We start from the raw sequence: 72,089 nt of genomic DNA on the forward strand, positions 1-72,089 counted from the left end.
GTCCGATGTGTAAAGTCAATACGGGTCGACCTTTTTCTTTTGTTACGAAAGGACATTTTGGTAACACGCATGGGGTCCGTCCGTTCTCGGAGGGGGGGGGGGGGGGGGGGGGGAGGGGGGCGGGATTAAGTTTAGGAAGTACAATCCAGAGTTTTGAGAACGTAAAGATCTGGGAGATGTGTAGAGATTAATCAAAGAAATATTGTACTGTGGAGCAGAGCCATGATCACAATGAAACTTTTTTTTTTTAAAGTTTGAAAACAATACTTGATGTTCTTGATGAGTTATAAGTCAGTGTGGAGATTGAGAAACAAAACCATTAACCAAACCAACCTCTCTCAAAAAAGTTGAGTCGGTTAATTTCTTTAATCACGAAATTACAATCAAAATTTCAAACTGTTATATGCAAGAATTTGTCACATATTTGTTGCAGTTTAAAGCTGCAGGTTCTTAGCTGTTAGTGATATTGCCCTGTGCCCTTGAGGTTTAATTCAATTTTTTTTGCAGGAAACTAGAAAAGGAGACTGTTCCCTTTTGGAAATATCTTACAATCATGCATGAAGTAAACTTAAGCATCATTGACAAAATCTCAAATTGACTGATTTTGTTATTATTTTTTTAAATAAAGGAAGAAAATTAGATTTCCAATTATAAACATTTTCATATAATGTCTATTGGAGCATTCCTTGTAATTTAAAATAAAGAAGAACAAATCACCGCTTGTTATTCCCAACGTTAACAAATATAAAATATCAAGGTAAATGATGACTTTGTTTCTATTCAGGCTTCGCAAGGGACCGAGCAAGTGAATTGTGAGGGAACACTTCACAGTTCAAGACTAACGACTGAACAAATGGAAGGTAAGCATAAATTGCCTTAAAGTCCCACTGCACTACCTACAGCTACTTGCGCCCTCTATAGAGCAAATAATGCCTAAGCGGTGACCGTTGGTCCCCCATGGTCCCCTTTTTCTTATGATAATATAGAGCTGATTTGATGAGATAACCACCTGTCCAGTGACCTTGTAGGCCGGTCTAATCCCTCATGTAAACTATGGCAGATAAGCTTTAAGCCCCACTGCACTACTTACAGCTACTTGCGCCCTCTATACAGCAAACAATGCCTAAGCGGTGACCGTTGGTCCCCCATGGTCCCCTTTTTCTTATGATAATATAGAGCTGATTTGATGAAATAACCACTTGTCGGTGACCATGCAGGGAGGTCTAATCCCCCTGGCCAAACTAGTGCAGATGGCTAGGACCGAGTACTTCCTTTGCCAATAAAAACCGATGGCGAGTATATAACTAAAGGGAGGGGCATAGATGGATTTATGACGTGGGAAACAAAATGCAATGTAAATTTATGCACTTAATTTTCAGTTATATTAAAATTCCTGGAAAACATTACTACGCACATAACTGCTGATGAGATATGTTTTTATAGATTAGGAGGACATCAATGACGCAGATGACAGACCGTGTTGATACAGACGAACGGCATTGATCCATAATGGAAAACGAATTGGGAGGATGTGATTTGAAAGAAAAAAAAATCGTTGTCGGATATTGGGAAAACCTATAGAGTTTTTTATGCGTTTAATGCGTAGATGTATTGAGTACATTGTCAAAATAATCATCGAATATCAATCAGTCTATTAAAATGGCGTAATTTCAACTAACATTGAAATCTAAAATTAATTCTAAAACATTGAATGGCTGTTTTGTCGTTCTTTTTGTTTAAAAAGAATCCATAGTTTGTTAGAGTAGTAGATGGTAAAAAAAAGAAGGAAAACTCAGTTATTAAGGAAAAAGGTCTGGAGTCTTTAGTGTAGGTACAGCAAACACCGCTTTTAATAAGTAGATATAACCAGTTGAGAGCATGACACGTTTAATTCGCAGAATTTGCATGAGTTTCTGTTTCCGTATCTTGACGAAGCTCTAAACACTTTATGATTATAACCTGTATGATTATGAGATGCATCGCTCATAATATGAATGGCAGGCATAAACACAACACACGGAACTAATTGGCATCCATGGCAATATAACGGTCTATATTGGCATGTACATAAGCCTTATAATAGTTCATTGTGGAGCTAATGTACCGCATGAAATTATGCTTGATGGTGTCAAGTGATGCGAGTCTCTCATCTGGAATTCCAAATGGCCTTCACAAATACAATACAATCAGATTATACATTTATGAAATTAAATTCATTAGTGATTTTCCATCAGCTATAGAAATGGTTTCAACATGTTCTGCCTCAAACGTCGGAACTTTCATTCAACAAATTTGATAAATGCTGACAATATATTGTCAAGGGGTGACACAGTCCCCATGGTGATGGGTAATTGAATGGTGATTGTAATGATTAATTTATGTTGATTATGATGAAGAGAAAAATCGTGATCGTGATGAAGAAAAGAGATTAGCTACCTAGAGAGAATGTTCATTTTTTGATAAAATGAAAACTATGATGATGAAAGGAAATACTGGTAACAATGATAATGCGGTATTGTCAGCCGTTTGTTTTATGTTTGCTGCCTATAACCATGATAATTATACACCGTAAATATTCTTCAGTAAAGTCGTGATAGATTACCCCTCAAACTCGTGACATCCTACAATTTAAAATGTACAGAATGATAAAACTGCGAATAATTTACCTTCTACTTTAAATAAACTCATCCTTCAATCCATAAATTTCTTCTCGTTTTTCCATCTATATTATAGTATTTTCTATCATACTCACATACTGATTAAATGATTAAAAACACTCAAATACGAGTACTATTCACACAAGCTTAAAGGGAAAGTCCACCCCCAAAATAAGTTTGTTTCGATAGAGGCAGAATAATAAGAAAATCAGGTGAGTGAAAGTTTGAGCAAATTCTGAATGAAAATAAGAAAGTTATGAATTATTGAAGTTGTGATCAATCAAATACAAATTGGCAACTCTGTGACTTATTATACGAGCTCTCCTTCATTTGCTTTGTGCATAATATTCCATAAAATCATGTTTTCTTCGTTATTGATGACGGAATATGTATTTGTTCCTTGCAGGGGGAGTATAGAAACATATTTGCAATTATTATATTTAGGGTGCAGTATGGTTGAAATTTTTCTTGAGGGAAAATGAAAATTTTAGATTTGTTTAGTACTGAGCAAATGGAAGTTGAGCTCGCATGATACGTCATAGAGTTGCCAATTTGTGTTTGATTGATCACAACTTCAAAAATCCTAACTTCCTTATTTTTAATCGGAATTTGCTCAAACTTTCACTGACTTGTTTCTCTCATTTTTCTACTCCTATTAAAACTAACTTAATTTCAGGGTGGACTTCCCCTTTAATGAATAGCTAATGCTTCTTCTTGCAATTTTTAAAACTAATTCTGTAATTGTGAAGTCACATGGCACATATTTTATATCAAGCTGAACAGTTTGAAAGATAACAGCGAGTAAATAAAACTTCTAACAAACTTATGAAATTGCTCGAGGTTTGGAAAGCTGTTTGATTAATTATTGATATCGGGCCCTCGATGATGTGGTTACAGGAAATTGGAAGGCTTCACGTTGATCAATTATTCTATTGCTTCTTTATTATTGAATTGTAGCTCAATTTTGTGAGGGCTTTATATTCTAATCATTTTTGTCTCTCTCTCTCTCCTCTCTCTCATCCTGTCTCTCTTTCCCCCTTTTCCGCCCCTCTCTCCCTCTTTCTCTCGACCTCTCCCCCCCCTCTCTCTCTCTCTCTCTCTCTCCCTCTCTCATCCTGTCTCTCTTCCCCCTTTTCCGCCCCTCTCTCCCTCTTTCTCTCCACCTCTCCCCCTCTCTCTCTCTCTCTCTCTCTCTCCCTCTCTCATCCTGTCTCTCTTCCCCCTTTTCCGCCCCTCTCTCCCTCTTTCTCTCCACCTCTCCCCCTCTCTTTCTCTCTCTCTCTCTCTCTCTCTCCCTCTCTCATCCTGTCTCTCTTCCCCCTTTTCCGCCCCTCTCTCCCTCTTTCTCTCCCCCTCTCTCTCTCTCCCTCTCCCATCCTGTCTCTCTTTCGCTCTTTCCCCCTTTTCCGCCCCTCTCTCTCTCATCCCCTCTCTCTTCTCTCTGTCTGTCTCTTTCTCCCTCTCTCTTCCCCTCATACCCTCTATTCCATCACCTTCGATGGGTGTGACCCATCACCATGACGACCCCTCCTGCTTGACTCCACCCCATACCTCAGAGTACAGGGAAGCGTTTAACAGCTTTGATCGTAATAACGATGGCGTCATATCAGTGGATGAGTTTGGTGACGTCATCAGGACGTTGGGTCAGAACCCTACTAAAAAAGACATTGAGGACGCTGTCAAGAGATTTGATGAAAACAGTAAGTAATGAAGATTAAAATCAAAGTCAAGGAAGTTGAGCCCTGTTTATGATGGTGGTGTTGTATGGTGTCTTGTTGAGAGTTGTAGTGGTGGTGTTGATGACAGGAATGGTATTTGTGGTGCTGGGGGTGTTTCACAAAGATCTTAAAGGGAGTGGATCGCCAGTTTCCATGTGCAGAAGGCCATAATTCGCTGACACCAGACTTGGTGGAAATACCATTAATGGGGGTACAATTTTGCACACAGCAAACCCATAGTCCAGTCAAGAATTACCCCCAATCTCTGGGAGAGCTCGAGAGTCTTCGGCAAATCAAAGCATTACATAAGGTCCAATGGTCATAAAACTCAAGGCTAACCCTGGTGATTGACAACACCTGTTATTGGGTAAACACCCGAACGGTGTCGAATTCCCCATGAGAGCCGACTACTCAGTAGCCTCTTGTCGATGCCCTCGCGCTGTTGGAGTCTCTAAATTCTGACGAGCGAAGCGAGTCAGAGAAACCGAGGCGCTTGCGCTGAGGGCCTCTTGACAAGTGATCTGAATTATATATTCATGAGACCCGATTTCCTACTGAATTATGCATGTCTAGACCACAGCGATTGTGTGTGTGTACGTGTGTATTCGGGATTGCCCAACTAGGCTAGTCTGCAAGCACAGACCCTAATTTGACACTTTATCAAAAAATCATTGTGCCTTGAGAGAAGCCTAGCCCAGCTTTCTACTGGTACCTACTAGTTGTACCAATATAGGTCAGGAGCAGCTATAGTACGTGGCATATGGTAGTCTTCTAGTGCACACTCTCTTTTACGACTAACCAGGGTTTGTGCTTGCAGACTACAACTAGGCGGCCAGTCTCGCTCTCACGGAGGGAATTCGCACAGAGCGGTAGATATTACGTCATAGTAGCTCTCTCTGATTGGATGACTTTCACCGACTTCTCTAGGGTCGGAATATTCGCCAAACAAAGTAAAACATAAGAAATTCAGATCACTTGTCAAGAGGCCCTCAGCCCTCAGCCCTCAGCCCTCGTCAGAATTTAGAGACTCCAACAGCGCGAGGGCATCGACAAGAGGCTAACTACTCAGTGACTTTATCTCTTAGGCTGCGTTCATGCTTAAATTTTGAAGGCAGAATGAGCGATCTGAAACGCTCATCGTAAACGCTCATCGTGATCGCAGTTCCACGATGCACTGTTCATGCTTACTTCTCTGGCTCCCCCAGGCAATTCTCAGTGTGTGGCCTTAATTGGTCTTCCAGCTGGATTCGCAAACCTTCACTGTGCATGCTACGTAGACCCACTAGAGGTCAGTGAGTTGACCCCATTTAAACGCGTTTACAAATTGTAAACGCATCTTTTTGTGAGTTTACGATCGGCGATCGTGATCGCCGTTTTTCGGTGATTCTACAAAAGTGAGCTAAGACGCAACCGTGTTTTAAACTAAACGCGTAACAGATGCCTGATTCTGGCCGTCAAAATCAAGCATGAACGCGCCCTTAGTTGGACTTAACAATATTATGGAAAGCCGTTAGCGTCTTTGATAATGTTTTGTAAAAGTTCTTTTAAAAGACATACAATGTTGATTCAAATCATTCATATTTTCTATTATCAAGGAGATTTCATGATCTTGATGTGGAATTTATGAAAAGTCTAAGATACTTGAATTTTCGCTCTTGAATATGTTTTATTTTAGGAGTACAAATGGCTCTCTATAATTCTTAGGTCCAACTTAGAGTTAAGTTAGACTTAGGATCTTTGTGAACCCCCCCCCCTGATGTTGGTGGCGTTGGTGTGTGTGTGTGTGTGTGTGTGTGTTAGTGATAATGTTTTGGGTGTTTTGGGGTGCTGGTGGTTGTGGTGTTGGTGGGGTAACCCGACACATGCTCCGCCGACGATTGCTCCGCCGACATTTACTCCGCAAAACGCGACAATTGCTCCGCGACATTTGCTCGGCGACATTTGCTCCGACGTCAAATGCTCCGCCGACAGTTGCTCCGCCGACAGTTGCTCCGCCGACAGTTGCTCCGCCGACAATTGCTCCGCCGACAGATGCTCCGCCGACAATTGCTCCGCCGACAATTGCTCCGCCGACAATTGCTCCGCCGTCAATTGCTCCGCAAAACGCGACAATTGCTCCGCCGACATTTGCTCCGCCTGAAGCGACACTTGCTCCGCCGACATTTGCTCCGCCGACAATTGCTCCGCCGACAATTGCTCCGCCTGAAGCGACAATTGCTCCGCCGACATTTGCTCCGCCTGAAGCGACAATTGCTCCGCCGACATTTGCTCCGCCGACAATTGCTCCGCCGACAATTGCTCCGCCTGAAGCGACAATTGCTCCGCCGACATTTGCTCCGCCGACATTTGCTCCACCGACATTTGCTCCGCCGACAATTGCTCCGCCTGAAGCGACAATTGCTCCGCCGACATTTGCTCCGACGACATTTGCTCCGCCCAAAAAGTGTCCCATAAACTACAAATGCTACTAGTACTACGACAATTGCTCCGCCTGAAGCGACAATTGCTCCGGTGACATTTGCTCCGCCGACAATTGCTCCGACGACATTTGCTCCGCATGAAGCGACACTTGCTCCGGTGACATTTGCTCCGACGACATTTGCTCCGCCCAAAAAGTGTCCCATTAAATACAAATGCTACTAGTACTACGACAAATGCTTCGCCGACAATATCTTCTTTACACCTATTTTTTTCGTTTTTTTTTTTCTTCTTCATTTTCTGAATGCATTTCTTGAAATAATGTAGATGAAATGAAATGAATGAATGTTGATGAAGTGGGAGGAAAAAGGAGTTACCTAAAAGTCATTTCGAATATACTGAAATAACTTTCCATCTATCACTGTACGTCCCATATAATGTATACTAAACACTCATTACATGTCGTGGGAAGTTTAAAAAAAAAAGTAGAGCAGCAAGCCACATTCCCCAATACGCGCATACCTCCTAGTTAATTTCAAGTAGCTCATCAATATGTAATACCTGAAATTACCTCGATCAATGCATCTTACTAGGTAAAGCATTATACAATGTAATAGGTCATCATGGAAGTTTAGAAAATAAGTAAGGGGGATTTACCAAGTGTTGATCTTTTTAAGAGTTTTATAAAGAAACAAAAAGATATTGAATATTTCTCAGCGAAAAAAAGGAACAAGCTTGTTTCGCATTTTAAGAAATGGCGATTTGACTTATGATACTTATGTTGATTTAACTTTTATTCCTGTGCCCCCTCACTCCCCTTTATGCACTGGAGTTCAAACTATGATTTATATGTGTACAGTGTATTTTTTTTTACTATAATGTTTTTTTTTTATAACTTTCTTGTCCTTTCATTATTGTTAGTTGTTCTTATACATATTGGTTTTTTTGTTTGTCTAATTATTACCAATGACTTGTAAAATATGTAATTTGTATATGATTGAAAATTTAATAAACACACAAATATAAAAAAAAAAGTTGAGAAAATAAGGGCACTTATATACGTAAGGAAGAGAACCCATTCAGACGGGAAAATGAGATGGCAGCCTTTCTGCTTATTCACATTTATACAAATCATTTTGTTGCAGTTTGATGTTAGTTCTTCATGATAAGCCAATTGCTCTTCTTCCGGTGGCTTCGTGAGTCCCTTAAATTATTTAGTGAAAACAAAGTACTCGAATGAAACGGAGTGTTTTGCACACTAACATATATATATATATTAAAGCTACATACACTTAACTAAAGGAAAGAAACCTTTAGAAAATGGACTGGATATTATTGAAAATATTATTCTAAACAAGAATGTACTACATGATTGTATTACTTTACGTTTCAATTTCACGAGAGAAATAGAACTCGAGAGGGGGAGCAGAGAAGAAGTGATGGAAATGAAAGAAGACTAATAGCATGAGAGGAAAGAAAAGAGCAAAGAATACAAGAAAACGGTGTAAACAGGAAAAGGAGGAGCATGGGAGAGAGAGAAAGAGAGAGAGAGAGAGAGAGAGAGATAGCCTTGAGCTTTGGATCAGCTAATGAGTAATACATGAAACAGATTTTGAGCGGAGTAATTATCTTTCGCCGGAGAACTTGCGTAAGGAGCTATAATTTTATTTTTTATTTTTTTAAATCAAACATTATGGGGAATAGCAAAAAACGGTTGTCTTTTTTGCTCTTTTCTTTCCTCTCATGTTATTAGTCTTCTTTCATTGAGGTAATTTCAGGTCTTACATATTGATGAGCTGTTTGAAATTAACTAGGAGGTATGCGCGTATTGGGGAATGTGGCTTGCTGCTCTACTTTAAAAAAAAAAACTTCCCATGACATGTAATGAGTGTTTAGTGTACATTATGTGGGACGTACAGTGATAGATGGAAAGTTATTTTAGTATATTCGAAATGACTTTTAGGCAACTGCTTTTTCCTCCCACATTATCAACATTCATTCATTTCATTTCATTTACATAATGTCATGAAATGCATTCAAAAAATGAAGAAAAAAAGAAAGAAACAAAAACAACCCGTGAAAAAAAAATATTGTCGGCGAAGCATTTGTCGTAGTACTAGTAGCATTTGTATTTAATGGGACACTTTTTGGGCGGAGCAAATGTCGTCGGAGCAAATGTCACCGGAGCAATTGTCGCTTCAGGCGGAGCAATTGTCGGCGGAGCAATTGTCGACGGAGCAATTGTCGGCGGAGCAATTGTCGGCGGAGCAAATGTCGTCGGAGCAATTGTCGGCGGAGCATATGTCACCGGAGCAATTGTCGCTTCAGGCGGAGCAATTGTCGGCGGAGCAATTGACGGCGGAGCAAATGTCGGCGGAGCAAATGTCGGCGGAGCAATTGTCGGCGGAGCAATTGACGGCGGAGCAAATGTCGGCGGAGCAAATGTCGGCGGAGCAAATGTCGGCGGAGCAAGTGTCGCTTCAGGCGGAGCAAATGTCGGCGGAGCAAATGTCGGCGGAGCAATTGTCGCGTTTTGCGGAGCAATTGACGGCGGAGCAATTGTCGGCGGAGCAATTGTCGGAGGAGCAATTGTCGGCGGAGCATCTGTCGGCGGAGCAATTGTCGGCGGAGCAACTGTCGGCGGAGCAACTGTCGGCGGAGCACCTGTCTGCGGAGCATTTGACGTCGGAGCAAATGTCGCGGAGCAAATGTCGCGGAGCAATTGTCGCGTTTTGCGGAGTAAATGTCGGCGGAGCAATCGTCGGCGGAGCATGTGTCATGGAACCGTTGGTGGCGGTCCTGTTGGTCTCGGTATAGGGGATGGCGGTGGTGTAGGGTGGTTATTGGAGGGGGAGGGGCGAGGTGAGCCCACGTGGAATCGGAAGCACGACTGATTAATGACATTCGGTTGAATAGGAGCATTGCTATCCCCTCCAGGAGTACAAATGGCTCTCTATAATTCTTAGGTCCAACTTAGAGTTAAGTTAGACTTAGGATCTTTGTGAACCCCCCCCCCCCCCTGATGTTGGTGGCGTTGGTGTGTGTGTGTGTGTGTGTGTGTTAGTGATAATGTTTTGGGTGTTTTGGGGTGCTGGTGGTTGTGGTGTTGGTGGCGGTCCTGTTGGTCTCGGTATAGGGGATGGCGGTGGTGTAGGGTGGTTATTGGAGGGGGAGGGGCGAGGTGAGCCCACGTGGAATCGGAAGCACGACTGATTAATGACATTCGGTTGAATAGGAGCATTGCTATCCCCTCCACATTAAACTCTTGGTTGCCGCTCAAGTATTAAGTAAGAATGAAAAGGAGAAAAATATTTACAAAAAGAGAAGGAGAAGGAGAAGAAGAAAAAAGAAGAAGAAGAAGAACAGGATGGTCATGATGAAGGAGGAGGAGAAGAAGAAGAATGGATGATAATATTGAAGGTGGATAAGTAGAAGAAGAAGAAGAAGATTTTAATTTATAAATGGAGACAGACAAAATCATGATGACTATATGACTCGTACAATGTTTTTTTTTTTATCGAAATATGTTTTCATACTCTCGCTTAAATTAGGACTTGTTTTTTTCTGCCTTTCTCTGACAGGTTGTTTATTTTCTCGTTTGTCTTTTTTCTAGAAAACGGTACAATAGAATTCAACGAGTTCATCAAGATGATTGACCTAATCCCTTTCAATGATAAGGATCAGGAACAAGAGGAACTCAGGAAAGCTTTTCAATTGTTTGACAAAGATGGCAACGGTTATATCAGGTAAGAATCATTCTTATTAAAATCAGATTAGTGTTCTATCTAGCCCCTAATATCGGTATTAAGGATTATTTATACAAACCATTCTATTGGGAGCACATATCATATTTTGGCATATACCCCCAAATAAAAGTTATAACAAAGCTCTGGTATATGCTAATCAACTCTTTGATGCACTTTAACTTGTGCATAATTTTGTGTTTGGACACTAGAATAAAATCAACATAAGATAATGATCTGATTTTTACATGGTTTTAATTTTAGGGCCCATTATACAACATCATCGTCCCACAGAAGAGGTACCGTTTTTTAAAATTCTGTAATAGCTAGTGAACCTGTATGATACCATACTTTAATAAATAGGTGGATGTCAAGCATTTTGCTCCTCTTAGAGTTTCATTTGTTTGGTTTATGTTTTTAATCTCCCACTGTCCCACAACATTGACTTGCAAATTGAATGTTCTACATTAAGCCTGTTCCAAACTGAATAATTAAAAACAAATAACTAATTGTTGTGTGTTTTACAGTGCGGCTGAGCTGAAGTTAGCCATGACTACACTAGGAGAACCTTTGACAGACGACGAAGTAGCAGAAATGATCGCCAATGCAGACATTGATCAGGATGGAAAGATTAATTACGAAGGTTAATACTTGTTACATGGTTGTTTGCCGAGAGACAAGAATATGTATGGCATTAAAAGGCGATCTCGTAAAATGGGGGTATATTACGTAACCCAAGCAATGTTTACATAAAGTATGTATCTTTGCATGTTATACATGTATGTACATATAGTTTACAGTTAAAGTATTAATTCAAAGGTCATGTCGAAAACCGTTTCGAAAGTAGACGGCAAGAAAGATTTATTTATTTAATGAATGGAATTAATGGTAAAGAATTTTATCTAAGTCATTCACTATTTAGAGCTATTAGAAGCAACAAAAGAAAAGAATTTCAATCGTTCTTGTTAACAATGCATATTAATTGATTATTTTTCTAACAAAAGAGTTAATCATACATTCTGAACCAAATTTAAGAATAGTGCAAACTGTACGTTCATCTCTAGTGTGAAGAGAGATAGAGTATTTTTTAGGGGGCATAGGTTGAGAGAGGGGCGGGGGGGGGGAGATAGATAGAGAGAGAGAGAGAGAGAGAGAGAGAGAGATAAAGGGAGAGAGAAAGAAAGAGGGAGGGGAAGTGAGAGAGACAGGGGAGAGAGAGAGAGAGAGAAAGAGAGAGCGAGAGATTCCAATCTCTACAATGCAATGTACTTTTTTCACTTTGGGGTGCATGGGTATGTTGTTTTCTATATAGAAATGTCTTGTGACGAAATTATAACCATTTTATTCTACAAAAATAAAGAAATGACAGTCTTCTTTCTATTGTGTTTTCTTTCAGAATTCGTTGAAATGATCGTGCAGTCTTCGGAGAATTCATGAGGCTGAGAGCCGAATGCTTCATAAACAGCATCCATACTTTTGACCACCACGAGTGGAGGCGGTATCTGTCCACGAAAACACCAAGTTTGCTCCAAGAACAAATCGAGAAAATTTCAAGACGTTTGTGCAAACTATAAAGCTAGTTTATTCCTAGGAGAGTTCACTGGATTGAATTAATACGGAGCATATTCGTTGCGAATTTTCTCACTATCAAGACATTAATTATGCACAGGTTCAGTGGCAATAATAATTCGTATGTATATAATCCTGAAGTGAATGTGAATCGCACTTGCTGAAGCCCCCCCCCCCTTTCTTTGAGAAAGAAAATGTCGGGTGAAAACCATCCGTCGTCATGGTGACTGGTAGATATGGTAAATATCTGTATGTTTAAAGACTGATATCAAAACACACTTTGCTTTTGAAGAAGGTCTCATTCTTCACTGATGTAAATAATTCGCTGACTGTTTTAAAGATAGAACTGAGTTTTGGTAACGTCAGTGCATCATGAAAGAAACTGAAAGAAATTGGAAAAGGTTGATCATGTATAGAACAAAAGAATGGGTGGATACTGCTGGCGTTCGAATTATCGAAATGATAGGAAACGGTCACAAATTATTTGTCATCTTTATCAGGACTCAAAGTTCGGTTTGACAGGCAGACACTTTACCGACTGAGAAAACTTGCCTCCTCCTTAATGTGCTCTGGTTTCTATTTTATATTGCATATAGTTAAATATTGGGAGAATGCTAGTCGTATATTCGTAGTTCTAGTAGACGTACATTTAGTAATAGTATAAGAAGTAGTATAGTAGTAGTAGTAGTAGTAGTAGTAGTAGTAGTAGTAGTAGTAGTAGTAGTAATAGTAGTAGTATTAGAAGTAGTTGTAGTAGAAGTAGTAGTAGTAGTAGTAGTAGTAGTAGTAGTAGTAGTAGTAGTAGTAGTGGTGGTATTCGAAAGACTAGTATTAGTAGAAGTAGTAGTGGTGGTGTTAAAAATACTAGTATTAGTAGTAGTAGCAGTAGTTGTACACTCTAAAAACTGAAATGTTAAATGTCAATTTAAAAGGGCCGAGGAGTGACCACTCTTTCAAAATGTCAGATTTTTTCTTTTAACCTGCTAGATTCAACCTTTATAATGTTGGATCCAGTATACATTTTGAAAGAGTGGTCACTCCTCGGCCCTTTTAAATGGTGATTTAACATATCAGTTTTTAGAGTGTATAGTTTTATTTGTATTATCTGATTTGTATACTCCATTGCACGTTGCACACAATGACTAGTATCATGTTTATTGTAGATCATGGCAATCAGGGATTATAGGATAGTACATGTTGTATATAATATTACTTTCCTTGATGCTATTGAAAGTACAATGAAATGAGTGTGTAATGTATGATCAACACCTTGTAATTCTGTAAGTTTGTTCGTGTTTTTTAACTTGTTTTATTTGAAGACGTCGTAGAGGCATTTTTAGCACTGGGCTCGGACTCTTGGTAATTAATTAGCTGGTTTTAGATAGCATTAATGAGACCCTCGTGACGTACTTGGTAGAGCCTTTCATAACTGATTTGTGACGTCATTTAAAGGTGCTACATGCATATACCATTCTGATATGAAGTTACACAATATTCATCTTATCATTACATTCTTTTAAAATCTAATTAACAATGAAAAAAATAAGAAGCCAATTAGGGCCCACATATAATATATTTCTGTTACATTATAAGTCGACTGTGATATACAGGAATGTTATTCAAGTAAGGGTACTATTTTAGAAGTACTGCAGAGTCAGATGCCCGAGTTTAAGGAGGTTCAATAAATGCAGAACTGTAACATTCATTTTTAAATATGGCATATTATGTGGAGGTGTTGTGGTATAGTGGTCCATTCACTTGGTTCTCTATCCAAATGGTTTGACGGTTCGAATCCCAGCCCGTCACTAACGTCCATATTAAGACATATTGCCACTCTCCAACCAGGTGAAACCGAGTACATGGTTATTGCTGGGGTAATATAAATGCATGCAGATCCCACAGGGAGATGACTACATGTATTAATATCGATGTGGCTAAACCCTGGGTAAATAAATTTTAATCATTATTTTATTTATTTGTATTGCTTTACGTGTATGCCTCCTTGAAATTTACAGTGTGTGTGTTTGAAATCAGTTATGTATAATTCAATAACCAAATTCAAATACAACAAAAGTTTATATAATAATTTCAGCAGAATATCAAAATGGCCCTTTTCTTTTTTGTATTGCAGTGAACATTAACAGTCAGATTAAAACGAATAAAAAAATTACAATAACGAAAATAAAAACAGGACAAATATCAGGAGGGGGGGGGGGGGGGTTATCAGACGAGGTGCCCTGAAACGCAAAAGGTTAAATAGTTATGTTAGGGGATTCAATGAAGTATTTAATGTGTAAATAATAATAATTAGCGGATAATTATTCTTTTGTTAGTTTGTTCGTTTTTGTAAGTCATGGTTGTAATGTCTGTACAGGTGCTTTTATCGTGTTAACAAGTTTCATTTCATTTACTTATCATTCAGGATAGATATTTTGTACAAGTATATTTCAAAAAGTATATAACTGCGTACGGATTGAATCCCCATTTTTAAAAATTTAATTCCGACTGAACTACTCATGATTTGAACAATATACCTCACCCCTTAAAAAAAGAGAAAAAAATCCTGAATACCTTTCGGGAGAATGTGATTGTTACCCCCGGATAAATGAATTCCAAATCTATCAATTTTATTAATCAAAATGTGCTGTTTAGTGATGAAGAAAAAATATGTTGAATACTAGTGAGGAAAATATTGCAATATAAACACGCAAAAGTGCTTAAATCCTGTCTCTTCTGTGAAGCCTACGGTTTGGAATATACAAAAATGAGAGAGAGAAAAGCTAGATTGAAGCAGGGCATGTTTAAAGTCTCACCTCCCTGATTGAAGAATGTAAAACTGTAGAGGTAAAGTGAGAGAAAAGGCTCTAGAGAGAGAAGGGGGGGGGGGGGGGAGAAGAGAAAAGTTCAGGTAGGAGGAAAATGTTTAAAGCACCCGTTATTCTCCTTTTCTATCCCTGCACGATAGAGGGGCAGACACTGACAGAAAAAGAGAGAGAGAGGAACACAAAGACAGATATATATATATATATATAGAGAGAGAGAGAGAGAGAGAGAGAGAGAGAGAGAGAGAGAGAGAGAGAGAGAGAGAGAGAGAGAGAGAGAGAGAGAGAGAGAGATAAAAGGAAATTTTGGAAGAGCTTTACCCACAAAAAACTTACGTCATAATATTCTCATGTATATCTCATCTGCTCCATCTGGAATTAGAATACAGCATGTATATACTGTATTCCACAGCAGAGGTCAGAGGGGAGGTGATATCGCACCACCACACCCCTCACCCCCCCCCCTCCCCCACAAACACAAACACACATGCAAGCCACCACCAGCACCACCACTACCCTACCCTAGTTATGAAGATTGTCCATCAAAGCAAAGATTTGTTACAGATCTCTGCTCTAAGCCTACCAATAATGCATTTCAAAAAGACTCTATTGGAACACTTGTAACTACAAGGCATGTGCAAACGCTTGTCAGTCGTTGTGCATGACAGGGTCTGCACCATGAGACTACATTAGGCTCTTTACTTTAGCCACTCCAGACACATAGCCAGAAACTGAGATCTAGGCTCTGATTAAGGCTTTAGGAATTGTGGTAAAGTGTCAAATTAGAGTCTGTGCTTGCAGACTATATTGTAAGTCATGAATGCAAAAGAAAAGAGGAACCTACATTCAACTAAACTACATGTATCTTAAAGGGATCGTTTAATTGAACAATGTTAAATCTGAGATGCACAGCCCTGCATGTTATCAGTGTCTGTAATATGGTGTTATATTGCCCTAAAAAAAATGTGCTTCAAAATGATCAAGAAGTGCCTCAAAAAAGAAAAAACCTTTGAGTGACTGGTTTTACCATACTCGTTTTCCCTAATAGACTGTAGTGTTATGAAAAAAGTTTGGAAAACGCAATATTTTATTTCGATTTTCAATCATAAATATCTTGATAATCAGACAGGCGATCGGCTTGTAAAAGTCATGGGGCTTCTGACTGACCTAAAGGTTTATAATTATCATTGCAGCATGAGCTAAATCAAGGATATTTTTAAAAGGATCTAAGACAAAGTCACCGGATCCCTTTAAACATCACAAAATATAGGAAGTACATGTATAGTATTTGGAATGACTATAGGTGTCCTTCTTTTTCAGTCATACTAAATGTATACAGATTATCCCTGAAGAAGAAAAAAAAACAACAAGTTCATTGGTAAATTACTCAATAATTTCAAATCATATGTCATGAATGTATACATCACTTTAAAAAAGCCTGTTTTATCTTCCCTCATATGACATTGAGAATAAGATGAATAATTCATGCACGCCTGATTTCAATTAGCGTAAATTGACGGTGTCAGAAACCCTATTGTTCAAAATAGATTTGTCCAATTATGGTTTCCATTGAAAATGAAAGGTTCTGTGAATATCAACTATTGAAACTTCACATTTTCGTCCTTCATATGAGACAATGGTCATGATGGAAGGGTCACGCATGACCAAGCAGACGCAATTTGTACTCGGTAAGGGTAAGGAAGTAATGACATTAATTTCAACTGCTCATTTCATTTCCTCTAACAAATTGTGTCTGCTCAATCATGCGTGACCTTTCATCATGATTGCGGTATTGTATGACGGAAAAGAAAATGAGCTTTTCCATGATTATTTTTAAATATTTTTTATAATTCCGAAATATTTCTTGTCTTTTCAAAAGCATAATGAACAAAATGAAGCTGCCATCCACTCACTTTGAACAGCCAGGTTTGCGACACTGTCCCTTCAGACTGTCTTACATCAGTCACGAGTGATTTACTGATTATGATTTTTGATGTCAGATGGAAGAAAAAAAAGATTAGCTTTTCATGGAGTATACATTAACCGAACAATTATTTTTGGGATAAATGAGTGATTTGCTCAAAAACTTGGGTTTCTTTTTCTTTTTCAGAGACAACCTGTGTATTAGATGCTGCTTGTAAGTGTCGGCTTGCATGGTGATGTAGATATACAGTAGGCTTGGGGGTGCACCATGTGAGAGAGAGAGAGAGTGGCTCCCGCCACTCATCTTCTCCAAGCGCTATAGTTCTCCTTAGAAATATAAGCTAAGAAAGATAACCAACAGTCTTTTTCAAGACTACACAGTCTTTTTCAGGACTACACACCCCCAAGAAAGATTACCGAGAGTCCTTTTCAGGACTCCTCAATCCTCTCTCTCTCTCTCTCTCACATGGTGCACCCGCAAGCCTACTGTAAACCTGTGTATTGTGTAATTATGATGTGTGAGAGACATAACGACATAAAGAAGACCACTGAAAGCAATATCATTGATTTCAAAGCTTATATCTATTCAATACACACACAACATATCATCAGCAAGCTCAGAAAATATTTTATGGTTTAGATAATATCATCATCTAAAGATGTGTTAGGGGTTCTTCAATCTTGCTGGTGTCTTTGAAGCGTCTCCAGATGAATAATAAAGTGTCATTCTCCTTACAAAACATCATGAAATAAACATTTTTAAAATCAGAGTAGACTATTTTGACATGGGACATCATTCCAATTAAGATGTCTTATCCTGATGGATCATTATGGCGTGGACGCGATACCTAAACTCAGGTGATCTTCTGGACAGATGAAATTGTAAGTTGACTGGTTGCAAGTAAACGTATCACTCTGGGCTTGTAGATTTCAATAAACTCTATTTATAGTTCATGATGTAATCTTGGTAGTGACATCATCCATTGACTAGATTCCTTGGTTTCGCCCACTGTCCAGAGTCGTACATCTCCTGTGTGTATTTCTAGAGAAGTAAAGGGAAACAAATCATAAAGTGATCAATAGAATTAGACAGACAGTTCTCATTTGAATTAAAGGCATCGTTTAACAATGTTAAAGCTGAGGTGCATGGCCCTATGTTTTATCAGTGTCTGTGATATGGTGTAATATTGAAGCCCTAACAAAATTGCGCTTCAAAATGATCATGAAGTGCCTCAAAAAAGTAAAAATCGTTGAGTGACTGGTTTTACCATACTCATTTTCCCAAATAGACTGTAGTGTTCTAAAAGCCGTTAGGAAAACGGTTTTTAAAATTTCAATTTCCAATCATAAATATCTTGATAATCGGACAGGCGATCAGCTTATCAAAGTCATGGGGTTCCTGACTGACCTAAAGGTTTATAATTATCATTGCAGCATGAGCTAAATCAAGGATTTTGTTTCAGAATCTGAGACAAAGTTACCGAGTCACTTTAAAGGAAAATCCAACCGTGCTGGCAAATTACTCAAATAAAGCAGAAGGATCAGAGAAACAGACTTGTGAAAGTTTGAACAAGATCAGACATAACATAAGAAAGTTGCGAATATATGAAAATTGTAATCACTACAAGTATGGGAATTTCAAATTGGCTGAATCGTTAATATCACTGTGACGTTGTGCAGGACAACTTTCATACTTGTTTCAACCTACATGTACGATTGACGAAAGTTCAAACTCTATGACTTGGAACAGCCTTTTTATAAAAGAGGACTTGTAATACTATGCCGTACATAATATATTTTGAGTAGTGCCCCAGGGGAGAAAAATAAAAACGAATGCTGTTTTTTTTTTTACACAAATAACAGGGTAGTTATCCATGCACAGTGCACGTCATAATTCACTGAGGCACCAACTTGATTGAAATCGAGATTCCCCAAAGATATCGTGTCTCCTATTTCGCTTCTATTTCTGCTTTCATACAAATGAACTTATTACAGAAGTTGGATTGCCCTTGGTAACTTTGAGCTACCATGCAAAATAAATTGAATTGAACATTTTGCTACTAACAGACATGGAAGTGTTCAGCACTCACTAGAAATGAGCCGATGTCTCTTACTCTAATATCAACTTGTGAGCAGCCGGGCTCATACAGCCCATACAGTGCATCATATTGTCTTCTCCAAGTTACTTTAATGTTTGGAGTGTATTTATCCTCGCGAAATCTCTTTAAATCATAGGCAATATTTCAAGAAACTATTACAATATGGAGCTACTAAAATACAAAAAAGATGTTTTATGGTGACTGTTACACTTAATTTTTCCTCGGAAACAAGCCAAATATCTGCTGAGCTCACCCTGTGTCTGTAGAAGAAGTAGATGAGTCCTGCTGGGATTGCTATGCCCATGATAGCTCCTGTTATAGACGTTAGTTTAGTAGCCTTGAAGTAAGCATAGGAGTTATGCCTGGCGTAGTTCCATCGGAAGTATGCAGGATCAATCTGAAAGACAGCGGAATAATGAACATAATAAGTCATTGTACAATACACTCAGCGCTAACATGAACATCAAGTGTTTATTTATTATTTTCATTTCGTTTCGTTTCGTTTCGTTTCGTTTCATTTCATTTTATTTTATTTTATTTTTTTAAATTATTTTTTTTGTTAATTTTTTAAAATTTATTTATTTTATTATTATTATTATTTTTTCAGGTGGGCTGTATCTAATACAGACCACCTTATAATTTTGTTAAAATTGCCTTTATTATTTATTATTTATTATTTATTTTTCTTATTTTGAACCACTCTTTTGTTAACAAGATAACTTTGAAATGGTTCTATCAAATATCTTGAAATTTGGCACACATATGTATAGGCATATGGACAAAAGAAGGTAAGGTTTTCAACCTTGACCTTGACTGATGACGTCATCTACATGTAGGCGCCATTTTGTGAAATTTTCTGAAAATAAACTCATGATCATATCTTCATAACCAAAAGGTATTTCTCATTCATATTTATTATGATCAAGGTCAATATCAGTCCAGTCAATTTCAGGTCAAAAAACGCGCGCATGCGCGTACGTCCGCGCGTCAGTGCGCGCGCAAAATTTTTAAATGCTCAAAATCGTCTCAAATTTATTTTGCATACGTTTCAGGTCATTTTAAGCATTTTATAAAAAAATCGCGCGTACGAGCATGCGCGTGCGTTTTAGCGCGTAACACCATTAACAAACATAGAATCGCCATTTTTTTTTCTTTCATGATATTTCTCATATTTTTTCAAGGAATTTGATACCATGTTTATCTCTTTATGACCATTATTAACAAGATGAGCGTAAATTCAAGATAAATGTCAGTGCGCGCGAGCTCTTTTAATACATAGCATATATGGGCAAAAACATGCCTATACAAAATCCGTTATAGCTCTTTGGAATGCACCAGAATCCTCAATTTTTTTTCATATTTAGATAGAGTATGAGTCGGTAATATGATTCCATGTCTCATTTGGCCATTAAGTGTATCGTGACATCATCACAATGGCCTTGGAACTCAAAATACGAATTTGCATATTATGACGTCAGCATATTTAATATGTAAAATTTATTGTATCTCTGTAAATATTGATCAATTTTCTTCAAAATTTCGATATGTTGTAGCTAAGACAATTCTCTACAAGTGCAGTAATAACCATTTTTCATTTTGATGACGTCATCATAGTGAAAATTTTGGTTAAAGGCCTCATGTCAAAAACTTCATAGTTTGCGTGTTATGCCTATAGAAGGTGAATTTAGTTCACGTTATGAATCTACATGATATTGTCTTTTAAGAATTTGTAAGCAGTATGTCGCTTATTTTTGCTCTATTTTGTATCAAATTTTAGTTGACCAGCCCACCTACAATGTATACTTGTTCCAAACAAGTATTATATGTCTAGTTTTGTTTGTTGTTGTTGTTGTTGTTGTTGTGTTTTTTTTTGTGTTTTTTTTGGGGGGGGGGGGGCTACAGAAGAAAATGGCTTTGATACATTCTCTTGACCGAGACTGAAAGCTGCAGTCTCTTAGCAAGTGTAAAATGATGCAAGTGCAGGGAGTTAGAACTCTAAATTCAGCAAACTCCGAACGTGCAACTTTGCATACCAGACTAATCGCTGTTATAAAGTATTAAAGTATCAATTGGCAATGCAAAAACAGTTTTTGTGCATGTATACCACGTGTGTTCGCATTTCAGCCGGAGCCAACATTGCAAACATTTGTAAGAGGTCAGCGTTTTTGTTATGTAAATTGCACCAGGAACATGTGGAAGGTAAGAAAAATCGCTATCACTCCAGTTTCCAATTGTCATATTTTTTGTTAAAAAATTAAATTCTTGATTGATTCCAAAATGCTTTGTATGCTTCGTCTGATGCAGGAAGGGGGGGGGTAATTAAAAGTGATTTTGAACACAATTTACGTTTCGTTTACCTACATGTACCTGCCTCCTCAAGCAGGGGGCCAACTAAGGTGATATCAATATCATATTTCACATTATCAAAATGATACTGATAGTGATAGCAATTTGCTTTAAATAATACCTTCCATGTGTTCCTGATGTAATTAGTAAAAGTAGGATTTACATGACAAAAAAACTGACCTCTTACGAGAGTTCGCGATGTTAGTTCCAGCTAAAAAGCGAAGACACACGGTATACACAAAGAAACAACAACAACAACAAAAACGGCTTTTAATGTGCCAATTTGATACTTACTTAACAATAATACTCACTATTAGCGACTAGTGTAAAAAGGCGAGTGCGTGTGCATGCACGGAGATCACTAAATTCAGCGAAATCTTTGCATGCGCCTTCGTAAACTATACTAATCACTATTACCATCAAGTACTGTAAGTATCAAATTGGCAACGCAAAAAACAATTTTACATGTAAAGCACACGTCTTTGCATTTCAGCAAGAACTGAAGATTAGTAGAAGTCTGAGAGGTCAGCGTTTTTGTCATACAGCGCGTTTCAACAGATTACAGTATTACCCGTGTCATACCGTGTCATACCTTGTCAGTCTTCCTGTAGATACACAGGCGTGACGGGTCAAGTCGACCGAGATACGGATTATCAGATCCCCCTCTGGAGGTGGATCTTGACGTGTCAATCCCAAAGAACTCCCTGTGAAATCACTGTGGAAACACACAGCGACAAACCTTGTCTGGCGGATCATCAGAGCGCGCGGAGCCTCAATCACCACTGCAGCGTGATTGGTTGAAAAATACTTTGAAATACGCGTATACAATAATATGTTTATATACGCGCTGTACGTAACAATGAAAAATGTACGTCACAAAAGAATAGCGTGGAATCCTGTGTAGATCTAAATCCACGATCGAGGTCAAAGGATGAATCTTGACTTCCGATTGACACGGTATTTGCCTGACTGACTTGGAACACAGAATCGGGGCGAATCGGAATGCTGCGCTCTGTGGAAACAGATTGGTTTAATATCGTGTCGCTGCGACACGGTATTTCAATTCTGGAAAAGATAATCCATGTTCCACTTTGTTTCTGTGGTAACACGCAGATATACATCGCACCTTGATCTTGGCTTTAGTCTTTTACTAAGGAATCAGGAACATAAGTCACATCACACCACATGCATAATTTTCAGCGCCTCCACACACAAATTTGTATATCCCAAAACTCTACAGCGTAACGTTGTACATGTATAGCTGGGTGCGCAGTTTGCTACTGCGGTCATAAAACGGAAGCGGAAATGAAAGGTCAGATCTCCTTTCGCGCCTGGTCACGTTATTAAGCCCCGCCCAGTTATACCATTTTAGTTTGACCAGTTAGGCCTGTACTAGTTGCGTCCACACACAACACATTCTGTGATTCTTTATTGGATTCTAGTTCGAAACGACGCCCAGACTCACATTTCCTAGGGCGTACACAGTCACACACACACAATTTCATTGCATTTGTAGGCTAGGCCTAGACGTATGATCGTATCACTTTCTTTTTGTGGACGTGGATGCCCTGGAATTTATACGATGATTTGTTATACAACGCTTCGTTTTAGAGATTCGGAATTTAAAAAAAATTGTGTGTGGACACGCCGATACTGCCGGGCCGACGAGGCAGCGCAGCGCAGCCTTCAACATTCGCCAGCGCGAGCTGGAGGAGGAATATCAAATATGCGACGAATTCTATTCTCTTGAAAACGCATGAACAATTAGATATTTAATAAACTTACCAAAGACCCCGTGTGTCTTGGATTGTTTATCTTCCTCTGATAGTCATTTCTAATCTTTGAACGGATTTGAGATCGCTGTAATTCTGCCTGTTTTTCAGCAGCAGGAACCCCCCACTCTGTTGATGGAGCCATTTTTTCGTTATGCACAGAGGGCTGCAGAGGGCGCTCGTATCCTAAACATTTGCGGATTTCATTCAGGGTGGTGGTGGTGGTGGTGGTGGTGGTGGTGGGGGGGGGGGGGGGGGGGGGAGGGGGGGGGAGGGGGGGGGGGGGGGGGTAAAGAGCAATGGCGTTTGTAAGGGGGGAGGGGGGGGGTAAAGAGCAATGGCGTTTGTAAGGGGGGGGGGGGGTAGTGAAGGCATGTTCTCAGAGTGGCACTCAAAGGGAGCACACAAAAGTGAAAGCAAAGTTAAAAGTTGGGAAATTTGAAAAGATTGAAAAATTGGAAAGAAATTTCAACTCTCCAATGCCTCGCTAATTACTAAAAAAACATTCCATTTTTACGCTTGTCGAGTTTGAGACAAGACATTTATAATAATTATATTATATGAGAATATAAGGTAGCTGCCTGACGGTGGTCGCAAGAAATCAACTTTTGGGGCTTTGCATCCTGGTCTAATATATTTGGAATAAGCGAAATGTAAACCATGGACCTATTAAGACCCATGGCGTCATGAGCAAAAACGTTCGGGGGGGGGGGGGGGGAGGGGGGAGACAAAAAAAATCTGCACCACCCCTCTCTGTACATGCAGGCCCCGCTGAACGTTTTTCAAAGTGGGGTTTAGGGGCACCCCGGAGCTTACGGGGGTATGGGCATCAGTGGCGGATCCAGGAATTTCTAACCGGGGGCACAACATGGCATGGGGTGAAATATATGAAAAACGATGAAGCGACAGAGTGAGGCTTTAGCGGCGAGGGAGCGGAGCGACCAAGGGGGGGGGGGGGTGGATCTGGGAGGGGGTTCTGACCCCCCCCCCCACGGAGTAGACAGCATACAATTTTAGAACCACATTAGATGCCCCTCCCCCTGGAAAAAAAAAACATGATTTTTAGCCTTTTTTGGGGGGGGGGTGCAAATTTTCAAATTTTTGGGAGCAAAAAAAAAAAAAAAATGGCCCCCCCCCCCCCGAGAAATCCTGGATCCGCGCCTGTCAGGAACTAAATTACCTTTTAGTTTCCCCATCCCGCGCAAGCTTACACTTCATTAAATTATTAGAGAAAGAAGGCGATTCGTTGTATCGTGTCCTTGTCTAAATTTAGTTTTCCCTTTTCATTTAATTATTACTCTTAATTTTTCACGTTACATTAAATTATTAGAGAAAGAAGAAGATTCGTTGTACCGTTCTCGGCTCTTAATGCTAGTCTGAATTCAGTCCACCCCCCCCCCTCCCGCGCAAAGCGCGGAAGCTTTGTCGTTTCATTAACTTATTAGAGAAAGAAGACGATTCGTTGTACCGTTCACTACTCTTAATCCTCGTCTGAATTCAGTTTCCCCACTGGGCCCCTTAACGGTACACGTGCAGTGTTACATGATATACGTATGGTCGTATGGAACGTACGTTTGCTGAAGTGACATGATTTTCCGGGTTTTAACTCATTTTTTGGTAAATTATACTTTTGTAAGCGTTTGTTGGAAAATGACAAATTCCCAATTTACAGTCAGGCCAAAAATATGCTTATTTAGAAACCTACAGGACACACAGAAAGGCGGAAAGTCATGATGATAACTACCAAAGATAAAGACAGTAGACGTTCATGTAAAAGATAGGTAGATAACATCCATGAAAGTAAGCTTTGTCTACTTTGAATGACTCAATGACGAGGCATACCTTTAACAAGGGATGAGAGAGAAGCCAAGATTGTGTCACCATGACAAAAATAGAATATCTTTTGGATACTCCTGCTGCTCAGTCATCCGTTGCAACAGAGTTATGGATAAGATGAAATTTACATGAAGGTCACACAGGTTATAAGTTTAAATGGGAATCTCCTAAATTTGGATATGCTTTGTTTTTACATACTGTTTAATAAGTTTAACCGTGTAAGGTGTGGTCGATTTAATTAATGTCATTCATTTGACAATGAGAGAACAAGAAGCGCATAACAACATGGATATAGACAATAATCGTTAGGAATTTATTACATACAATGTAGTTATACATGTATTATGTATACAAATATTTAAAAATCACATATATTCTAAAATAGCATATAGTCAAACAACTATACAAGCAAGTTGACAGGAAATGGAAACATGTAAACAAATTACCGAGAACAACTTTTCCTGAATGCTTCGTCAGGAAAGTCAAAAAAATATAACACATGAGGATAATTTGATGGATGTTTCTGCATAGTGATACAAACAGACAATGGTTTGTATTTCTGGACTCCTAAGTCATGATTGTAGTACGTGAAAATCAACAACACACAGTGTTACTGTTACGAATTTTAGATCCTTTTTTTTAATATAATTATTGCAAAAAAATTGCCAGTTCAGGTATCAACAGATTATTTTTGACAGCCAGTCATACCTGTAGTCCCTGTAAAAGTTGTGTAATCAGATGATGTGATGTATCATTAAATTGTTAAAAAAGACAAAAGTAACTAGACATTTCTAACACATGAAACATAAGAAACCAATAGTACACACAAAGTAATATTATGGAAGTGTTAACCTGAAAGCTAAAACTATTGTAATTCTTTAACAGGAAAGGATTGGACATAATTATATGTGATGGCATTGAGGTCTGCCACTGATCCTCTCCGTCTCACATATTCAGTTACCCGCACATTAGCCGGTGATAGAACCGTTTACTGTATCTGCTTCAAAATGTTGGAATGATTTACCACTTAGAATCAGGCAGTCTCCATCAGTTCTTACCTTCAGAAAGGCCCTAAAAACACATTGTGATAAAATAAGTCTTCAACCAAATATAGTTCATGTATACCATTTCATAAAATGTGTAGCTGCAAACATATCATTGCATCATCATTTGATATAACAATCGTGCATGCGCACCTGATCGTATTCTGCTATCAATTAAATAGTACATAGATTTTAGGATAATATTAGACTGTTAGAACGTTAGGGTTGATGCCAGTCGCTTCGCAGCTCACATCCCATAGTTGTTTAGCCATTTGTTCATCCTTAGCTAATTTAGACTCCTTTGCCAGGCTACAGTTTGCGAAGTATCCCCCAGAGAGATGTGTGATGGATTCATCAACAGCACAGTAGATCGTGGTCTGAGCACCGTCCTTCTCACCTAAGAAAAAGAACCTATCGAAATGGGCAGAGGAAGAGGAAAACGTGAATTTAGATTTTGAATATCGTCAGTGTATTGCGTGTAAGCGTAAGTGGACCTAAGGATCGAAGTTCGTATTCTTTGAATATAGTCTCGTTCAGATATGGCGCGGGAAAAGCGCGACGTTTAAAAAAAATGTATTATAATATAAAGTGTAAAAAGTACGTTTCACATTTCTGTATCTTATAACACACGCAGAGCTCAGTGAATACACGCAAGACCTCTCTCTTGTGTGTCCAGTTTCCATTCATTTATACGTTTACTTTTTTTGTCGGTGGCTCACCACATAACATCTGAGCAAGCCTTAGAGGTACTCTGTCCCATTTGCAGGCCAAAAAAATCAAAAGGTTTAATTCCAACGGCATTTAAAAGACAATACTAATTTAGAACTTCCCTAAAAAAAGGGGGGCTTGAAAATGTCTTTCAGTGGGAAAATAACGACTATTAGTTGTCATATCGACTTAGGAGCTATAAAGCCAGTAAGTGATAGTCTGATCTTTCAGACGATGGTACTGAATGGTCGTACGTTTTATGCTGCGCAAAGATTCAATCAGTTTAATTTTGGCCATCACAAGAAGTGCATTATTGATGTAGACAAATGCTCACGTAACATTTACAGCTCATTTTATGTATGTTATTACCAAAGATGAAAAAGGCCAGTCAGTCACCCAATAGTGTCTGACAGTAAAGTCTAGCAAGTAAACGGGTTTCCTTGCATAATTTGAATATTAGGGCACTGCTAATGTTTAAATTTCACAGATAGGACATACATGACATATCTATAATTTCTGCAAAGTTCTACAGAATTTAATGCTGGCTGCGAAAGGGACATAGTATATTTAACTCTTTGTCAACTTACGTCTATAATGTAACAACCAATGCACCGCCAATGTTGACTTGTGTTACATCCACAATGTGTATGTGAAATACAATGTATACTCAAAAGCAAAATCTAGACTTTCACAACCGTAGCGGGTGCATTCCCGTCTGTACTATGAAGTTCATATTGCATTTTTTTTTTTTTTTTTATTGGTTTGGGTTAGTTTCTTTTGTTGTTGTTGAGGTGGTTTTCAGATATTTTTCTTGCGCCCTCGGTTAAAATTGAAACTATTATAAAATCAGCCTTAAAAATATAAGAATATAGAATGATGGAGACTCAGGAACTGCCATCACCTTTTCCCCATCACGCTAGATAAAAGTTTCACAATCACGAATAAATTTAGTCAACAATGTAGTTTGAAAACTTATTGTAAGTGCAGAAATCATTAGACACATTGGCTCGAATTCACAACGGAGGTTTGTCGACAAACCTTGGTTTTCGTGCGTCATATGACGCGTTTCGACGCCATTGAGTCTATACACACAATAATAACTTTGATAGTTGGGAAACTGGTAAACAAACTCACATGAAAATAGGTAAAAAGAGATAATAGAGGAACTTCCTCCCACTTGATTCCAAGCTAGACCCCCAGATACTCGAGTAGATAGATCCAGGGTGCAGGGAGTAAGCTGTCACACCCGTCCCCTCTAGGCGGCAGGCTAACTCTTTAGCAAAATGAACGTTGGCGAGTTTACTCCGACTGTAGAATTCAAATCCTTTTATTCCTGTGGATAAAAAAAATATGTTATGATATCATCTAGTTGTACTGTATCAGGCGCGTACGCTGGGGGGGGGGGGGGTCGAACCCCCTGAATTTATTTTGGTGTGTTTTGGAGGAACCCCCCCCCCCTCAATTAAAACAAATATTTTAAAAATATTTAAAAAATTGTGCTACTGGGTGACCAAAAAAAAAACGGAACGAAAAATCGATCGGCCAAATTTTGAAATTTCGGGACCAAAAAAAAAAGTGCTCTAATACCCACCACCCCCCCCCCCCAACTTTAAAAACGTGTACACAGGGGCGGCGATTTCTTTTCATGACTGGGGGGGGGGGGGGGTGCGAGGGACGATCGAGGGAGCAAAGTGAACGGGAGGGGCGAAGGTGACAGAAGTGATTACCCCCTCACAGGTTTTCGAAGTTTTGTTGTATTAAAAAATTACTTGTAAAATATTTACTTGTACATTTTGAAGGACATTATGCGAGGGAGCGTAGCGACCGATCGAGAAGATTTTTGCAAGTGTATTAGTCCAAACGCTGTATTCTTGGGCTCTCCGGAGCCCAATTGTGTGTTTCAGTCTTTAGTCAGTATATTTTCCTATACATTTTTTGTGTGCACTTTTTCAAATTTTCCAGGGGGGACATGTACATGATCTTATCGATGGCGAGGAATACAATGCCTTTAGTACGTCGTTTTCAATCTAATAGATGTGTCATGGCAATTTCAGAATAGCCCAATATCTGGTGAATAGAACAATACATCAACATGTATTAATTAATAAAATGAAAATCTTAAATTCAGATTATTTTACCTTTTCCTGATTTATTGGCGTAATCGACTTTTTCCGCAAAGCGGTGTGCAAGAGATGAAACATTGATGATCCGGCTGGGGGCGCTCTTCTTAATAAGATCAATCAACGTCATAGTCAGAACGAAGTGACCTACGTGATTAGTTCCCATAACCATATCAAACCCTTCCGGTGTCTTACTGTATTTGGTACCTCCGATACCTAATTTTGTTTGGACATAACAAAAAAACAAAAAAATAATTCGAAAAATGAAGAAGAAAAAAACATTGACTGCTAGAAATTTGGTATGTAATGTCCTTCACTTTATTCATAAAAGAGCCATTCAGACCGTGTTTTAGAAGTCATAAATACTAACCATTATAAACTGGAGATCCATATAGATATTACATAATACGAAATAGAATGTACATTTACTGTATGTTGTAAGGAAAGAAATGTCTACAGACGCAAATCAAATAAAGGATCGAGTGATATAGCAAACATAGACTGTACCTTGAATTTCGGCTTCTGTGGTTGATTATGTATCTGTTTGTTTAGCCACAAGGATTAGGTTATTACCTACCGGGAATAAAAATATGGCCACGGAGGGGTAACTCTGCATCAGTTACCCCTGTGACCCCTCCCTCCTTTCCCCCTCCCCGTAGCCTATAGCTCTCCATGATAAGGGGGTTCTGTCAGGGAGGTGCAATAGGCTCACCTCCCTGCATGATTCTGCATTAAGGGTTAGGTTGCTCATTTAATAAACGCTTTGTAAATTCGAACCCATTTGAAACGAACAGGATTTTTTTTAATCCTAAAAGTACATATCCTCATCCTACATAATATGAACCTATAATCTTTTATTTCTCTTAAAGCCCCACTGTCCTACTTGTAGCTACTTGCTCCCTCTATATAGAAAAATTCCCCAATCGGTGCCTGTTGGTCCCCCATGATCCTCTTTTTCTTATGTTAGTTGAGAGCTGAGTTAATGAGATAGCCACCTGTCAGTGACCTCGCTGTGTGGTCTAATCCCCTCTGGCCCAGTAGTATTGACGGTCTTTAAAAATATGGCCACAGAGGGGTACCTCTGCATCAGTTACCCCTGTGACCCCTCCCTCCTTTCCCTCTCCCCGATAGCCTATAGCTCTCCATGATAAGGGGGTTCTATCAGGTTCTATGCATTTAGGGTTAGGGTGCTCAATTTAATGGGTACCTGGTAGGAATTTATTCCTTGAAATGCCAGAGCGCCGTATGGCAGCCGTGCTAAAGACAGGGTAATAATCGGGAGCACCAGGAGGGTCAAATCTGACTGACATGAGCGCTATACAAGAACCCACTATTATTCTTATCATTATTTTGTAAATTCGAACCCATTTGAAACGAACAGGATTTTTAAAATCCTAAACGTACTTATCATCATCCTACATAATTTTAACCTATAGTATTTTATTTCTCTTAAAGACAGACTTAATTTATCAAAAAACAGGTAGTGTTACCTGCATTGTTGATGAGAATGTCTAGTCTTTCTTCTTCTCTTAGTATTTCCTCTGCGAAGTTCCTAACTGACTTCAAGTCTGATACATCAACTTGCTTGAAGATCACATCATTATTGTTGGATCTCTTGCGGACCTCAGCTAGAGCTGCCTGAGCCTTGATTGCGTTCCGACATCCCATGATGACCCGAGCTCCTCGGCTAGCCAGGTCGACAGCAGTCTCTCGACCAATGCCAGCATTGGCACCTACAAGACAGATTCAGAAGGAAAATTATGTTTTCCAAAAGACAGACTGTCAGGAGAAAACAAATCGACAAGGAGAAAGCTGCTCTTCCATTTTTTCAAATACAAATTAATAACACAAAGCGATACATACATGTAACGGTCAGACAATGGTAGCAATAATTTACACAATGAACTAGATAGTATACTTTAGGCCCGCTCGGCCCCCGCTGGATCCGCGCCTCACAAAAAAAAATCCTCTGGACGGCCATGTATTATGGCTCAAGGCATGGGCACACATAATTTTTTTTAATATGTTAGACACCGGGGTTAAAGAGAAGGTTGAGTTCTGGGAAGAGGTGAAAAATAATTTGTGAGCATTACTCATTCTTATTATGCAAGTGTGGAAGAACATCAGTTAAGACATGTTCCCTGAAAAGCATGGCTCTTCAAATGCCTTCATATTCTAAATATGCATGTAACATCGTAAAAATCGGGGGCCGGCTTTTTACGCCACGTGATCGTGTAGTCCCATATACATCTTTCTGTGCAAGTGTTTGGAACTTTACCAAGACTTGGCCAAATTTCTTATCATTTTGATGATTCCAGTACCTTGCAATACACACAAATTCTTATATGCTAGATGATCAACCTTTTCTGATCTGTTCCACACCGTTTCTTTCGCAATGCAATCGCATGACCAAAACTCAACTTCATCTTTAAATGCAATAAGTTATTGAAAATGTATTGCATTTTCTGTTTTTTCTTAAATTTATGGAAACTGGCCTCATAACTGTGAGGCCCCAGGATCAAAACCGTGTCGATGTGCTATATTAGTGCCCTTGTGTGGGGCATTAACCCTCATTACTGTCATTTATGACTTAAGGGCATAGGTCCCCTAGTTGATAAGCATAGTAGCATACACATGCTTTAGCAGTCACGCAAAAACACATTGGCAAATTATTATTCAATAAAATCTGAGAATGTATACTATTATCTAGATCTATTATTTTTAAATTATTTTTAAAATATTTCCATAAATTGGAATATAAAAAAAATATTCCACCTTTATGAACGACAGTGTACAAAGTTTTGGGAAATTTGAAAATTGGGTGGATAGTGAATCTTTACAATTTTGATATATTTGGATGCCCCTGTGGATTTTTTATAAACACTAAAAATGTGAGCCCCAAAAATTGAACATAAAAAATTACCGGTGCTCCCGGTAAATTTTGATAAATTTCAATTAGCGCCTATGGCCGTGCAATGTTAGCTGCGACCATGACAATCTCAGAATATGTAGTTGTGATATATAATTTTCAAACGGGAATAGCTAATCGGTCGATTTTAATCAAGAAACATTGTTTCATAGCTAAACTAATATCTTGACCTTGAGAGGGAGCTTTACAACATAAAAAGTTTATTATTATAATTTCATAACTTTACACTCGATTTCAACCGCGACAACGATCAATGCATATTGTAGGAGCGCATATATGCTTCCAATATGTTAATTTGAACCAAATTCATGACCCCAGCATACCAAATCTTTGAAATACCTTTAAGGTACTATGCCCCATTTGCAGGCCAAAAAACTGAAAAGGTTAAATTCCAACGGCATTTGAAAGATAATACTAATTTAGAACTTCCCTTTTAAAAGGGGGCTTGAAAATGTGTTTTAAGTGGGAAAATAACGACTATTAGTTGTCGAATCGAAGAGCCAGTAAGTAATAGTCTGATATTCAGACCATTGTACCGAATATGGTCGTACGTTTTATGCTGCGCACAGATTCAATCAGTTTCATTTTGGCCATTACAGGGGCCATTACAAGAAGTGGGTTAGTTAAGTTCTTTAATGTTGTATTGGATTCTGGTATTGTTCCAACAGAATGGTGTATTGGGATAATTATTCCTATATTTAAGAATAAGGGAGAGAATACAAACCCTGATAATTATAGAGGCATTACTTTATTGAGTTGCTTAGGTAAGCTGTTTACATCAATTTTGAACTATAGGATCACTCAGTTTGTTGAGGATGAGAGTTTGTTAGGGGAAGAGCAAGCTGGCTTCCGGTCCAACTATTCAATCACAGATAATGTATATGTTTTAAAGTCTATTATTGATGTTTATTTAAAGTATTCTAAACGCCTTTACTGTGCATTCATTGACTATAAGAAAGCCTTTGATTTGGTTGACCGTGCAGCATTGTGGGTTAAAATGTTTAGAATGGGAGTAAAAGGCAAGATTTTTAACGTTATAAGGAACATGTACAGGTGTGCTAAATCATGTGTTGCTAACGAGGGAGATATGTCCAGTTTATTTACATGCAATATTGGAGTGCGTCAAGGTGAAAACCTCTCACCTCTCTTGTTTGCTATTTATTTGAACGATTTCCAACAATCTATAGGAAACTCGTACAAGGGCTTGGAATTTTTGAATACTATTATTAAAAATAAATTGCCTTTTGATGGTATTGAAATATATAAGGAGTTATTTTCTTTGTTATATGCTGATGACACAATTATTCTAGCAGAAACTCCTGAAGAGTTGCAAAAAGCCCTAAACGCAGTGAAAGATTATTGTGACACTTGGCACTTAACTGTTAATGCCAGCAAAACGAAAATTGTTGTTTTTTCACGTGGGAAAGTTAGAAGAATTCCAGAATTTGTTTATGATGGTGGTGTACTGGAAGTTGTTTATGACTTTGTATATTTAGGAGTGACGTTTAATTATAATGGTAACTTTAAAAAAGCAATTGCTAAACAGGTCACACAAGCTCGAAAGGCAATGTATAGTATGTTAGTAAAGGCAAAAAGGTTGCATTTATCTGTTGATACACAATGTCATTTATTTGATCACTTAGTTTTGCCAATTCTATTATATGGTGCTGAGGTCTGGGGCTATGAGTGTATAGATCAACTTGAAGTTTTCCAAAGAAAATTTTAAGAACGATATTGTTTGTAAATAAGTGCACACCTGACTGCATGGTTTATGGTGAAACTGGACGTGGTAAAATACTCGATAAAATTAAGTGTAGGATGATTGGATATTGGGTTAGATTAGTTAAAGGAAAGCAATCAAAGTATTCATTAATTCTTTTTAAGTTTCTGTTGCAGTTGCAAAGTGAAGGACAAAGTTTAGTTAATATAAAGTCACAATGGGTCGAGTTTCTTGCAGACAGTTTTGATTATGCAGGACTTGGGAACGTCTGGCGAGCTCAAGGAGAAGGATATAGTGCTGCCTGGATTATGAATACTATGAAAACCAGGCTTTCTGACATGTCTATTCAGGAATGGAGCGCAGCTACCTGGTCAAATCGTATTTGCACGAACTATAGGATGTTTAAGAATGAGTTGGTTTATGAAAAATACCTGCAGATATTATGTCAGAAGGAAGCAATAACTTTAAGTAAATTTAGATGCAGAACACATAGATTACCAGTTAATAAAGGTAGATTTGATGCAAATGTAGTAGATGATTTGCAATGCCCACTCTGTACACCAACAGATATTGGTGATGAATTTCATTATATTTTTGTATGTCCATTCTTTCAAAATGAAAGAAAAATGTATATACCAAATAACTTGTGTGGTAGTAGCTTAAGACCAAGTGCGTTGCACATGGATAAGGTTTTTAATACAGCTCACGCTTGCCAGCTAAAGAAATTAGCAAAATTTGTTAGAATCATTATGTCATATTTTTCAAAAGATTCAAGGGTAGATGGTAATACTGCAAATAGCTCACAAATAAGCAATGTTGTTAGGCACACTCGTAGCGGTAGGAGGGTGAATTGCCCAGTTCGCCTTGATTGGTAAATATGTTTATTTGTTCATATTATCACATGTTTATCATTGTTCATATTATCACATGTTTATTATTGTTCATATTATCAAATGTTTATCATTGTTCATATTATCACATGTTTGTCTTTGTTTATACTATCTTATTATGTTTATCAATTTTCATGTTATCACATGTTTATCATTGTTATACTATTGTTATATTGATACTATGTTGTAAATATGTTTGTACTCTCATACCCCGAGAGGGGGTCGATAGAGTCAATAAAATCTTACAAATCTTACAAATGTAGACAAATGCTCATGTACCCTCTACAGCTCATTTTATGCATGTTATTACTAAAGAAGAAAAAAAGCCAGTCAGTCACTCAATAGTGTCTGACAGTGAAGTCTAGCAAGAAATCGGGTTTCCTTGCATAATTTGAATATTAGGACATTGCTAACGTTTAAATTTCAAAGATAGGACATACATAATTCATAATTCCTGCAAAGTTCTAAAGAATTTGATGTTGGCTGCAAAAGGGTCATATATATCTTTAATGCTGTAGGGGGATTTTTCGGTCGCAGGAGTTACACTTTTTTGTTGTTGAAAATGTTTGGCGGCCGTGAGATTCCGGAATAGGATTACAGAATAGGTTAACGAAAAAAGAACCATACCTGTTATGATTACAGTCTTTCCTTTGAGACTAACACGACTCTTCACACGGCGGGTCCCTCCATAGAACCATACACAGTATAAACCATACGACGCCGCTAAAAAGCCAGCGGTGCCAACAGCGACTTGCACGGGAAAAGTAGCGGCGTGAAACCAATCTAAACATTGCCCGATGACCACCTTCCCGTGTGCGACCACATCTTTAGCGACTTCCATGGCTTCTGTCTGTGACTGTAGTATTACACTCCTGTAGCTGCAGTGGTGTTGTTATCACTGATCTCTACGAAGTGATTATTAGTTATTCTTATAGCACGTCATTACAATAAGTTGAGGGACATCTCCATAGAGGCTGAGCGTATTCAAAACGCACCACAACGGGCGCACAATAGGCTTTTACACAAGTGCACTCTCCATTTTACGAGCCCATGTCTCCCCGAATATCCTTATGTACAGAAAAACGTGGTTCTAATGAAAATTCAGGTTTTAGACTTGCTGTAGATGTATAACGAATCGTCTTCCTTCTCCAATGATTGAATGAAACGCCATAACTTCCGCGCTTCGCGCGGGAGGGGGAAAACTGAATTCAGATAAGGATTAAGATGAATTCAGATAAGGATTAAGAGTCGAGAAACAGTACACCTAATCGTCTGCTTTTTCTCATAATTAAATGAAACGTCAAAGCTTCCGCGCTTTGCGCGGGAGGGGGAGAAACTGAATTCAGACAAGGATTAACATCGAGAACGGAACAGCAAATCGTCTACATTTTATAATAATTTAACGAAACGTCAAAGCTTTCGCGCGGGAGGGGGGGGGGGGGGGGGAACTTCATTCAGACAAGGATTAACAGTCGAGATCGGTACAATAAATCGTCTTCTTTTCCTAATAGTTTAAGGAAACGTCTAAGCTTCCACGCTTCGTGCGGGAGGCCTTACACCGACACCCCCTCTTTAAGTGATTCGCTTGCTCACTACCGCCCCTCCCTAAAATAAGATCCTAGCTCCGCACCTGCATTAAAATATACAGCTTTGATGTTGACTAAGTTGACGAAATAATTCGTATATTTATGTCTTCGAGGAAAATGATCATTTGCGCATACGCAATTACTATAGATAGTCCATGGGAAAAACAATTTAGCCTTCGGCTCCGGGTTTATAGGGTTAAATTTGTAGATATTGGGAGATTTAATTTTGTCGGTAATTGGTGGCTAGCTTTGTCGATCAATCCTTGGCCTCTACACCCCCCCCCCCCCCACTGAAAAAGGTCTAGCGACGCCCCTGTGTACATGTACAATGAATGTAGATAGTGACAAACTGACAATAATAAAAGGATAAGTATAATGCAGTCTATTTACAAGCTAAATAGTATACAAAGTAGGCTGTTTCACTCGGGTTTCACTATCCTACCGCTACGAGTACGTGTAGGTTTAGCACTAATATTACTTCTTGAAATGCTTGAACTATCTTCTTTCTCTGTTTTTTTATTAAATTTCAACATAATAAGGCGGGTAAATCTCGCTAAATTCTTCAACTGAGAAGTGCTTTTAATATTAAAAAGTTCTGCCATGTGCATAGCACTTGGGAGCTTAGACTTACAACACTTTTTTGATAAATATAAACATCTCTCTCCTTAAAAAGACGGACAAACAAAAATATAGTGAAATTCATCTCCGAAATCCAGTGGCGGATCCAGGGGGGGGGGGCCGAAACGGCCGCGGCCCCCCCCTATTGGTGGCGCAAAAAAAAAAGGGAAAAAAGGGAAAAGGAAAAAAGAAAGGAAATTTTGGGTGTCATTCCCATAGGCTTGGGGCCGTTATTGAAGAGGGGGACGGCCATATGTAAATGGCATTGCCGTAACGGTGGATAAGGGAATAACGAGGAAGTGCACATGACTGTGAACGGCAAGCGTATATTGGGGATGATCATCCTACCATTTTAGTTTGTGCAATCCGGGTCGAAATCCAGCATAATACATTAATTTTATTTAAAAAAGGTTGATGTAAAAGCACTCATGATGAAGCCGCGCCCGGCCCCTACAAAGAGGAGCAGAATTGTAATCGGGAGATCGGGGGTCATTTCCGAAAGCTTGGGAGACTTTATTGGAGTGGGAGGGGGGGGGGTATTGAATAGAGGGGGCAAGCCACATAAAATCCCGAGCCCCTACGAACTGTGACCTTTTATGGGACAGAGAAACATTTTTGAAAATTCAGACAATGATTTAGAGTCTGTACAACGAATCGTCTTCTTTCTCTAATAATTAAATGAAACGTCAAAGCTTCCGCGCTTCGCTTGGGAGAGGGGGAAACGAAACCAGACAAGGATTAAGGGTCGAAAACAGTACAACGAATCGTCATCTTTCTCTAATGATGTAATGAAACGTCAAAACTGCCGCGCTTCGCGCGGGAGGGGCGAAACATGAACTAAGAGTCGGAACTGTACAATGAATCGTCTTCTTTCTCTAATAATTTAATGAAATGTCAAAGCTTCCGCGCTTCGCGCAGTACGGGAAAAAAAAAGCATAAATTAAAAAAAGGCGGATGTTGATATCGGACAAGATACATGACGTGAGCCTGCCCCCTTTTGCCCGCTTGTAGGTACCTGTAAGGTGCTATATGACCTTGTCAGTATTGGTATGTTAAGTTGAAATATTGGTCTGTGCGATTTTAAAATTTTCGGCCCCCCCTATTGGAAAATCCTGGATCCGCGCCTGTATATCAATGGACAGGCAGAGTGTGCACTGCATATCACAATGTGGTGTGTTCGCATCAAACCGACCTTTGTTAACAGGTAATTTATGTGATCTACACTGAAACTTACAGAGAGTAAAAGCATCAGTTTTATTTAGGGTGAGTAAATAGCTTTCAAATATATGGTTGCCTTTAAATATCCTATAATTTGTGCAAATGCGATTTGACCATACTGCAGCTCTTCATTCCTAACCAAATATATCATTTAGTCTCAGTTTTAGCAAAGAATTAATATTTAAGCCAAATCCACTATTTGGCCTAGCCAAATATCGGATAGACCAGCTTGATTAATGTGTCTTCAATAAATTTTAACCATGAGGAAGTAAATTACAAATGTTCATCTTTATGAATGGCAGAATATAGCTTCGCAGGAAATGTGGTCAATGTGTATCAAAATGTTGAGGATAAACTCAAGCATTCTGAATATATCATTATAATTATATGCTGCCTTAAAGCTAAAGACCAGTTATGGTCATGCGATTGCATTGTGAAAGAAACGTTGTGAAATCGATCAGAAAAGGTTGATCATCTAGCATGCAAGGTTCTGGAATCATCAAAATGATAAGAAATTTGACGGAGTCTTCATAAAGTTAGAAGCACTGTACACATAAAGATGTATATGGGACTACACACACGTGCGCGACACGTGCATTTGATATCTGTCAACAGGCAAGAGATACACTAATTTACCAAATATATCAATAGTAGGCGGTTTCCCGTCAAAAATGTTATCATCGTGTAATATTCAAAACATATTCTTTCACATGATTGGTAATAAGAGCTTCCATTTCATTTTTTGAAATTGGTGCGTTTCCAATACTGGTCTTTACCTTTAAAATTTGTCAGAGAGAAAAAATATTACCTTATTTCTTGAGAAACCAAAAAAAAACACACCAACTCATATGTCATGTTCAATTGCTCATGAGGTAGAGAGTGAGAGATAAGAAAATCAGGATGAGATAGATGGGGAGGGGGGGGGGGGAGAGGTTGCTGGGAAATGTGTTAAGAAAAAACACACGAAAATGTGACTGCCGCATCTCAAAATAAAAGGAGGTGGGGCAAAACAAAAAAGGATTTTGAACAGATTCAAGATGTCTTGCCTAGTACTAGGCCTATAGCATCTGTATCTCCCATTTAATTATTTTATTATAACGGTTCTCATCGGGATTGTAAATAAATACAATGCCGCATTGAGCTTACTTATATTTTTAAAAAAAAGCAAGTTTAATATAGATCTACAAGGGAAATAACTCTTCAGTTTTCTGAAACTTGGTCTGATCAAGCAGTATGAAGGTAACAAATACTATAGGGATTTGGTGTTTGGTCTGGCTGGTGTTTGGTCTGGCCCAGTGTTGTTTTAATTTAACTGGTGGTCATATCTTGTCTGCCTTCCCAATTATCTTGTTACTGGGAGCTTGCCAGCCAATCCCAAGAGGGTGTAATGGACATTGTATACCAACCAATCACAGGTGACCCTGGAGAAGAGGGTGGAGCTAGATTTTGGCCGTGGGAAACAGTTTTGGTAAACCTGTACGTATACGTGACAACCAGGTGGCTGGGCTAGGCTTCTCTCAAGGTACTATGATTTTTTTGGATAAAGTGTCAAATTAGGGTCTGTGCTTGGAGACTAGCAGCCAGCCTCTGCGCCTCAGATATCGATGGCACATAAGTCAATAACACCATGTAACTGCTCGATAAAACACTCAACGTGCTTAATTACTTCGTAGAGATCAGTGATAACAATACCACATCCATGCAGGTTTATTAATCACATTCACTTGCAGACAGCAGCCATGGAAGTCGCTAAAGATGTGGTCGAACACGGGAAAGTTGTCGTCAGGCAATCTCTAGATTGGTTTCACGCCGCTACTATGCCCGTGAAAGTCGCTGTTGGTACCGCTGGCTTTTAGCGGCGTCGTATGGCGTATACTGTGTATGGTTCTATGGAGGGACCCGCCGTGTAAAGAGTCGTGTTAGTCTCAAAGGAAAGACTGTAATCATAACAGGTATGATTCTTTATCCGTCACCTATTTCATATACCTATTCCCGAATTACACCGCCACACTTTTTCAACAACAATGCAACTCCTGCGACCAAAAAGGATCCCTCCAGCAAAGTGCACGTGCGTATGTGCCCCTCCCACAATTGCATTATTGACCCGTGAACGTAAATTTGACTTTGAGGAGTAGAGTATGGTGCTTTTTATTCTGTATGGACACACCGCTATACTATAAGCGGGGTGATAAGATAGACAGTTATCAATTACAGTTATATGCTATCAACAAATAAATAAATCGTAATATATCAGAATTCTTCGACGTATGTTATTCATGTTTAAATAGTCACTACATTAAAACCTAGTACAAATTCACTAGCGCCCGAATTCCAGACTACAATTAGTCATACTCCAGGGCGCACAATGGACTTTGCACACAAAGTTTTTTTTTACACGTACCTGTACAGCCATAGCTAGCCTACGCATTCAATTCATGTGTATACGTGTAATCTACCTGTACATTGATTAGTCACACCCTCTTCACATTACGTAACATCTTTCCTGCCTTCAAGGTAGCCAACAAAATGAAAAGGTTTAATTCCAACGGCATTTGAAAGATAATACTAATTTAGAACTTCCCTAAAAAAGAGGGGCTTGAAAATGGAAAATAACGACTATTAGTAATAGTCTGATTTTCAGACCACTGTTGGCTACCGAATGGTCGTTCGTTTTATGCTGCGCAAAGATTCAATCAGTTTAATTTTGGCCATTACGAGAAGTGTGTTATTGATGTAGACAAAATTAATGCTCGTATCTTTTACAGCTCATTATTTGTATGTATGTTCAGTGGCGTAGACAGGTTCGTACACCTGGGGGGGGGGGGGATGACTCAGGGGCGGATCTAGCTTTTTGCTAAGGGGGGGTGACCAATAATGACGATGCGGAGCATCGTCCACGAGCCGCGAAGCGGCGAGCCGATTTTTTTGGGGGTGTTTATTTGAACCCCGTATATAAGTGATGTTTTCCTGGCATCTATTAACACAATGGAGACCATAAAAAGCAGTGCATGATAACGTCTTTTTAAATCAAGTAACAGTTAAATACACAGTTATATCCAGAGTTATCATGTGTTTGGTTAAGTTACCAGATGAGTTGAATATCTTCTCACAATATTTGCACTTGAAAGGGTTTCTCTCCAGCGTGCGTTCTTTTTTCTTTTCTTTTTTCTTTTCTTTTTTTTCTTTTTTTTTCCTTTTTTCTTTTTGTTTGTTTTTTGGGCCGCCCAAGGGGGGGGGGTTTAAAACCCCTAAACCCCCCCCCCGTAGATCCGCGCCTGTTTAATCTTGTGGTTATCTTGTGGTTTCCAAACCACAAGATAACCACAAAATACTTGTAAGATTTTCTTTTTTTTACCGTCTGAATTGGCTTTCACCGTGTGAATGCGGCTAATAACAATGAACACAATTACAATAATGATGAGGATTATTATTATCATCATCATAATTATTATTATTATTAATATTATAATTGTTATCATTATTATTATTACTATTATTATCATCATTATGACTTATTAAGTAAGCAAATATCATTCCCCAAAACCTGGGGGGGATGATTGTACATGCCATCCCCCCCACCTTGTGAGGTGGGGGGATGCATCCCCCTCATCCCCCCCCCCCCCCGTTGTCTACGCCCCTGTGTATGTTATTACCAAAGAAGAAAAAGGCCAGTCAGTCACTCAATATTGTCTGACGGTGAAGTCTAGCAAGTAAACGGGTTTCCTTGCATAATTTGAATATTAGTACACAGCTAACGTTTGAATTTCACAGATATAGGACATACATGACATATTCATAATTTCTGCAAAGTTCTACAAAATTTGATGTTGGCTGCAAAAGGGACATAGTATCTTTATTTGAAAATATTCATAAGCCTTATAATTAACTTGATTCCTTTAAATCAGGATATGAACAAACAATTGGAACTTTATCAAATAAAACAATTTGATAAATAAAATAAAAAAATATATAAAAAAAAACTAAAAAAAACTAAGCCTTGCTGTGAAGGACTCATGGTTCACTGAAAGCCTATAGCTGCCACAAACGACCCTCTTACACAATGAAGAGGGCCTTTTTAGAAGATTTTACTTCATGCCTATATGTTTTTGTAAGCCTGTCATTAAATGGCCTACATACTATTCGTTTTGAAACAGGCAGATGATATGCTGTTTCCAACACGTGCCGCGATATATATATTGAATAAGGCAGACTATATGGTTGCTACTATATTGTATTAGTTAATTCTTATTTTGAACGTATTTGTACCCAGGTTGTAGAGTAATCATGTACTTTTAGGAATGCTATCAGTTGCCTGATGATCGCTCACAAGACGTGAAACTCGGATTAGCAACCATGTTCTATTAGTCTGCCTTATTCAATATATATTTTTGCTCTGCCGAGGCATTGAGATATTATATGGCATGTATTCGATCATTCTTAGAATATGTGTTTGCCAGGTGTTTGGAGGCTTATCCAATGAACAGTCAAATATGTTAACAGTGATTCAGAAAAGAGGAATTATTTATAACTCCCGAATTGTAATACAATGAGGCCCTGTTTGGATCCCTATCTGACCTCGGAAGAAAACTCTGCCTTAAACTATTTACCCTAATACAAAACCTTGGTCATTAGCTGACTTGTCTTCGCCTTGCTCGAAGAGAAGCTAGATACTCTAGATACTCTATGAACAACAGAAAAGATCTCTGCATGCACCCAAGGAGAAGACTAGAAGATTCACAAATAGCTTTAGCCCTTGGTGTTTGTTAATGATTTACAATAGTTGATAAATCTTTGTTCCTGTACAGGGATCATGTCTTTGGTTTGAAGGAGTTGATGATTTATGTATACTGCATGCAACTTGAATTCTGATTTCAATGTCTGATGATATATACTCTCTTTTTGAATCACACACTTTTATTGACTAGATTTTATGCTTAAAGATTACTAACAATAACATGAGAACCAGAAAGGGTGTATTAGGTCTCAAAGAGGTAATGCCCCTTTAGCTCTCAACAGGCGCGGATCCAGGATTTCTTAGGGGAGGGGGCCCAATTTTTTTTTTTTTTTTTTGCTCCCGAAAATTTGAAAATCGCGCCGGCCGAAAAATCGCTCAGTGGGGGGGGGGGGGTAAAGAGCACAATTTTTTTTTTTTTTTTTTTTTTTTCGCTCCCGAAAATTTGAAAAACGCGCCGGCCGAAAAATCGCTCAGTGGGGGGGGGGGGGGGGGGGGGGGGGGGGGGGGGGGGTAGTGGGCACATTTTTTTTTTTTTTTGATCCTCAAAAAAAAATTAATTTGCACCCCCCCCCCCCCCCTTGAGCGCCAGGGGGGGGGGGCCCAACCCCCAAAAAAGGTAAGAACCACGTGATTTTACATGATTTTTTTTCTCAAGGGGGGGGGGGGGGGGGGCGGGGCCCCGGGCCCCCCCCCCCCTGGATCCGCCACTGGCTCTCAACGGATGATGTTATGTAGTAGCACCACTCCAAATCCATGAATCTATGTCGTGTTTTGACCGGTGCTTTTTTAATTCTTTGATCAATTATCATTACCCTTTTAAAGGTACTCTGTCCCTTTTGCAGCCAGCATCAAATTCTGTAGAACTTTGCAGGACTTATGACTATGTCACGAATGTACTATCTGTGAAATTCACACATGAACAGTGTCCTAGTATTCAAATTATGCAAGGAAATCCGTTTTATTTTCTAAACTTCACCGTCAGACACTTTTGAGTGACTGACTGACTTAATTTTTACTTTAGTAATAACATACATGAAATGAGCTGTAAAGGGTACATGAGCATTTGTCTACATCAATAACCCACTTCTTGTAATGGCCCAAATTAAACTCATTGAATCTTTGCGCAGCACAAAACGTACACCGTTCGGTACAAGGGTCTGAAAATCAGACGTTTTACTTAAATGATTGCACTCACTAAAGTCGTCGATAAAGACATTTTCAAGCCCTTTCGTTCAGAGGGAAGTTCTAAATTAGTATTATCTTTCATATCTCCGTGGAATTTAACCTTTTCATTCGTTTGGCCTGCAAATGGGACAAAGTACCTTTAATAACAAGGTCATCATAATCTCCTATTTAAGTTTAAAGGTAATACAAAGTTTTGGTATGGGGTCATGAATTTGGTTCAAATGAACATATTGGAAGCATATACGATCCTACAATATTCAGTGATCGTTGTCGTAGCTGAAATCGAGTCTTAAGTGATGAAATTGTAAATAATAAACTTTTTATGTTGTATAGCGCCCTCTCAAGGTCAAGATAGTAATTTAGCTATAAAACAATGTCATTTGACTAAAATCGACCAATTTGCTATTACCGTTTGGAATATATATATATCACAACTGCATAAAAAGAGAGATTTTCATGGTCGCAGCTACCATCGTATGGCCGTAGGCGCTATTTGAAATTTATCAAAATTTACCGGGAGCACCGGTAAATTTGTATATCCAATTTTTCTCGAAAGCAAAATTGTTTTAGGGGCTAAAATTTGTAATGCTTATAATACATCCATAGGGGCATCCAAATATATCAAAATTGTAAAGAATCACTATCCAGCCAATTTTCAAAATTTACCAAAACTTTGTAATACCTTCAAGTTATACTGTACAAATCCTACCCGGTTTGATGTTTTCTTTTGCAATGTTGTACCCATAAGCTGATATAACGTAGTTACAACATCCAATATTTTTTAGATTGTGTAATAATTTTATTTTAGCCACCACCTAATTTTTAATTCATTTATGTACCACTCACTTAGTTTACTCTATTCTATCTAGTTCATTGTGTAAATTAATGCTCCCATTGTCTGATTGTAATGTACCGCTTTGTGTTTTTAATTTTAATTTTAAATCCAACTTTTGGTTGCAATAAATAAAATTAAAATAAAAAAAGGCCAGTTTCCCCTTTGCCAGAATTTGTTCCAGACAGTCTGTCCTGTCTCATGATTTTCCTTCTGACCCTGTCTTGTAGGTGCCAATGCTGGCATTGGTCGAGAGACTGCTGTTGACCTGGCTAGCCGAGGAGCTCGTGTCATCATGGGATGTCGGAACCCACTCAAGGCTCAGGCAGCTCTAGCAGAGGTCCGCAAGAGATCCAACAATAATGATGTGATCTTCAAGCAAGTTGATGTATCCGACTTGAAGTCAGTGAGGAACTTCGCAGAGGAAATACTAAGAGAAGAAGAAAGACTAGACATTCTCATCAACAATGCAGGTAACGTTAACACTAGCTGTTACTTGAGAAATTAATGAAGTCAGTCCCCAAGAGAAAGAAAGGATTATAGGTTCTAATTATTTATGTTGATCAGAAGTCCCCCCCCCCCCCGCCCTCAATTTTTTTAGGGGAGATCGTTCCCCCGGGAAATTTGAAAAAATTGCACACAAAAAAATGTATGGCAAATACTGACTATAGACTGCAACATACTTTTAGGCTCTGGAGAACCCAAGAGTGCAGCGTTTAGACAAATAAAAAGGCAAAAGTCTTCTCACACGGGAGCTTCGCTTCCTCGCATAATAACCTTCAAAATGTACAAGTAAATATTGTAGATATATGAAGTGTGAAAAAGTCACAAATAAGGTATCAAAAATATACTCATCTGACCGTAATTAAATGCCTAAAACCCCTGAGCTTCCGGGGGCTCTGCCCCTTGACCCCCGCCGAGGTTTTCGCTCCACTTCCTTTGCTCTTCCTGATCGTAAATACTTTGCCCCCCCCCCCACGATTTTGTTGATTACGCGACTGCTCCCTCGCATTTCGCCCCCCCCCCTGGCCATTAAAAGAAATCGCCGCCCCTGTTTTTTATGCATTTGTATTAGATTGAGATGTAAAAATGGAAAGTTTCGATTTGTTATTTTATATTTCATTTAAAAGTCATGTAACTCCAATATCTTGTAATGTTATGACAAACTATATATATATATATATATATATTATCATTCTGTTATTATTTGTGTGCATTGAATGAACAATAACATAACTTTCAAAACACGAAAAGACGTCACTCGATCTCGTATATTCGGACCCCGTTCAGGGTCGTTTACTCGGATGCGTGTTTATCAACTTTGAATTTGCGATTTCTGCATTCTATTTGCCGTCTATGACGCTGGAATTAGTGCAATATTAATCTAGACAATTCTACCTTTGCATTGATGTAAAATCAACAATATTTGTGAAATTTAACAATAATTATAATCATTGAATCAACTTGAATTTTCCAAACAAAATAGGTATCGGATGGACCAAGTACAGTATGACACCGGAAGGGTTTGATATGGTTATGGGTACTAATCACGTAGGTCACTTCGTTCTGACTATGACGTTGATTGACCTTATCAAGAACAGCGCCCCCAGCCGGATCATCAACGTTTCATCTCTCGCACACCAGTTCGCGGAAAAAGTCGATTACGCCAATAAATCAGGAGAAGGTAAAATAATCTTTATTTCATTTTTTAATTGTATTAATTCAACTCATGTTGAGCATGTTGATGTATTGTTTTAATAATCACATATTGTGCTATTCTGACATTGACATGACACATCTACTAGATAGAATACGACTACTGGTTCAGAGGACTTTGTATTCTTCATCATTAATATATGGTCATGACTTTTTGTATTGAACATCTATAATTCAAGTCTTTAACATAGCTGTTCAACATTCTTTCTGCCAATTGTGACCTTCTGGCCCGCCTGAACTTGCTACTTGCCTTACTTAATTTTAAAATAGTTGCACTGTATAACTTTTCATTCCGAGGTCTTCACTTGCTGCCATATGTGATTCCATTAGCCTTTGAAGTACTCTTCACCTACCCTATTGACAAACACCAAATATAGCATCCTGTCAGTGCGGTATAATTCTTGCTTCATTAATCACTTTTATTTATTAAAGTTTTAAAAAGAATATCTGTCATTACAGTAAACAAGACGATATTATGAAATGTTTTCTTCATCCTTAAATCCACAGGAGTATCAGAATATGACTTCTACAATCGGAGTAAACTCGCCAATATTCTTTTTGCTAAAGAGTTAGCCCGTCGCCTAGAGGGGACAGGAGTGACAGCTTATTCACTGCACCCTGGGGCTGTCTACTCAAGTCTCTGGGGAACTATGAGGGAATCAAGCGGGAACAAGTTCCTCCATTATCTCTTCTTACCTTTTCTCATGTGAGTTTTTTTTTTACTAGGTTTCAAACTATTAAAGCTATTACTGTGTTGTAGACTCAATATTATGTCTAATGATTTCTGCACTTACACTAAGTTTTGAAACTATTTCGTTGACTAAGTTAATTCGTGACTGTGAAAGTTTTATCTAGCGTGATGGAGAAAAAAAGGTGATGGCAGTTCCTGAGTCTCGATTATTCTATGTATTTATATTTCTAAGGCTGATTTTATAATAGTTTCATTTCTAACTAAATATTTCTAAATATCTGAAAACCCAGTCAACAACATCAAAAGAAGCTAATCCAAATAAAACAAACAAAAACAAAACATGCAAAATGAACTTTATAGTACAGACTGGAATGCTCCCGCTACGGTGGTGAAAGTCTAGATTTTGCTTTTGAGTATACATTGTATTTCACAAACACATTGTGCATTTACCAAAAGTCCACATCGGCCCGAAATTATTTGTTACACTATAGACCTAAGTTGATAAAGAGTTAAGGCATGTTCAGATGTTATGCAGTGAACCACCGACACAAATTAAAAAAAACACACCAAAGTTTTTTTAAACGTGTAAATGATTGGCAAGAAGATATCACAGGTTGTGCGTGTATTCACTGAGCTCTGTGTTCACACTTTATAATAACTTTATTATAACTTCATAATATTTTTTTTTAACGCCGCGGTCTTCCCGCGCCATATCTGGACGAGGCTTTTAAAGGAACAAGTACTTCGATCCTAAGGTACACTTACGCTTACACGCAATACACTGACGATATTCAAAATCTAAATTCACGTTTTCCTCTTCCTCTGCCCATTTCGATAGGTTCTTTTTCTTAGGTGAGAAGGACGGTGCTCAGACCACGATCTACTGTGCTATTGATGAATCCATCACACATCTCTCTGGGGGATACTTCGCAAACTGTAGCCTGGCAAAGGAGTCTAAATTAGCTAAGGATGAACAAATGGCTAAACAACTATGGGATGTGAGCTGCGAAGCGACTGGCATCAACCCTAATGTACTACCAGCCTAATAATATATAGCCTAAACTCTATGCACTGTGTAATTGATAGAGGAATACAAACAGGTGTGCATGCACGCTTGTAATATCAAATGATGAGGAAATGTTTTTTGTTTAAGCTTTACTTTATGAAATGGTATATTTGGATAAAGATTGATTTTATCACAATACGCATTGAATCACCTAATGATATTCATTTAAAAAAAACAAGTTATCATATATACATGCATGTTCAATCCTTTAGAGAATGTAAACAGTTTTAGGTTACAGGTTTCTGTCAGCTTGATATATCTATAGTAAATTACCATATTAGGATCAGAAATTATAACGGACAAATAACAATTTTAGAATATTGTAATAGTGAACAGAAGGTTCTACAGGGTTGTATCATACATACATCTCACCCAACATCACACATTAACTCTCCAAATCAGTAGAATTCACAAAAAGAAAGCTGAAATTGACTGTGTAGGTTGAAATATTACTCTTACACGTACCAACTGCGTGATTGGAACAACATTTACCTTCTTCTTTTCCTTCTTTTCATCCTCCTCCCCTCATTCTGCTTCCGTCTGTCTTCGCCTGCAGACTAGTGATAACAACGAAAAGCTGACGTCTTGCATTAGTTGCAAATTAAAGCGATAGAAATGAGCTTATACAATGCGACCCAGAAAAAACGAAACCAAGAATTATCGATGCTTTATCATAACTTAATCAAAATTATAATCAATAAATGGCACATATTTCTAAAGCTTAGATCCTCCTCTTTCATTTGATGCAACTCATAATGATGCATGAGTGATTAAAAGCAATTTGAAGGAAGGAAACCAAGAGTCATTTGGCGGGCGCTATCTGAATTTCGAAGAAAAGTTTACATTTCTAGAAAGTTAAGTTTCTGCCCTTTCATATGACACCTCAATCAGGAAAGATGAGCAAGTAATAACAAAGTTCTGTTTGTTTAAAGTGATGCTTGCATTTCCATAATTTGATTTTAAAAAGTTCTTTTTCACTGGCTGCCTGCCGTAGCAACAAGCAGAATTTACAGAAGACTTAACTCCGTTTCGTTGGCGATCAGACTTGGACGAAAGTCTTCATGCCCTTCGCACTGTATGTCTAGCAGAGCAGAGAGACTGATGATTCTGACTCTCAATCTATGGGTCGAGGATTCGAATTCCAGCCCGGCACTCACATGTTCTGCCAAGACATTTATCCGCATTTGCTTCTCTCCACCCAGGTGTTAAATGGGTACCTGGCAAGATGTATTCCTTGATTAACTTAAGACAGGGTGATAGTATTAAAACTTTGATGTATAACGCGCATATATCGTAATGTGATATGCGGTATTTACTAAGGTTCTTTATTATTATTATCATTATAAAAAAAGAGACAAAACATTATAAGTAACAGAGACTAAACATTACAAATGAAAGAGACTAAACAAGGGTTTCCCCATGTTGAGGGTCGTTGTATGAGCACAGCGTTTTACGTTGACCATACTAGTTGCTTTTGTCACTTTTATGTTATGAAATGTCGCCTTTCTCCGATATAATTTTACACTTCCATAATATTACTTTGTGTGTTCTATTAATTTATTATGTTCAACTTCAATGTGTTAGAATTGTAAAGTTACCCTAGGCTAATATTTTGTAATAGATTGATGATACATCACATCATCTGAGAAGCAGTGGAACGATTTCATCTGCCTATTTGGGACTCTGATTACACAACTATTACAAGGACTACTTGTATCACCAGCTGTCAAAAGTTATCTGTTGTTACCTGAACTGGCAATTTTTCGCAATTGCACAATAACTTTTTTTTTTTTTAAGTACGTCATGATTGAATAGATGAAAGATATCTAAAATTCATAATAGTCATACCATACATACGATAATCATGTACAACAAACATGATTTGGGAGTCCAGGAATACAAACCATTTTCTCGTTGTATCCTTATGCAGACACCTCCATCAAACTATCCACATGTGTCGTTCTTTACCGTCTCGTATTAGCTTGCTTGCATGGGATCTTTGACTTTTAACATTTTTCAGAATATATGTGATTTCAAAATGTGTATACATATTAAATATATATAACTATCTAATACATTCTTCACGATTCTTGTCTATTATGTAGTAATGTGCTACTTATTCTCTCTTTGTCGAGTGAATGACGTTTAAATACTTTTACCACACCCTACACAGTAAAAACGCTGCTTAAAAAAGTGATGTTCACTTACAGTTGTACACTATCTTAAACAACAGTTGAACAAATTGTAAACAACGTTGCTCGAAACGAAAGTAATTTTGTTAAACATTCGCTGTTTAAAATTTAATGACTGCTATATTTACTACACGAGAGCTTTTAGACAGTGTTGTTTACATATGACGTCATGTGTCACGTGGCAGTAAAGTGCGCGTTGGCTAAAAGCTTTGTTTCACATCATGGCCGACCAAGCTGTAGAGGTGTCGTGGATGAGTGGAAACGTCGCCGGACTGTCGATCACAAGGTCCACGGTTCGAGTCCCGCCGCGGCACTAATGTCCTTTGGCAGCCTAGCATAGCCGGGTAATGTTGGAGCGCCTTGAGGACCTTGCAAGGTCGGTACGTGCGCTATATAAGAATCCAATAATATTATTAATATTTAACAACAGCTCCTTTTTAAACAACTTTCTTTAAACAACCCAGTTGGTGTAAACAACCCCCACTGAACAACAGCTCCGTTTTAAACAACCGTCTTTAAACAACACCGGTTGTTTAAATTGTGATTTTAAACAAGTTGTTCAAAATGTTGATCAACTAAGTGTTTAAACTTTAAACAACTCGAGTTGCTTAACATTTTAAACAACTCTTAGATCAGGTCACCCGTTAATCCAAAGTTGTTTAAACTTTTAAACAACATGTTCACTAAAATTTTAACTGTGTACAGGGTGTTCCCCTCTGAGCAGCGAATGTACGAACGTTGCGAATTTGGATTCGCCAACTTTTCTGACCATTGTTGGCGATAATCAGGGTTCGCCTATGCGACATTTGGCGACTTTCTCTGGAGATCTTTCTCTGATTCAGAAAATCTTGCTTTGACAGGGGAAATTGTGGGAAGAAGGAGCAGGGGAAGAAGGCGGATACTTTGGATGGACAGTCTGCAGAAATTGTTGACATTTTTTCCTCTGACATTTTTTACCTCTGACATTTTTACCTCTGACATTTTTTCCTCTGACATTTTTACCTCTGACATTTTTCCTCTGACATTTTTTCCTCTGACATTTTTTCCTCTGACATTTTTACCCCTGACATTTTTTCCTCTGACATTTTTTCCACTGACATTTTTACCTCTGACATTTTTACCTCTGACATTTTTTCCTCTGACATTTTTACCTCTGACATTTTTTCCTGTGACATTTTTACACCGAGCCGTCGGGGCCATCTCTTGGGGAGGGGTTGGTAAACATGAAGCATATATAAATATTGGTTAAATAGAAGGGAAGAAAAGAAAAAAATTGTAAAATGTAATACGAGTAATTTAATTTAATTTCATCCCTGTATCATATTCCAAAAGTAAATTACAGTACGTTAATTTTTGCCATTCCTGGTTATTGTAATCTTTACTTTTGCACTCAATTATCTTTATGTAACACCATCATTTTGCAATCTGTTATCCCGTGTTATATCAATTAAACAATTGAGAATGATCCTATTTGTTTGGATTTTAATCAATAAAATTTGAATTAAATTGAATTGATAGGGTGCATGAAGAAGTTATAATTGTAAAAGACCGTAATTCGGCAGTTCTTGCATGCATGAGAAGTACGTACGTATAGGTCTATGCCAATTAATGCCCCTCCTGCATATCCCCCTCTCTGCCTGGCTCTGTGCATACCCCCCCCCCCCCTGCATCCATTAACAAATAAACATTATATCTATGTTAATCCTCAGCAGTTCGCTACTCCAACCTCCCCATCCCCCACCCCCTTTTCCTTTAGACTTCGTAGCCCCTTGAAGTCAGCTTTTGTGTAACTCCAGCTCCACATCAGTAAATATGGACTTGTATTTACGTTTCGTGATTGAGTCAATACATCATGTAACTGCTCGACAAACACTCAGCGTGCTAAGAATAATCACTAATCTTTTTGTAGAGATCAGGGATAACATATACCACGTCCCTACAGGAGTGTATTATCGGGAACCTCCCTGGTATTATTGAACCACAGTCACAGACAGCAGCCATGGAAGTCGCCAAAGATGTAGTCGAACACGGGAAAGTGGTCCTCAGACAATCTTTAGATTGGTTTCACGCCGCTCCTGTGCCCGTGCAAGTCGCTATTGGTACTGCTGGCTTTTTAACGGCGTCGTATGGCTTATACTGTGTATGGTTCTATGGAGGGACCCGCCGTGTGAAGAGTCGTGTTAGTCTCAAAGGAAAGACTGTAATCATAACAGGTATGATTCTTATTTCGTTAACCTATTCTGTTATCCTTTTCCGGAATCTCACCGCTACACATTTTCAACAACAACAAAGTGTAACTCCTGCGACCAAAAAGTTCCCCTCCAGCATTCAAAGTGCCCCTTCTAATATATATGAACGTATATATGCCCCTCCCACAATCGATTATTGCCGCTATGAACTTAAATTTGCCTCTCCATCATTATGTTGTACCGTTGTAGTTTATATCTATTGCATGCAAAGCAAAGGCATATATTTTCTGTAGGCCTGTCACTATCATAATAGTGGTCTGCATATAATTCGTTTAGATAAAGTGCTGTTTCCAGGACGTGCCGCTGATACATAGATATTATATGTATTCGATCAGTCTTAGAATTATACACAGATACCACTATGCCATGTGTTTCATGGAGGCTTAATTAAGCAAAGAACATTCAGATATTGCACACATAATTATCCATTTATGTATGTGCCACTCACTTAGTGTACTCTACACTATCTAAAGTATACTATCTAGTTCATTGTGTAAATTATTGCTACCATTGTCTGACCGTTATGTATCGCTTTGTGTTTTTAATTTGTGTTTGAAAAAATGGAAGAGCAGCTTTCCCCTTGTCGATTTGTTTCTGCTGACAGTCTGTCTCTGGGAAAACATAATTTTCCTTCTGAATCTATCTTGTAGGTGCCAATGCTGGCATTGGTCGAGAGACTGCTGTCGACCTGGCTAGCCGAGGAGCTCGGGTCATCATGGGATGTCGGAACCCAAGCAAGGCTCAGGCAGCTCTAGCTGAGGTCCGCAAGAGATCCAACAATAATGATGTGATCTTCAAGCAAGTTGATGTATCAGACTTGAAGTCGGTGAAGGACTTCGCAGAGGAAATACTAAGAGAAGAAGAAAGACTAGACATTCTCATCAACAATGCAGGTAACGTTAACACTAGCTGTTACTTGAGAAATTAATGAAGTCAGTCCCTAATAGAAATAAAGGATATTAGATTCAAATAATATGTAGGATGATCATAAGTCCGCTCCCCCCCTGTTTTTAGGGGGGGGTCGTCCCCTCGGAAAATTTGAAAAAGTGCCCCCCCCCCCAAAAAAAAAATAAATAAATAAAAAAAAATGTATGGCAAATACTGACTATAGACTGTTCCATCCATCAGAATGAATAGCTTTACATCTCTATGAGATAACAGATGCAAGTAATGGAAACATCTTTAGCGATAATAGGTTCAAATTATGTAGGATGAGGATATGTACGTTTAGGATAAAACAAATCTGTTGCGTTTCAAATGGGTTCGAATTTACCAAGAGTTATTCAATTTAGCACCCTTACCCTATTTGCATAGAATCAGAGAGGTGAGACTATATTCTCACCTCCCTGATCATGAAAACTACGGGGAGGGGGTGGGAGGGAAGGGTCACAGGGGTAACTGATGCAGAGGTACCCCTCCATGGCCATATTTGTATTCCCGGTAGATAATAACCTAATCCTTGTGGCTAAACAAACAGAAACATAATCAACCACAGAAGCCAAAATTCAAAGTACAGTATATTATGTTTGCTTTATCACTCATTTGTTTGATTTGCGTTTGTAGGCATTTCTTACCTTATAACATAGTAAATGTATTTTATATTTATTATTATGTAACATCTATATGGATCTTGACAGCACTATAAATAATGGTCAGTATTTATGACTTCTAAAACACGGTCTGGATGGCTCTTTTATGAATAAAGTGTGGAACATTACATACCATATTTCTAGCAGTCAATGTTTTTTCCTTCATTTTTCGAATCATTTTGGTGTTTTGTTGTTTCACGTCCAAAAACAAATTAGGTATCGGAGGGACCAAGTACAGTAAGACACCGGAAGGGTTTGATATGGTTATGGGTACTAATCACGTAGGTCACTTCGTTCTTACTATGACGTTGATTGATCTTATCAAGAAGAGCGCCCCCAGCCGGATCATCAACGTTTCATCTATCGCACACGGCTTCATCAACAAAGTCGATTACGCCAATAAATCAGGAAAAGGTATAATAATCTTCATTTCAATATTTCACGATATTATTTAATACACCTCATGTTGTGCATGTTGAGTTCTTGTTCTATTCGCACAGCAATTTGTTGAGAAGTCGAGCAGGCTGTACAGCCCAAGCTATGCCTGGGTGGTGCCCTGTCGATTTCCCGTCGGTCGCTGGTCGATTTAGCAAAAATCCTCTCGCTCGGTAGCTACGCTCCCTCGCATAATATCCTTCAAAATGTACAAGTAAATATAGAAAATCTGTATTCCGTTTTTATACTATAGTTTTGCTAAGGAATTAAATAACAAAACTTCAAAAACCTGTCAGGGGGTAATCACTTCCGTCACCTTCGCCCCTCTCGTTCACTATGCTCCCTCGTCCCTCGCACGCCCCCCCCCCCCCCCCTGGTCATGAAAAGAAATCGCCGCCCCTGTTTAAAGTCTTCAACACAGCTGTTCTGCATTCTTTCATCCAATTGTGACGTTCATATCTGGCCCGCCTGAACTTGCTACTTTTATCATTATATTTTTTTAAATAATCGTACTGTATTATTTTTCATTTCAAGGTCTTCACCTGCTACCGTATGTGATTCCATTAGCCTTTGGAGTACACTTCACCTACACTACTGACAAACACCAAAATATAGCATCCTGTCAGTGCGATATAATTCTTGCTTCATCAATCACTTTTATTTATTACAGTTTAAACAAGAATATATGTCATTTCAGTATCAGTCGATGATATGATAGCATATTTCCTTCATCCTTAAATCCACAGGAATAACAGGATTTGACTTCTACAGTCGGAGTAAACTCGCCAATGTTCATTTTGCTAAAGAGTTAGCCCGCCGCCTAGAGGGGACAGGAGTGACAGCTTACTCCCTGCACCCCGGAGCTATCTACTCAAGTATCTGGGGAACTAGCTGGGAATCAAGCGGGACGAAGTTCCTCTATTATCTCTTTTTACCTATTCTCACGTGAGTTTATTGGCTAGAAATTCCCAACTGATAAACTTATTATTGTGTTGTAGACTCGATGACATTAAGTTTTCAAACTATATTGTTGACTAAGATTTATTCGTGATTGTGAAACTTTTATCTAGCGTGATGGAGAAAAGGTGATGACAGTTCCTGAGTCTCCATCATTCTACATTTTTATATTTTTAAGGCTGATTTTATAATAGTTTGATGTCTAACCAAGGGCGCAAGCAAAATATCAGAACAACCTCTAACAGAAACAACGAAAGAAATTAATCCAAACCAAAAAAAGAAGAAGAGTGAAATGCAATATAAAATTGATAGTACAGACGGAAACGCTCCCGTAAGGTTTTAAAAGTCTGAAAAAATGCTTTTGAGTATATTTTAAATAAACATTATGCGTGTAATCACTTGTGCAGTCCATCGTGTGTTCCACTTGAAACGACCGAAGTTGATAAAGATTTAAAGCTCTTTTAGATGTTATGCGGTGAACCACCGAAGAAAAAAAAACATCGCGTTTTTTACGTGCAACTGAATGGCAAATGAACACAACAAAGGTCCTGCGCGTATTGCTAGATACAGAAATGTGAAACGTATTACCCCTTACATCATTATGGACTTTTAGATTTGCGCGTCGATATAGTGGACTGCTACATGTGACGTCCTTTTAAGGCACTGGCAGTGCCTTAAAAGGATGTCACATGGCCTAAGGTCGTCACGCGTAGCAGTCCACTATGTCGACGTGCAAATCTAAAAGTCCCTAATATTACAAATAACGCCGCGGTCTTGCCGCGTCATATTCTCAACGAGGCTTTTAAAGGACATGAATTTCGATCCTTGGGTACACTTACGCTTACACGCTATACACTGACGATATTTGATTTATTGGTTTCTGCATTTTTTTCTTCATAATACATTCTCATGAACATAATATGGTTTGATACAACATTTCAAGTGTATTTAATTTTATACACATAATATAAGAAATTAAACAAATATATTAAATGCATTAAAGGAACGTTAGATGCAGGAGGGCTACATAATAAGTAAAGTAGCTTGACTTGCCCACAGCCCTATTCAAACTATAAACTTACGTTTTCCCCTTCCTTTACCCATTTCGATAGGTTCTTTATGTTAAGTGAGAAGGATGGTGCTCAGACCACGATCTACTGTGCTGTCGATGAATCCATCACACATCTCTCTGGGGGATACTTCGCAAACTGTAGCCTGGCAAAGGAGTCTAAATTAGCTAAGGATGAACAAATGGCTAAAAAACTATGGGATGTGAGCTGCGAGGCTACTGGCATCAACCCTAAAGTACTACCAGCCTAATAATAATAATAATAATAATAATAATATTTAATTTTTATATAGCGCTTAATACAAATGTCTCTAAGCGCTTTACAAATATACTATTACACCGGACATTAGATTCAGTGCTAGCCCGCACACACTGTGTGCACAATCTCCACTCCCTGGGGAGTATTCCAGCCGGGAGTTACTTGACGCTCACAAGCTGTTTGACCAACAATATAGCATAAAATCTATGCACTATTTAATTGATAGGAGAATACGACCAGGTGCGCATGCACGCTTGTAAATGATGATGCAATGATTTATTTTTGCAGCTATACATGTTATTAAATGGTATATTTGGATAAAGATTGATTTCATCACAATACGCCTTTAATCACCCAATGATATTCCTTTACAAAATAGTATATCTTATATAATTATGTACAACCCTTTACTAATATAGAATATCAATAGTTTTAGCTTTTAGGTTAACACTTCCATAATATAACTGTTTGTGTAATATTGATTTATTACGTTACATGTTTTTTTTAATTCATGTACAACAAACATGATTTGAGAGTCCATAATTACAAACCATTGTCTGTCTGTTTCCTTATGCAGAAATCTCCATCAAATTATCCTCATGTGATGCATTTTTAGACAGTTCTGAATGAGCATTCAGGAAAAGTTGTTCTCGATAATATCTATATGTTTTCCTTTCTTATCAACTTGCTTGCATGGTATGTTTGACTATGGTATTTTAGAATATAATTTAATTGTAATTTGTCATACATAAACATGTATAACTATATGTATGTAATAAATTCCTAACGATTCTTGTCTATATGCATGTTGTTATGCGTCACTTGTTCTCTCGTTGTCAAATGAATGACATTAACTATTTTTACCATACCTTACACGCTTATACATTTACTTAATAAACAGTATGTAAACAAACTGTAGCCCAATTCAGGAGATTCACATTTAAAGGTAATAACCTGTGTGACCTCAATCTAAATGTCATCATATCCATAACTCTGTTGCCACGGATGACTGAGCAGCAGCCCTGTCGAAAAAGATATCCAATTTGTCATGGTGACACAATCTTGGCTTCTCTCGCATCCCTTGTTAAAGGTAAGTCTGGTCATTCAGTCATTTATTTTGTTAGCAGACCAATTAGTGATGATATATTTCGCCATGTGTGAAAGACCCCTTTCCTACTGAACTGGGGCAGTGTCGTCACAGATTGGAAGCTATTATGGTTTATAGCCAGTTGAAGAGACTTCAGATAAGAGCTGTCGTTGATTTTCATACCACCACCACTGGAAATCAAGTAGAGAATTTAAAAAGGTACTCAATTATCATCGGCCAGAAAAATTCATTACCCTAATCCGCATGAAAATGAGATACTTTCGGTAAATGAAGCCACCGATAAGTAGCAAGTGCTGTTCAATCTCTATATCGCCAACCTTTATTTCGTCAGCCTTTATTTCGTCAGCCTTTATTTCGTTAACCTTGATTGCACAAGACGAACCTTTATTTCGGCAGCCGTCATTACCCAACCGAGATTAACCAACCGAGAAGTAGCAAGTGCTGTTCAATCTCTATATCGTCAACCTTTATTTCATCAACCTTTATATCGTCAACCTTTATTTCAACAAAATTTATTCCGTCAACACGACTAACCTTTGTTTCGTCGACGTTTATTTCATCGGCCTTTATTTCGTCAGCCTTTATTTCGTCAACCTTTATTTCGTCAGCCTTTATTTTTGTCATCCCTCATTTTCAACAACCTTTATCCCTTCGTCTTCTATTTGGTCCATCTTGATATCATCAACCACTATTTTGTCAACAAGACCAGACTTTTTTTGGTCAGCCTTTATTTCTTCAACCGTTATTTCGTCAACCTTTATTTCGTCAGCCTTTATTTCGTCATTATTATGTCGTCAACCTTTTTTGTCGTAAGCCTTTATTTTGTCAGCATTTATTTCGTCAACCTTGATTTGACAAGACGAACCTTTATTTCGTCAACCTTGATTTGACAAGACGAACCTTTATTTCGTCAGCTTTTATTTCGGCAGCCCTCATTAACCACCCTTTTTTCTCTGGCCTTTATTTCTTCAGCCTTTATTTCGTCAACCTTTATTCGTCAGCCTTTATTTCGTAAAGTAGACCAACCTTTGTTTTATCAGCCTTTAAATCATCAGCCTTTATTTCGTCAATCCTTATATCGTCAGCCTTTATTTTGTCAGCCTTTATTTCGGCAGCGCTTATTTTACCAACTTTTATTTGTTCAGCTTTTATTTGGTCAACCCTGATTTCATCAACCATTATTATTTCGTTAACGAGCCAAACCTTTCTTTCGTCAACCTTTATTTCATCAACTTTTATTATGTCAACAAGGTCAACCTTTATTCGACAACCTTTATCTTGTCCAGACTTTATTGTATGAAAGTAAGGAATTGTTGCATACATAGGACTAGCTAACATCTGAAACATCAAAAATGTCACTAGAGAAAGCTTAGATTAGCATTATAATCTCAAGTTAAAATTTGACCGCACATGGGCAATACTATTCATTATGAGATTGGCCAATCCGGTTCGAATTTGGCTCAATATGGCGAATATTGGGCAAACATAAAACAAAATAAAATACGCCATGATGTGACTAACTGAGCCATGTTGGCCAGATTGTGTGTTGAAAGATCTGCACATGAGCTGACTTTTAAAGAGCCCTCTGAAGAGCCCTCTTTTTAAATTTTAGGCATCTTACATGGGTTCTACTACATTTTATATTCAGATTAAAACTCAGCAAAAGACGACAGGGCAGAATACCTTTGTGATTTGTCTTTTGTTGAGCGCAGCCTATTACAACGCCTTAACGATCACCGTGTGTGAGTGGCGTACTCCTTTATGTACAGGAAAGTCTCCATTAGCATCCGGAATAAGAATCCTTTGTTGATAAGCAGTAGGGCTCCTTCTGTGTTACCAGGGGTACAAGCGTGACACGGCGCTGTACATCCTCGCCGATCTTTTACCTGTAATTAAGATTTAATTTGATAATTAAAAAAAAATCTTCCAATATCAGTCGAGTGGCTACAAGGGCACTTTTGAACAGTTCCATCGCAAGGCAAGGAAAAGTTACAACGATTTTTAAAATAGAGAGGGAGACAGAGAACACAGGACTTTCAATACACGCATGGTAATGTGATTGTTATTGTACCGGAAGCTCCATTTACAAAACTGTCGAGGCCTTATAATTATTAGTACGATATAAAGAGCCACTCGCACTTGAAGGATACATGAAATAATTTAATATGGCCACTGATGAGGGTTTCGTGATCGTAAGACCAAGGAGACAGGCCCCTTATTCAAATAGACCCCGGCCATTTCAATCATGTAATACTGCTTACACGTTGAGAGATCCCAGACCACATGGTTTTTCTTCTCCATCTTCTTCTGCTCATGCCTCTTCCTCCCGCCTTTTATTTAAAAAAATATTTATTTTTCCATTGCTCGCCGAGATCTTTCATATTATGAATAAGGGGTTAGTGAAAATCCGTTTGGAGCCAAAAGGTCGTAAACTCTTACATCTTAACACAGAGTAATGACCCTGTTGGTAATAAGAGAAGACCTTAAAGATAAACTTTAGTACTGGTAATGCGATTGCATTGTGAAAGAAAAGGTGTCGAAAGGATCAGAAACTGTTGATCATGTAGCATGTAAGTATTGGTGTGCTCTGCAAGGTTCTGGAATCATCAAAATCATAATAAATTTGACCGAGTCTTGGTAAAGTAACAAGCACTCACATAGAAAGCTATATATGGGACAACACACATGGTGTCGGGGCTAGTACTACCTTGATTTCCTTGTCTTTCTATGCTCATTACTCAGCCAGTATACATTTTCTTCCAAAATTGTTTGGCACATGTCATTTATTTGTAATCTTGAACATTCAGTGTAAGTTTCGTTTGATTTTGTGAGAATTACTTCTTTTTTTTTTTACCAGTACTGGAGTTTATCTTTAATATATGAAAGATACACAATAATCTGATATTATAAATGGATGTTACATCAATAGACACGTGTGGAGAAGCAAGTAGAGCTGAGACAGCCTTCATATTGGGTTTGGGTATGGCATGTTGAAGTGCTGTCATGCCTGTCTTTACTCGAGTATTAATATTAGCATGGTGTGAAATTACCAGGTTTAATACATCTGTCTTACAGTCATCCTGCAATCAATATCAATACAAAATAATACAAGAGAATACAAGAGAATTCAAGACAATGTTTGTAAGTTCTTAAACTTTCCATTGAAAAGATCTCGTGTTTAAGGTACTCTACATCATATATATATATATATATATATATATATTATAAAGGCCGGCTGTACGGTTCCATGACACATGCTCCGCCGACGATTGCTCCGCCGACATTTACTTCGCAAAACGCGACAATTGCTCCGCGACATTTGCTCCGCGACATTTGCTCCGACGTCAAATGCTCCGCCGACAGGTGCTCCGCCGACAGTTGCTCCGCCGACAGTTGCTCCGCCGACAATTGCTCCGCCGACAGATGCTCCGCCGACAATTGCTCCTCCGACAATTGCTCCGCCGACAATTGCTCTGCCGTCAATTGCTCCGCAAAACGCGACAACCGCTCCGCCGACATTTGCTCCGCCGACATTTGCTCCGCCTGAAGCGACACTTGCTCCGCCGACATTTGCTCCGCCGAAATTTGCTCCGTCGACATTTGCTCCGCCGTCAATTGCTCCGCCGACAATTGCTCCGCCTGAAGCGACAATTGCTCCGGTGACATATGCTCCGCCGACAATTGCTCCGACGACATTTGCTCCGCCGACAATTGCTCCGCCGACAATTGCTCCGTCGACAAGTGCTCCGCCGACAATTGCTCCGCCTGAAGCGACAATTGCTCCGGTGACATTTGCTCCGCCGACAATTGCTCCGACGACATTTGCTCCGCATGAAGCGACACTTGCTCCGGTGACATTTGCTCCGACGACATTTGCTCCGCCCAAAAAGTGTCCCATTAAATACAAATGCTACTAGTACTACGACAAATGCTTCACCGACAATATTTTTTTTTCACGGGTTGTTTTTGTTTCTTTCTTTTTTTCTTCATTTTTTGAATGCATTTCATGACATTATGTAAATGAAATGAAATGAATGAATGTTGATAATGTGGGAGGAAAAAGCAGTTGCCTAAAAGTCATTTCGAATATACTGAAATAACTTTCCATCTATCACTGTACGTCCCACATAATGTACACTAAACACTCATTACATGTCATGGGAAGTTTTTTTTTTTTTTAAAGTAGAGCAGCAAGCCACATTCCCCAATACGCGCATACCTCCTAGTTAATTTCAAACAGCTCATCAATATGTATGACCTGAAATTACCTCAATGAAAGAAGACTAATAACATGAGAGGAAAGAAAAGAGCAAAAAAGACAACCGTTTTTTGCTATTCCCCATAATGTTTGATTTAAAAAAATAAAAAATAAAATTATAGCTCCTTACGCAAGTTCTCCGGCGAAAGATAATTACTCCGCTCAAAATCTGTTTCATGTATTACTCATTAGCTGATCCAAAGCTCAAGGCTATCTCTCTCTCTCTCTCTTTTTCTCTCTCTCTCTCTCTTTCTCTCTCTCCCATGATCCTCCTTTTCCTGTTTACACCGTTTTCTTGTCTTCTTTGCTCTTTTCTTTCCTCTCATGCTATTAGTCTTCTTTCATTTCCATCACTTCTTCTCTGCTCCCCCTCTCGAGTTCTATTTCTCTCGTGAAATTGAAACGTAAAAGTAATACAATCATGTAGTACATTCTTGTTTAGAATAATATTTTCAATAATATCCAGTCCATTTTCTAAAGGTTTCTTTCCTTTAGTTAAGTGTATGTAACTTTAATATATATATGTTAGTGTGCAAAACACTCCGTTTCATTCGAGTACTTTGTTTTCACTAAACAATTTAAGGGACTCACGAAGCCACCGGAAGAAGAGCAATTGGCTTTAATATCATGAAGAACTAACATCAAACTGCAACAAAATGATTTGTATAAATGTGAATAAGCAGAAAGGCTGCCATCTCATTTTCCCGTCTGAATGGGTTCTCTTCCATACGTATATAAGTGCCCTTATTTTCTAAACTTTTTTTTTTTTTTTTTATATTTGTGTGTTTATTAAATTTTCAATCATATAAAAATTACATATTTACAAGTCATTGGTAATAATTAGACAAACAAAAAAACCAATATGTATAAGAACAACTAACAATAATGAAAGGACAAGAAAGTTATAAAAAAAAAACATTATAGTAAAAAAAAATACACTGTACACATATAAATCATAGTTTAAACTCCAGTGCATAAAGGGGAGTGAGGGGGCACAGGAATAAAAGTTAAATCAACATGAGTATCATAAGTCAAATCGCCATTTCTTAAAATGCGAAACAAGCTTGTTCCTTTTTTTCGCTGAGAAATATTCAATATCTTTTTGTTTCTTTATAAAACTCTTAAAAAGATCAACACTTGGTAAATCCCCCTTACTTATTTTCTAAACTTCCATGATGACCTATTACATTGTATAATGCTTTACCTAGTAAGATGCGTTGATCGAGGTAATTTCAGGTATTACATATTGATGAGCTACTTGAAATTAACTAGGAGGTATGCGCGTATTGGGGAATGTGGCTTGCTGCTCTACCTTTTTTAAAAAACTTCCCACGACATGTAATGAGTGTTTAGTATACATTATATGGGACGTACAGTGATAGATGGAAAGTTATTTCAGTATATTCGAAATGACTTTTAGGTAACTCCTTTTTCCTCCCACTTCATCAACATTCATTCATTTCATTTCATCTGCATTATTTCAAGAAATGCATTCAGAAAATGAAGAAGAAAAAAAGAAACGAAAAAATAGGTGTAAAGAAAATATTGTCGGCGAAGCATTTGTCGTAGTACTAGTAGCATTTGTAGTTTATGGGACACTTTTTGGGCGGACCAAATGTCGTCGGAGCAAATGTCGGCGGAGCAATTGTCGCTTCAGGCGAAGCAATTGTCGGCGGAGCAAATGTCGGTGGAGCAAATGTCGGCGGAGCAAATGTCGGCGGAGCACTTGTCGCTTCAGGCGGAGCAATTGTCGGCGGAGCAATTGTCGGCGGAGCTAATGTCGGCGGAGCAAGTGTCGCTTCAGGCGGAGCAAATGTCGGCGGAGCAATTGTCGCGTTTTGCGGAGCAATTGACGGCGGAGCAATTGTCGGCGGAGCAATTGTCGGCGGAGCAATTGTCGGCGGAGCATCTGTCGGCGGAGCAATTGTCGGCGGAGCAACTGTCGGCGGAGCAACTGTCGGCGGAGCAACTGTCGGCGGAGCATTTGACGTCGGAGCAAATGTCGCGGAGCAAATGTCGCGGAGCAATTGTCGCGTTTTGCGGAGTAAATGTCGGCGGAGCAATCGTCGGCGGAGCATGTGTCGGGTTACCGGCTGTACATGTTCAGCCAGAAGGGATTAGACCATCCAGCGAGCCAGCGAGGTCACTGTGACAGGTGGCTATCTCATTCACTCAGCTCTCAATTAACATAAGAAAAAGAGGATCATGGGGGACCAACAGGCACCGATTTGGGAAGTTTTCTATATAGAAGGAGCAAGTAGTACAATGTGGCTTTAAGAAAATGTTTATAGAGCATTCCGAATATAATTATGTAATATTTTCGTGTGCACAAGTGTCTCGGATTTATCTACCAGGAGAAAAGTAAAGATTGTTAGCATTTATAGCAATGCTAGTGTATGAAACCAAAGGTGTCAATTTCACTTGTTTTTGTGTGCATCATTCAATATTTTGGTGACATTTTCAAGAACTTCTACAGACCTGGGCCCCGTCTTACAAAGAGTTGATATCAATCGTAAGTTATTTGCGATTGATATCAATCGTAACTATGTACATAAGAGATAGGAGACTGCAAACTTGCGATTGATTGGAGGACTTACGATTGATTTGGATCAATCGTAACTCTTTGTAAGACGGGGCCCTGTTATCTTATTTTGTTCACAGCAATTTGAACCTTGAATTTATGTTAACAGCGACAAACCTCCACTATAGTGAGTAAGAGTTTGACTATCATGACGTCATCATTCAGTACCGCGTAATAGATGGCGCTGTTGTTCTTCCCATCATGCTCTCGGATGATATCTGAGAATGTTTCTGTACAAAGCCTGGATATCATACCCTGGACTTTTTCTTCGAAATGGCTACTATTCAAAGCCCCATCAACTCATCGACCTTTCAAAGGGATGGTTGAGTTCTTGGAAAGGCGAACTTTTCAAGTTTCAAGTTTTATTTATTCCTCATTTTACAAAAAATATGGATAGACATATGAAATATAAATTATATGTATATATATATATATATATATATATATATATATATATATATATACATGTAGTATGAGCACGTCTCAATGATACTCAATTTATATGACATATTAAGTGGATTTTAGTAACCTATTGAACAGCTATTTCGTTAGCTTTGTCATTAATTTGTGTAAATGTTAGTGTAGAATACTTGTGTGCTACATAATCAACCTTTCTAATCACTTCCACACAGCATCTTTCATATTGTGATAGTATATATCTTTGATATATGTCAATACGGCTAAAAACGTATATCAACGCTCAGAAATTGAATCTAGTTTAACATTAGCAACCTTAAAGGGCAAGTACACTCCAATCATCAGCTACTTTAAATAGAGGCATACAAATCGAACAAAGCAATCAAAAAAGGTTTGAGCAAAATCCGATAACTAATAAGAAAGTTATGATTTTTAATGACATGAAAACCTTTATAAAAGATTGTGAAATGTTATGCATGCAATATGATGCAAATCATATAACCTGGGCAAAGGCATGGGGACATCAACTTCTTGGGGGATAAAAAGAGTAATAAAAGAGATAAAGATATATAAAGCAATTGATAAATGGTGAGGCAATGACGTCAAAAACTGATAACCAATTTGGCAATTTATGTAGTAATTTTCATTGTTCCATATTTGTTCATACTTTATAACAAAAATCATAACTTCTTTATTAGTGATCTAATTTTCCTCAAATCCTTTGTGCTATGTTTCTCCTGTTTTTCTTGCATCTATAAAAAGCAATTTATTTTTGGAGTGGACTTAGCCTTTAAGAGCATCAACCTTTTTAACACAAGGAACAGGAAGTGAATCCTGAAAGCAGAAGCTTGTATCGGATACGCCTTTAAATATAGAGCAATAAACTATAAATACAAGAACGCAAGAGAAGGATATGAGACGAAAGTGAAAGAGGAAATAGATTCGTACATACATAGATACATAAACAATCTTATGAGAATTCGGATAGTTGTAATTGAAGGAAGACAGCGAATATCATGCAGGCATAGGACTGTGTTGGATTCAGTTTGAAGAACAATACACTATAAATTTAAGAACGATACTATACACACTATACCATTTTGATTCATCACCTAAACACCTAAAATCGTACTACTAATTTATTGGTAGACTTATATGTGCTCTTTGGTTTTATAATCATGAATAATTTACAATTGCATACTGTTTATTTTATTATTATGATCCTATAAAGTGTATTCTCTATCATTCAACTACTTTGTAAACATATTGTTGGGAGTGTCGTGGTCGAGTGGTTTAAGGCGCTTGACTGTAGATGCGAAGGTCGAGGGTTCGAATCCCGACACGGCACTAATATCCTTTGGCAAGATATTTACCTGCACCTTGCTACTCTCCACCCAGGTGTTAAATGGGTACCCGGTAGGATGCGAACGTTCATGTGGTTGAACGAGCAAGTGTGCGCCTGTAAAATGGCGACTGGCTGGAATGCTCCCCAGGGAGTGGAAAATGTGCACACATTGTGTGCGGGTGAGCCTGAATCCGATGACCGGGGTAATAATATATCTGTAAAGCGCTTAGGTACATCGTTGGATCGGTGTATTGAGCGCTATATAAAAAAAAAAACGGAAACGGATTGTACAATTCAATTAATTCAAATTAATGCATTGTCTATAAACCATTATTATTATAAGAATAAATGAAGAAAGTGAAAGAAAAGGAAATTAAAGGGATAGTTAGTTAGAACAAAGATGTTGGAAACTTACATGATCGCTAGTGTACTACAGATCTGTATAAAATATGAATTTTAATTTACGTTAAAAGCTGTAGAAAACAGCAAATTATTGTGCACCCAATGCAATCCAATAAAATAATTTCTAAAAAGCGAAGTGGCATGTTGGCAGCCCAGTCCAAATTGTAAAATGTTGATATTCGGGCGATTATCTTCTCATTTCCAGACAAGACCCTTGTATTCAAGTTGGGACTTGCCTGAAAATGTAATTTCTACATTGTACTTAGGGTGTCGATCTCTTACAAGACAAACCTACACATTTATGACAAGATACATTTTTCTGTAGGAGATCTGTTGAAAAAGTTAGACATTGGAGACAGGCGGTCCCTTTGCACGTACCCCTTAGATGCACTGCACTCATTCCCTCGCAGTATCTCAACCTGTTGCAGTATACATTTATACGTTTGTTTAATCATTAATTCTCTCTCACTTCGTTAAAGTAGCCACACGAAGAATCAAAAGTGTTTTGAATTGATGCAAAACTCATATCAGTGCGAAAGGGAAGCCTTGCCGATCAAATACAACAACTCTTCTCTTCAAAATATGTTTGGGGCCCGAAGTAATCAACTCTAAAAAGTGTTAGTTTTGAGATCCAGATTTTCTGCCTTCAGCGGTCCTTTGTAGAGCGTCAATATTTGTGACGTCACATACGGGACACGGCTGGCTAGCTGCATACTGCTACACGGCACTGAGCTGTTCGTCCAGTGTGTGACGTCACTATATAGAGGTCGCTACGCTTGTGTGTTTGACTTACGTTGAGGGGCGTTCGGGGGTCTAAGGAGGGTCTTTAAAAATTGCATTTTGCAATTGCATCCATGATATCTATATGATTTCTCAGCCAATTGTTCGTGTTTTTCAAGAGAAAATCTTTCCATCCATATGTAATTTGTTCTAATTATGAGTTGTTAGTGAATTTTCTTTGTGTAGCTCCTTTAGAATAAATGTGCGCTCTGTTCCAAACTTATCACATCATATAATATGGTTTTGGTATTGTGTTGTATTGCATTGTATTTTGTGATGTTGTATTCTTTTTTTTATTTTTTATTTACAATTATTAATTTCCAAAATGTTTAAGGCTACATAGAATCGCCGCATAATGATCATGATTTACTCGATCGGATTATTTCATTTCACGCAAAATATGATATTTGTAACAGTCCCTGAATTATCTTCAGTTGAATCACCGAAAGATAAGTAGATGAGAGAGTGTTTACAGGAATGGTGTATGTCCTCTTTACTTGGCATGTGTAAGTGACTTGAAAATTGACAAACGCAGCCGTACGAAGAAGAATAAACGATTATCGGTTCATGTCGTATCAGCTATTAAAGGTGAAATTCACAGAAGATCACACATATGTCAACTAATGTTTCACTAGAAACTGGTAAGCTAACAGATGGCCATTGGACAAGTTTTAGGTCAACTACATATCGGGTGATTTATAAAAATACAAATACAACCACCTCCATAGCAGCTGGGATATACGAGAGATTCGCCGGAAAAATAACGATGTTTTAATGACGTCACTATATGGACCAACACTGCCCAAGCAGACGACATCCCATAGAGAATGAACATAATTGCAAAGCTATTATTTCTCAAATTATAATGAGTTTAGTGTATATAAAATGTAATGGCATGTCAAACCATTCAAAAGGGGATATGACCCGATTCTGATAACTTAAATCTTTTGCTTGTAATTACACAGAATAGGGGTTAATTAACAATCAAAGAAACCAGACTTTCAAATTGAAAAACCCCCGGAACGATATTAAGGACGGCATTTGTTCCCCTTGAAACGCCGAACATACCCTGGTGTGTGCATCTGAATATACAATGGCGTCTTATTTTGTCTACAAGCAACAGATTCCTTTATTTTTGTATCGCTGCATTTGTCATCAAAATAAAACCATGCGCGGGGTTTAGAGTGAGGCAATAGATTAAACATTTAGCCTGATGGTAGTGAAGTAAGAGAAAGAGCTCAAGAGAAGCTGAAAACACAGGCACTGAAAATGTGTGAGATGTCATGGGACATCGTCTGCTTGTGCAAGTCATGTCCATACTGTGATCTCACACATCTCAGCAGCGTTCGGAGAGCTCTTCAGGTGCTATGCCGGGGCTGTATTTTAGCATTTTGTAATTTATAATAATCAATACTTCGAATGTTTCCAAGCATTGAATTTTGATAACCTTGTCGAATCAAAGTTTCAACTTTGCAATAATGAAAGTAAAGTTAGTATTTAAAATCAATGAATATTGCATTTATATACACTAAACTCGTTATCATTTAACTAATAATAGCTTTGCAATTCTTTGTTTATTCTTTATGGGATGTCGTCTGCTTGGGCAGTATTGGTCCATATAGTGACGTCATTAAAAGACCGTATATCCCAGCTGCTATGGATGTGGTTGTATTTGTATATTTATAAATCACCCGATATGTAGTTGACCTAAAACTTGTCCAATGGCCATCTGTTAGCTTACCAGTTTCTAGTAAAACATTAGTTGACATATTTGTGATCTTCTTTGAATTTCACCTTTAATAGATGATGCGACATGAACCGATAATCGTTTATTTTTCTTCGTAGGAGTTTTTTTCTCTCCCTCTTTCTCTCCTTATTATTTGTTTACTCCTCTCTCTCTCCTTTTCTCTCTGTTGCCTCTTTTCTCTTCATCTTTTTAAAAATGTTTCTATATTAGTTAATATAATTCTATTACCAATTTACTCTGTCTGACTTTCGTTACTTCCTTGACTCACTCTTTCCCTCTTCTCCCCTCCTCTCTCTCTATCATGCACGCACATACACGCGCACACACACACGCACGCACACAAACACACACACACACACATAATAACACCCTCTCTCTCTCTTGAAACCTATCTATATCTCAATCCACGCTCTATATAAGTATCGTAAAATGTATTATATTCCGAGATATACCTCCTTTCCTGTCTAGAAAGGTTGTCTGAAAGCGACAAAAACTATTGGAATTTAATTCTTTTCAAATATAAATCGAACTACTAAACGGAAATGTCATTGTAGGGGAAATAAGTGGTGATTATCAGAAATATCTTAATAACGATTTTCCTGGCACTTATAAACTTAATTAAAAGCTTGAGAAGGACAAAACTCCCTAGTTTCCGACAATAGTAAGGGAAGTTTTTCCCAGCTAAGTACTTTATGTTGGTTGTTATAGATTCAATACATCATATATACATCTATATACACACTGCTGAAACAACAACGTGGTTTACTTTCGATTGTATATGAAGACAGTATAACTACAAAAATATATTCTCTTCCATGCAGTCTGAGATAGGTGTATGGAGTATAAACACTATAGATCATATAATAACACTATTATGCCTACATGCATGTTGACATAGGTGCTTTGTCTTTATATTACTGTGCACTCTCTATTTGCATTTAATGAAGTTGATAGTTTGATCTGTTGATCATCAGCAATAATTGAACTGCGTGTTCGCTTTTTGGTTTAGCTGTGTTAACGTCTTCAGTGTGTGTTCGTTCTCAGTTTTGTCCAAGCCTATTGGTTGTTTGGGATAATATCTTGATGATTAAGGCACCATGTTGAAACCTGATTCGATGATGATCGCTATCTTGCTAATAGCTGTGTATTTACATGGCTTGACTAGAGAGAGTTCTGGGGAGATGACCGTTGTCTTAACACCAGCAAACGCTGTCGTTTCTGATAGAGAAAACGTAACCCTTCAGTGCATTCTCAATGATGTTGATACTCGTTCCTATACGATAAAGTGGAGTCATACTCCATACAGCTCCGGTCCTCTTCAAAGCAACACAACTTTAGTCGAGGATACTCTATCAAGAACCCTCAAATCTTCACTGACTCTATCAAGACCAGGCCCGGATTTCATCACGGTGTTGTATTTTTGTGAAGTGCTCTATACAGGTCGAGGAGGGAATCTTGTAACCTTTGCTCAATCTGTAATATCTCGAAGCACGGTTGAAAGGAAATCGGAGTGTTTCAAGTCTGGCGGTCAAGAGAAGGTTATCCACCTGTTCCAGCAAGATCCTTCAGTTAATATCTCGTGTCAAGTGTTACGAAACCCCGACCCTCCCACAGTGAGATGGAATACTCTACAGAGAGATAGAGACGATAAGATACAGCTTGATTTTGACTTTGGTGATGATGGTTAGTATGAATTAGTCTGTTCAAAGCCAGAAGGGCGTTAACATTGCGTTCAAATAAATTACTTAAGGTCCTTCTAGCTCCAATCATTATGCCTTTGGTTTCCAAATTGGTATTTATTTATCAAATTACGTATGATTATGAATTTATGATACATAACTAAGACAACTTACATATAGCGCTAGGTATATATCTATCTATTCATGATTTCTTTCAACAGGGTTGTTTCATTCAGTTGTACTGAAAGCCAATAGACCTGCTTTTCAAAAGCCCTTTATAATACAATGACAGTATAAAACATATGAATGTAATAATACAATCATTAACAATTGTACAAACATATAAAATATCAAAACAAACATATATATATATAATATATATATATATATATTTAACTGTTTACTATAAATTAGTTAAAAGAGGTAGTTTACGCATCCCTAAAAGTGTCTTAGTCGAGTGGCTTAAACATTTGTCTGGAGATGAGAAGGTAGTGGGTTCGATTCCCAGCACTTCAGTCCTTTAGCATTGGTATTCTTTCTACTGTACATTGCTTCTATCCTTCCTCGGCCATGTCTTATAAAGAGTAAATATTAATTGCACCTTAATAATAAATAATTACAGTGCTTATATAGCGCCTAACACTTACTTTGTCAGAAGTCTCTAAGCGCTCTACAATAATGCAGCATAATTACCCTGGCTTTAGCAGTGCAGCTGTTACCTTATTTACAATTGATATCAATCGCAACTTTGTACATGAGAGATAAGGGACTGCAAACTTATAATTGCCGATTACAGGATTTTCGATAGATTAGGATCGATTGCAACTCTTTTATTTAATGGGTACCGGGTAGGGTGCGAAAGTCATTGGAATTTGCTCAGCATTGTGAGCGTCTGTTATATGGCGCCTGGTTGGGGTCCTTCACATGTAGTGGAGAATGTAGATATATGTTGGAAGAAAAAGCCTGAATCCGATGACCGGGATAAAATCTCTGTGTAGCGCGCATAGACATCGTATATTCAATTTCAATTTCAATTTCAATTTATTTGCTCATAAAAATCCA

General features: G+C 38.3%; 4 protein-coding genes across 5 annotated transcripts in view; 2 read left to right on the forward strand and 2 right to left on the reverse strand.

The window, feature by feature from the left end:
- The window catches only part of LOC584132 (calmodulin-A), a 22,484-nt gene extending 9,691 nt beyond the window's left edge, over positions 1-12,793 (forward strand). Inside the window, exons 2-6 of the mRNA XM_784011.5 lie at positions 785-860; positions 4,214-4,357; positions 10,407-10,539; positions 11,064-11,179; positions 11,933-12,793. Of these exons, the coding sequence (XP_789104.5) occupies positions 785-860; positions 4,214-4,357; positions 10,407-10,539; positions 11,064-11,179; positions 11,933-11,973 (510 nt within the window). The 3' untranslated portion in view covers positions 11,974-12,793. The remainder of the gene's footprint in view (positions 1-784; positions 861-4,213; positions 4,358-10,406; positions 10,540-11,063; positions 11,180-11,932) is intronic.
- Positions 12,794-17,413: 4,620 nt separating this feature from the next.
- Positions 17,414-23,236, reverse strand: LOC105446793 (NADH dehydrogenase [ubiquinone] 1 beta subcomplex subunit 4-like). The gene is made up of 3 exons (XM_030994693.1): positions 23,081-23,236; positions 19,203-19,346; positions 17,414-17,892 (listed from the first exon to the last, which is right to left on the reverse strand). The coding sequence occupies exons 1-3, from the start codon at positions 23,210-23,212 to the stop codon at positions 17,827-17,829; spliced, it is 342 nt and encodes a 113-aa protein (XP_030850553.1). The 5' UTR covers positions 23,213-23,236; the 3' UTR covers positions 17,414-17,826.
- Positions 23,237-25,193: 1,957 nt separating this feature from the next.
- Positions 25,194-35,304, reverse strand: LOC587795 (retinol dehydrogenase 12-like). Of its 2 annotated transcripts, XM_030994694.1 has the most exons (5): positions 34,941-35,295; positions 30,265-30,507; positions 28,793-28,990; positions 27,789-27,987; positions 25,194-26,357 (listed from the first exon to the last, which is right to left on the reverse strand). In XM_030994694.1, the coding sequence occupies exons 1-5, from the start codon at positions 35,152-35,154 to the stop codon at positions 26,150-26,152; spliced, it is 1,062 nt and encodes a 353-aa protein (XP_030850554.1). In that variant the 5' UTR covers positions 35,155-35,295; the 3' UTR covers positions 25,194-26,149. The 2 variants fall into 2 exon arrangements, with proteins under 2 accessions (XP_030850554.1, XP_030850555.1); XM_030994695.1 differs by lacking the exon at positions 28,793-28,990 and having other exon boundaries at positions 34,941-35,304.
- Positions 35,305-39,488: 4,184 nt separating this feature from the next.
- On the forward strand, positions 39,489-57,510 carry LOC752402 (the record flags this gene model as incomplete). Its single annotated transcript, XM_030994371.1, has 10 exons — positions 39,489-39,687; positions 44,718-44,960; positions 45,974-46,171; positions 46,711-46,909; positions 47,733-47,937; positions 52,062-52,365; positions 53,052-53,294; positions 54,207-54,404; positions 55,172-55,370; positions 56,495-57,510. Coding segments are annotated over 10 exons (2,196 nt in total), but the record flags the coding sequence as incomplete, so codon positions are not given.
- Positions 57,511-72,089: the final 14,579 nt, after the last annotated feature.

Source organism: Strongylocentrotus purpuratus, unplaced genomic scaffold, assembly GCF_000002235.5.
Source record: "Strongylocentrotus purpuratus isolate Spur 01 unplaced genomic scaffold, Spur_5.0 spur5_scaffold_21, whole genome shotgun sequence".
Lineage (NCBI taxonomy): Eukaryota > Metazoa > Echinodermata > Echinoidea > Camarodonta > Strongylocentrotidae > Strongylocentrotus > Strongylocentrotus purpuratus.

Coding starts and splice junctions, on each gene's coding strand:
- LOC105446793 (XM_030994693.1), bottom strand. CDS start 23,212: ATGGCTCCATCAACAGAGTGGGGGGTTCCTGCTGCTGAAAAACAGGCA. Junction 19,347..23,080: donor CAAGACACACGGGGTCTTTG/GTAAGTTTATTA, acceptor GCTGTCTTTCAG/ATTGATCCTGCATACTTCCG. Junction 17,893..19,202: donor ACTTCTTCTACAGACACAGG/GTGAGCTCAGCA, acceptor TTACTTCTCTAG/AAATACACACAGGAGATGTA.
- LOC587795 (XM_030994694.1), bottom strand. CDS start 35,154: ATGGAAGTCGCTAAAGATGTGGTCGCACACGGGAAGGTGGTCATCGGG. Junction 28,991..30,264: donor CATTCTCATCAACAATGCAG/GTAACACTACCT, acceptor AAACAAAATTAG/GTATCGGAGGTACCAAATAC. Junction 27,988..28,792: donor CGCCAATAAATCAGGAAAAG/GTAAAATAATCT, acceptor TTTTATCCACAG/GAATAAAAGGATTTGAATTC.